Below are 72,089 nucleotides of genomic sequence, written 5' to 3'. Positions count from 1 at the left end.
AGAAAGGATTTCATACTTTGACTTGATGGTCCTAAAATATGGACTGTTTTATTTGTAGAACAATGTTACTCTTAAATTATATGACTATTAATCTATCAATATACAAAAAAATCTGCTCGTTAAGGTTCCATTATAATATGGTTCTGTAATCAACAAAGCTTGGTTGACTACTGAACCCTAAAACGGAACTCTAACAAGCTGATTTTTTGTATATTGATAGGTTAATAGGCTTGGATCGGTACGTTTATATTTTTACTAAAATTTTTGTTATTATACCGATGGCTTGACTTCGTATGTGCTAGTTTAGTTAATAATTAGACAATAAATAAGATTTGTGATAGAATAGAATATAGCATGGCTTGATTTTCGATATTTAATCAACATAGAAATTAGTAGATTTGACGTTTAGTGATGTACTTTTTTATCGAATTTAAAAAATATAAGGTGAACAATCTGATCATTTATTTAAAAGATTTTAACCTTAATAGCTCACTTATAACATCTTACTTATCGATATCCTCGACAAATATCAACCAAGTGTCCCATCACTATAGACCGCCATGTTTAGTTCTTGGCAGTATGACGCCGGCCACACTTTTTTGTAGTTATGTCGCTTCCATCTGTTTCCTTATTCATTGCTTGTCGAGCTCTAACATTCAATTGACATGATCCGACCAAAATATGACTTTGGTCTGCATATGGATCAATTTCCTCGATCGTACATTTATTTTACAGCTTTTCACTAAAATAGTCTGCTAATTTTAATTAAGTGTCCCTAGCTAGAGGCAAAGTTCTGCGAACCGCAAACTAAAGTCGGTTAAACGTAAGTAGTAAGGCAGTCTCGCGAGACAAATGCTCGGTTAACTGGCCTCATGCGAGGTATTCACTGACCAAAGATTTTCTTACCCTCTCACTTTTCTTTTCACAGCTGTTTCGTTTCATTTTTTCTTTAGGGAGCTTTTTGTGCATGGAGTATTATAATCCTAACCCGTAGGCCGTAGCCATGGCCTTGCATAAAAACCAGCTTCACTTTAAGGTATGATATGTCCCGAATTATACTAAGTATACGCGGTAAAAATGCCATAAATGTGTAATTGTAAATAGACATTACCGTTTGTTGACACTCGGCAATAGGACTGCCCTCTACCGTGACGGCGGCTGTTCCGACCGTCATGTCACGTACTTTACTACACAAAACCAGCTTTTTACTGCATTATTTTCAGTATTGTTACTGTAATATACCATGGCATAATTGAATCAACTAGATGTTGCCCACAACTTTATTTGTTATCACTTGTTGCGACCGAGTGCGTACAAAAACCACAATTTCACAAATTAAATTAGAGATGATGTAACGCGGAAGTGGTGACCACTCGCTACAGACGATACCGACCACCAACATAGCTCACAATAAAAAAAATTGTATGCACACTATACTACTAATATCATGAAAGTTTTTGAGGATCAGGATATGCCCATTGAATTAAAAATCTGTTGAATGGATGTTGATGAACTTGACATTATTTTAGCTTACATATCAAAATAACACGTCTTATACAATTGATAAAGATATAGCAGCTGTGTGGTCCGATATCACCACACTTGTAAAACCGCGCAGCTAGCAATACTATACGAGTTAAGGGTTTGGAAACCAATCAGGCAATTCATACGGCGTATAATATTATTATAATTCAGCTGTAAACCCTTTTATTAACTTTACAAGTGATGCATATAATATTATGTTTTTAAGGGAAGTTGCAGTACCACGTTGCAGACAGCATAAAATTATTTTCACCTCAGATCAATAAAAAAGTTACCTCCTTTTCAACATTTTTACAACAAATTGTAACTAGACAAGTAATATTAAAAAATGTACTTTCCTACCTCTTCAATCTACTTTCCTATTCAAATCGACCGTTGACTTTTGTTAGATTGCTTTCTTTTTGCCGCTCGAACCTTCACGCGAGTTAAATCGTCCACGGGGTTAAGTAAACACTCGCAGTAATTAAGTACACTTCACGGACATCATTCGTGACACATTTTATTGGGCAAGTCGCGACATTTTTTTAATTTTGCTTAGTATAGTGAATAATAAATTGTTATTAGATAAGCTTCAAAAAGTATAGACAGTTGCATGTGATTACCTTATATGAAAAGGCTGTGTATACGTCATATTAAAATATTACATTTTGACTAGATGATTTCCAGCTTAAGCCTATCTACGTGATACAGACAAACAAAATATAATATGATAAAAAACTGAAACCCGAGTATAATAATTAATAAATAATAATTTGGCCACCCACTGTAATTCAAAGGCCAATCTTTAAACTATTTGAATATACTATTTAAATTGAAACGACATCTTAACGTGGACTCGTAGCTCGAAATTTTAACACATACAATTCTGTTAAGTATAAGTAATAATTATTATCATTCATCAGCCCAATCCATTCAGCCGTTTTCGAGTTTTAGCGCGACTAACACATTTGAAAATCCATTTTTATATATAAGATATAATGTAGATATACATTTTTCAGTGGCTTTGAAGCTTGCACAAATAATGTTTCTTCTGTAGTATGTACTCGATTTGTATAAGTTAACGTAAAGAAAGCGTTCTGAAACAATTAATATTATGAGCAAGAAAAAAAAAAGGTCTACCTTTATGACATTATTTGGACGGATGGATCTATCCATACTATGCTAACGTCCCGCTACAGGTAAAAGATGAGAGAGCCGAAGTATAAATAATTGTATTGAGCTGCCGACCACCAGTCACCGGCGCGTCTCCGTCGCGGTTCGATCCGCCGCATTGTTTATAAATACTTACAATAATAGTTATGATGTTTCAGTAAACAATCATGTTGCCAATAATATTCTTGTTGTTCATTATCGTGGCGAAAACTAGTACTTTAAGCATCGGCGTAAAGGAAAACGATATAATCAAACGTGAAGCTATCGGGGATTTCTTTCCCGACTGGGTTCCCTTTAAAAACAAACATGGCGATGAGCTGGGAGAATTCATAGATGTCCCCAAACCAAAGCCGAAGAAGAGGCTCGCGCCTCCGATGAACTTTATGTTGAGAGTGGACGATAAGGAGGGTGCTTATGATGAGCAGAAGGAAAACTATGATGAAGACTACTATGACGATGTCCAGAAACCGGCATTAGACAGTAATTCAAAGAACATATCCTATTCGGATATAGCGGAAATTGATAGCATTGTAAATATCATCACAAAGCCCAGTGATAATATTTTGATAAAGCCCTTGGTAAACCTGAGGCGGTCGCGTGATAAAAAACAAAACGAAGAAACTGATAAAAACTCTAAAAGTGACGAAAGTTATGATGATAATAGTGAACATGTGAGTGAAAAAGAAGATAGCATAAACAGTAAAGAAGAAAATGCAGACTATCATAGAGGTGATGATGATAATATTAAACATTATTCTAGTAATTCTGATACGAAAAAAAATGTCGAAGTTGATAAAGAAAAAATAGATGAAAAATTTATTAGTCATCAGAAAAAAGATGAAAGCATAGAAAACTCAAACCAACGTATTGATAGTTTGGCACCCCCAAGTAATGAAAAAATCAGTAATAATAATAAAGAAGACACAGTTAACGATACTGATTGGGACAAGGTTAATAATCAAGATGAGGAAAAAGAGGACAACAAGGATGAATACTACGATCAAGATAGTGTGGAAGAGAAAAAAGAGGACAAGGTTGGGACTATTGCGAAAGAAAAAATTAGTAATACACCATACAAATCAGGTGATAAAAAGAAATACAAAGAAGAAACTAGTGCTGAAGATACAATAGATACAAGTAGGAAAATTAAAGAAAAAACTAGTAAGGAAGAAAAAACCCAAACTAGGGAGGAAGACAAAGAACACACTAGCAAGGAAGAACAAGCTCCAAATAGTAGGGAAAGGAAAGAAAACACAAGTAAAGAGGAACAAGCTCCAACTAGGGAAGAAGATAAAGAACTAACTAGTAAGGAAGAAATAGAGCACAAAAAAGACGATGAAGTAAGTGAAAAACAGCGTCTGGAGGATGAAGCTAAAAAAGCTAAAATCTTAAGTAGCGTCGATGATCTTAAAGAACGTCATGCAAAAGAGCAGAGAAGAATATCTGAACGAGTCAAAGACGAGGAGATGACACGGGAAGAGCGTGTCCAGGATAGTTATCGATCAGATGAAGATGACGATAAGTATGGCAAAAGAAGCTACTCCCGCTGGGTAAATGCACCTATCGAAGATGGTGAATATCAAGAGGAAGAGGATCCAGAGTTTGACAAGTATAGAATTACTTCCTCCGAGTCAATATCTACTACTACTAAAAAGCCAGTAAGAACAAAAAAGAGAAAATCGAAAAATAAATCTTCTGGCAAGCTTTCCACCTTCCGAGACGATGGCACTTTGTTCGGTAATGATGACGATAAAATATCTCACGATTCAAGGTCTGCCAAGGTAAGAAGTCCGAAAAAATTTTCAGCTCGATACTCAGCGACTACTACACCCCCTCCAGAAGACGATAATTTGAGAATATCGTTGGTACCTAAGGACATCGATGAGGATGTAAAAGTCTTCTTCCGTAAAAAGTCAAAAACCAAGCGCAGGAACAAAACGACGCCACCGCCTGAGCTGGACAAATATAGTTTGGCGGAGCCGATTTCTTCCCCTAGCGCGACGGGCAGGGACGCAGATCCATCGGCATCAGATCCATTTTCTTCCATATCCAACACTGCCCCATCGGCTCCCGATGTAGTGTCCGCAAACTTTGCTCCCTCGGCATCAAACACTCTGCCATCGGACGCCGCTCCCGCGGAGTCAGCGACGGCTCCATCGGCTGCAGATACTGGACCTTCCGCCGCCGAGACCGCACCGTCTGCTGCAGAGGCAACAGACTCCACCCACGCCTCTTCTAACAAGAAAGTTGAGAAGAAATCTGAGGACTACCACCATGAAAAAGGTAAAAGCTTTTGCTCATTCTTGTACTCCATTAAAGTACAATATTATGTTTTATTTCTATTGCAAAATCTAAAATTACGTAACAGTATCAATTGAATTTCTAACACTCTAAACTCTTGGCCATATCCAAAGCAATTCTCGCTTAATTAAAAACCCATGGTTCAATTTCTAAAGCCTTCGATAAAAAAATAGGATGGCCGGTATCGGTTAATTTCCATAAAAACCGTTCACACTCCGCTGCGCGCATTCGGGGCCTATGAGTTTTTCCCGAGCACAATTTGATTAGATTTATTGTGATGAAATTAATCTTCTCGAAAGCCGTGAAGGTCACTAAATTAATTATTCATCAAGTTGTTGCTGACGAGAACTGATTTCAATTTATGTTGCAATGCAATACTGCTTTACTTTCTCCGATAACATTGTTTTCTGTTTTTCGATTTTATCGTGGAGTCGATATTGAACTTCCTGATACAAAATCTATTTTAGGACTACTTATATAAAAGTTACTAATTTTGATTACAAAATATGAAGTAAAAAAAAACTTTAATGAAAATAAAAACTCTCGTATCCACTTAGCACTTAAATGGTTAAGTAGGCCTTTAGAACTTGTGATTGTCTGAAGTTCTAAACTCTGCAGTAGGTTATCTTTAAAACAAACAATCTTAATGAAAATATATTATTGTCACTTGACCTTCCTTTAGATTATACAATATTTCCCAAAACTGACCCGCGGGACGCATAGATAAAATTTGCGCGCAGTAACTTTGGTAAAAATGACAACAAAAATAATTTAGGTGATTTATTTCCTAGTTATTTAGCGAAATGAAAGCAGACTGACTTAATTCAACATTAGATCTAAAATTGTCGGTGTTTCAATTGGAACAGAATTTGAATGTAGCCGCAACATTAAATTAGAATATTTTGCGGTTTCGTTTCAATTTTGCCACTCCGACAGAACTGGACTAATATTTTAATAACAGCTACTTCTTAGTCTTTCAATTGAAACATTTGGTACTTTTAATACATCTGTAATTAAAATATTATTTATAACGTGCTTTTGCCCGCGGCTTCGCTCGCGTTAAGAAGTATTACTATATAAAAACTTTCATACCCTATTTGAACCCCTTGGGGTTGGAATTTATCAAAATCCTTTCTTAGCGGATAACGCCTACGTCATATCATCTACCTGCATGCTAAATTTCAGCCCGATCTGTCCAGTGGCTTGGGCTGTGCGTTGATAGATTACTATGTCAATCAGTCAGTCAGTCACCTTTGAGTTTTATATTTATAGATTTAAAAGATAAATTATAATTTACAGTACATTAAAGCACAATAATTATAATAATGATTAAAAGATACATTATAATTGACAGTACAATGTACATTAAAGCACAATAATTATAATTATTATTGTTTTGTGAGCGTGAAAGGTTTGTATCAACTGAAAGGGATCTTCCGTCAACGTTTAGGACGTCACCTGTTATTTACGATGCGGTGATGGCGGATTTTTAGGTACGTGGTTTTAGATACCTACCCAGGTAGTGGACGTTATTTAGCCGGACTATGTTAAATCAATGTTAGTCATTTTAATCTCTTCGCTGTGTTTGACATTTACTCGATAAAATGACGCAGGTCAATGATGGTACCTGTACAATCAATAAACTAGTAAAAGTAAATAAAATAATACATAACGTTGCACCACTTTACTAAATAAAATCTCAGATCTTCTATACAATTTCCTAACTATCGAGATTGCAGTGTTGGAGTGTTTTTTGCGAATATTGCGGCGCCATTGTGTTGGGAGAGCGTCTCTAACGTGGTGCAAATGTAACCAAATAAAACGGTTGTTTGGCTCACAATTCCGTTATCATAAGGTGCACATTACGACGGGCTGCAGCGGAGCGTACCACATTTTCCATAATTTTATATAATTAATAGTATTATTATATACAAACTTTCATCCCCTATTTTGACCCCTTGGGGGTAGAATTGATCAAAATCCTTTCTTAGCGGTTGCCTACGTCATAACATCTATCTACATGCCAAATTTCAGCCCAATCGGTCCAGTGGTTTTGGCTGTGCGTTGATAGATCATCATGTCAGTCAGTCACCTTTGAGTTTTATATATATATATAGATAGAAGATAGATAGATAGATAGATGACCTTTTGCAGATAATTAAAAAATATGGGAAATGCGGCCTACCCCGCTGGGCCATGCCATAATGTGGCCAAGGATTGCTATACGTACACTTTACGTGCATAATTTTTTTTAAGAGTTCCTATGATATTCAGGAATTGCCTAAGTCGCCATGTGGGCGTCGTGCCCACGCGTTTGGCAAAAATAAAATATTACCACAAAGTGCAAACAGCATACGACTCTAATATGGACATACAGAAAACCTAATAAAATATAACACAATCCAGCATCGTAAAAGAACTACAAAATGAATAAAAAAAATACAATTTACTAAAAGCTTGTATTATTGTGAGTACGATGCTCAATTTGGATAAAATATCATTTGATTTAAAGTTATGGGTAGCTAGAGGTACAGCGGGAACCATTCGTTTTAATATTTCGAGATATTTTTACACTCTTGCAACATTAAGTGAAGTTTCATAAGTGGATCTACAGCTCTATATTAAGTTTTATATTATATACTTTTGATTTTATCGTATTTGTTTTTTGTCGACGCAATATATTACGGCTAGTATGATAAATTCAATCATACAAGATGCTTGAAGGATTAATGCCTGGATTCTGGGGGTTTTAGACGAGAGTTTATTATTCGCTAGTGCAATAATTGACGACAATATCAAAATTTTAGCCTAACAATGACGTCGATAAAAGGATAAACTCCGATCACAAACAAAATCTTAGAAAACACTAAAAAACCGAGTGTTAATAGGTTAAAGCTTAAAGGGCTTTACACATACAAAAATACCTGAAATAGTTTAAAATAATGTTTGCCTCGTAATTAGAGCCTGTAGCCAAGACGTTTTCCTTATCCCATCTTTATAGGATCGCCGATCAAAATGTATGGAAATTACATAAAACGAGTCGTACGTCAACTTCATATTTGAACGCTTATGTCAATTGCAAACATTTTGATCGGCGATTTTATGAAGAAGCGATAAAGACAAGGCTTTGGCTAAAGGGCCAGCTTTAGCCAAAACCTTTTTGTTTACTGAGATCCAGCGTGTCGGACCCCGTTTAATCTAAGTCACAATATCTTCGTTTAAAATCAATTTAACGGTCAGTTATGTTACGCCATCGCTTCACAATTACTGGACGAAGATGAAAGTGTGGCTCTCACGGTGATTTGCCGCCTCCGGGGGAAATCCGTGAGAAAACTCGCCGTTTTTCCACGAATTAGCCGAAATTTTGGCAAAATTTAAGCATACAGCGCTTAAGCGTAGCATAATGCACACGTATCAGATTTTGAAAAGTCCTTCAAAACATCCGGAAAATCACCGTGAGTTTCTTAGTTCAGTTTTGGAAGATTAATATAGTTAAATGTGATATGCATAATATACATAAGGCATGCAGAACAGCAAAAAAATGGTCCATTCATTTAGTCCTCCTATATCGTTGATACTTTCACACGCGCTTCAATTTACGTATTGCTATCTAGGGATACGTTCCAGACAGAATGGCGTGATCTTAGCTAAAATCATACTTTGTATACCGATTTTTGCTGAAATTTGGTATGGAGATAGTTTGAGTCCCGGCAAAGGACATAAGATACTTTTTATCGGACGGACGGACGACAACGGAGTTGCGGACATCATCTAGTACTTGAATATATTATCTTTATCATTGTTTGAATCGTCTTTTTTATTATAAACTCAAATGATGTAATGCATAATATAATATTATAATATCCATGGACGCTTTCACACCACGTCAGTCAGGTCCCGTGCTAAGTACCTGAAGGACTTATGTTACAGGTACCAGACAACGGAAATATATTTAATGCTTTTATACTATACATATATTTAAGATTTTTATTATATCATACACATATTTAATACACATTCTAGATCCGGGAACATTGAAACTTTTTGTTCCGTCGGCGGGATTCAAACCCGTGAACGGCTTGATCTGCCACACACTCAGCCAATTAAACCACAGAGGTCGTCAAATAATAATGCTAACGTTTTGTGTTGCTCAGGTGGCGGCAAGCAGCACGACTCCGATCACGAAGAGGAACACGAGGAGCACGGGAAGAAGGCTTACGAGGTAAGATTATACTGCTTTGATCGACACATAGCTTGAGAAAGAGAGAGACATGACCAGTAGCGGCGTTAGGGGGCGACGCTGGACGACCGCCCAGGGCGCCAGATAAAAAGAAGCGCTGAAGGCAAACAAGAGGGGCGCCAATTTTGTCAGCACTACCAGCACCATAGGCCGGCCCTGGTCATGACATCTTCTACAGCAGCTGGGGTGGCCAACCGGTCGATCGCGACTGTTAGTCCAGTCGTCGCGGCCGTGAAAAATGAGTCCCTTAGGAATTAGGATCAATTCAGACTGCAACGCGACGCATAGATGCATTCCTTTTGTATTGAATTGACAAACTTCAATTGTCTGAGATGTTATACAAATTTGTGAAATCCATACTTTAGAAATGCATGCATTTAAGTTCGAATTGACCCTTATTACCCCAGTAGGGTTAGATTTTTTCTTGAAATTAATTATAGTCAGAATTTTTTTTGCACCATTGTTTGAGGAGGTTATAAATAGCTTTTAAATTCAAAAACTCAACCATACACGACGTGTGCGTTAGCCGCCATAATATTGGTTTGAAAGTCTATTTTTTTTTAGCTATATCTCCTTTATTTTTTATTTTTTAAGAAAATGATAAGGATCAAATTTGTCGCAAATTTGATTTTCTACAACTTTAGTCTTTATAATTTTTATTGTAAAATCAACATTTACGGAAATAACTGCAAAAAACAAGTCAAAGTGTAATTTCACCTGTTCTACCTGTATTGCGATTATTGTCAAATAAGTACAGAAACAAAAATATGGACTTCCATATTTTATTCATTAAATTTCCTACAAATTTGTTTCCTAACTTGTTTCTTTTGTGTCTGAATGCCATGTTTATGAACAATCACAGAACCTAACGCACACGTCGGGGATGGTCGAGTTTTTGAATTTAAGCTATTCATGAGGGTCATGAACATTGGTTACAACCTGCAAAAAAAAAATCTGATTATAATTAATTTCAGATTCCCGTACAAGGCTAAGCTACCTAACTCTATATTATATAGCCTACTGGGCTATATAATATAGAGTTCACTTTGAAAAAACAAGTAGTAGTAGTAAGTTACTACTCACTACTGCTACTGCAGCGCTAACGAAGAATATTTTTTTTGTATGAGCAAGCGGTCCAAGTTGAGTATTTGCCCATACAAAAGTAAAAAAAAAACTTTTTCCGCGCTGCTACCTGCACGCTGAACTCTTTATAGGAGACTCATACAGTATACACATCCTAAAGTAATTATCACTCAGTTTTGTTACACCATGTAGATAGAAAGAGATAATAATTTAAGACATACAATCTCGTTGATCGTAAACGAAAGGGTATTTTATGATCGTTTAACTAAAAATTATGCCTTCATTTTCACTATTAGATAATATGAAAAATAAGAGACAAAATTGTATTTAATCAACGATCAACTCCACTCGTTAATGAGTTTTATCAATGTCAATTTAGGTTCAATGACCTATTCAATCTAAATGTGAAAACTTTTAATTATAGAAAAAAAACTATGGTACGTCCAGTTTAAGCGCGACCTTCGTAGCATACTAAATGTATGCTACGAGAGTCACGCTTTAAGTGGTCCGAGTATAGGGCTGGTATAAATAGTCTTCAATCAGTACTTAAGATGCGACCCAGTCTCAAGACGCGGTTCGCATGTATGATTGGTCCAAAATTTGACAGCCAACCAATCACAGAGCCTGAACCGTGTCTTGAGACCGAGATGCATCTTGAGTACTGATTATTTAATATTTATACCGGCCTACGTGTGTAGCCCTAAGATTTCACGCTAACTTATTAAGCTGACTCTACATTTATAGTTCCTTCTTCTAACAGCTGATTTACACGTATCTACAACTATCTAGGTTGCCTGGAAGACATCGCTTTTAGCGATAAGGCCGCCAAAATTGTACTTATATGTAACTGATGTGTATGTTATAACTGTATATATTCGTGGTGTACAATAAAGATTATTATTATTATCTATATAAGTTGATTCCATTTAGTGCTAAAATATTAAAGAGTCGTAAGGTAAATTAAAAACTGTCACGCGCATCGTCCGTCATAAGTCAGTCTGGCTTTACGAGTCTTTACTGCCCTCATAAATAATATATTTATTGTACGTGAGACGCACTGACCTATGGGCTGACGGCCTCCGGCTATAAAATATTAGCAGTAACTGTAGGTTTTTTTATTATGAAATAAGGGGGCAAACGAGCTAACGGGTCACCTGATGGAAATCAGCTTCCGTCGCCCATGGACACTCGCAGCATCAGAAAAGCTGCAGGTGCGTTGCCGGCCTTTTAAGAGGGAATAGGATAAAAGGGGAGGGTGGGGATGAGAAAGGAAGGGAAGGGAATAGGGGAGGGTAGGGAAGGGAATAGGGTAGGGGATTGGGCCTCCGGTAAACTCACTCACTCGGCAAAACACAGCGCAAGCGCTGTTTCACGCCGGTTTTCTGTGAGAACGTGGTATTTCTCCGGTCGAGCTGGCCCATTCGTGCCGAAGCATGGCTCTCCCACGTATAAAAGTGCGGAGACACCTGTAATATTTTTGAAACAGAAACACGATTCTCGTATTTAACTTGGACTTAAGTACACCGACCCTGCGAAACGCGAAATATCTGCGAAATCAATGCGAAACTTGAATAGAACGAGATGCAATATAACGCATTGTCGTGTGGCGAATGAGACACTAAGGGTAAAGCCAAACGAGCGTAATTTGAGGGTATTGAGTCGCAGAATTTCGGCTGACAGAAATTTTGCTGCATTCAGTTTCATACAAAAGTCCTGTTTGATTCACACGAGCGTAATTTTGTGAGTCATGATTTGTATGAAAAGATATTTACGCGGCAGAAATTCTGCGACTCACGACTCACAAAATTACGCTCGTTTGGCTTCACCCTAAATCGGTTTGCCGTTGTTTCGCAGTTCGCAGCGTCGGTGTACTAGATACGTTAGATAGGAAATATTACGCAAAATTCGGAGCAGAGGGCGCTACTTGCACTTAGAGCTAATAATTTGAACAAAATCGGCAAACGAGCAAACGGGTCACCTGATGGTAAGCAACTTCCGTCGCCCAAGGACACTCGCAGCATCAGAAGAGCTGCAAGTGCGTTGCCGGCCTTTTAAAAGGGAATAGGGTAATAGGGGAGGGTAGGGAAGGGAATAGGGCAGGGTAGGGAAGGGAATGGGGTAGGAGATTGGACCTCCGGTAAACTCACTCACTCGGCGAAACACAGCCCAAGCGCTGTTTCACGCCGGTTTTCTGTGAGCCCGTGGTATTTCACCGTTTTGGCCCATTCGTGCCAAAGCATGGCTCTACCACGTACGAACATATCATATCAGAATATTGACAGAAACTTTGGCGAAAGTTAAACGAAATTTCTGTTTACTGTGTGTGCTGGTGCTACTCTCTATTGTCAAGACGTTGCAGTCATTTATCCTATTACTGTCATTGAGATCGTCTTGATATTATTAATAATGATTTCATTGGGAGATCTTTATGGATCATGACATATTATTATTGATGAAATCATCTTATTGTACCTAAGTGCCGTCAAAATCCTTCCTTGATCAAGTAATATTGTGACAAAAATGGTATATTTTAACATCAATATAGGACTAGTCCTAAATCCTATAGAGCAGGTCTTCCCAAGCGTATTTTGTCTACTGCCCACTTTGAGAACAAAATATTCTTAGCGCCCGCTGCCCCCATTAATAATTGTTTCACCTACTTCCTTATCTTTATTTATATTAATAAGGGGCTTTTGTCGCAAATTTTATAAAAATAAATACAAAATGCTAAATTAGTCGTTTTCAAACCATGGTTTTACAATTAACACCGACTTAATTTACATTCCCGAATTTTCTCCAATCCCAGAATTCCCGGATTTTTATTTAACAAAATATAATATAATATTTTGTTAAATAAGAAGTCGTCCCCAAAACTTGATAGCCAAAAATTTAAACTAATGTGAGGGAATAGAATATGTATTTAATTTAAAATGCATCCAGATGAAATGAAATTATAGTCTCGCTCTATTAGGTATAATGTTTGCTTATGACTTAAGTTATATTTAGATTGCTGTTCATTTATTTTATTTATTTATTTTCTTCATCCTCTCGCACTATTGGCACCTACACAATTTTGTTTCTGGACACCAAAAGATTGACTGGTAGAGAACGCCATCTGGCATTAAGTCCGCCTATGTACCAACATTGTGCAAAAAGCATAAATAAATAAATTACAAATCATCCCCTCTACACAAAGCCGCCATTTTTTTTGTGTCCCCTTTAGGCCTTCAGCGCCCACAAGGGGACGTTATTGCCCACTTTGGAAAAGGCTGCTATAGAGTATGGACGAAATAAGTCCAGTATTAATGTTATAAATTGTATGTTTGAAGTTCGTAAAACACAACACCAAACTTGTATTTTCGCAACTGAAGGCAGCGTGCACTAGCGTTTGTGGTGCGGTCACCGTAAGTCACGATTTTGAACTTTGTTACCCAGTTTTAAGGTTGAAATGTGGCACATACGATCTGTGTCGTGTGTAGTTAGGTCTCGTCAGAAGTTGGGGAATAATTTATATACGTGACTACGTGACGTTTCCAACTCCTGTTGGTCCGTCTTATGTCTAATTAAAATTAATAAGGAAAGTTAGCTTTAAAAGCCAAGAGTCCTGAGTTTCAGACGGCTAACGGAGAAATCAGACGGGTGCTAAGGAGTCAAATAAATGTATTTAACAATTTATACTATCCGTACTAATATTATAAATGTGAAAGTGTGTCTGTCTGTCTGTCTGTCTTTTACATCTTCGCGCTCAAACCGCTGTACCGATTTTGCTGAAATTTGGCATGGAGATACTTTGAGTTCCAAGAAAGGACATAGGATACTTTTTATCCCGGAAAATGTACGGTTCCCGTGCGATAAATGAATTTTGGCGCAACAGAGTTGCGGGCATCATCAGTAATAATTATTATAATTAATGCGAAAATGTATCTGTATGTCTGTTTGTTACCTCTTCACGCTAAAACCACTAAACAGATTTTGATATAGATACGGAGATTTTTAAGGCCCGGGAAAGGACATAGGATAGTTTTTATTCCGAAACGGCGCAAGAGAGTTGCAGGCGTCTTCTAGATTTTAGGGTTCCTTAGTTAAATAATGTGTATCAGCTTTAAAATAATATTATAGTTGTTGGTCTGAAACAAAGATTTCATAGTTCAAAGTGAGGTGATCTAGGCAACTTTTTGTCTCTCCATTCAAACATAATGCACTTCTATTGTTCATGTATGGATCGTAAGAGTTCTGAGCTATAATAATAATAATAATATCTATGGACGCTTCACACCATGTCGGTCTGGCCCCGTGGTAAGTACCTGATGGACTTGTGTTACAGGTACCAGACAACGGAAATATATTTAATACTTTTATACTATACACATATTTAAGATTTTTTTTATTATAAGATACACATATTTAATACACATCCATGACCCAGGAACTTTGAAAACTTTTTGTTCCGTCGGCGGGATTCGAACCCGCGACCCCCGGCTTGAGCCACCAACGCGCTCACCGCTGAGCCACAGAGGTCGTCGAATAAAATCGTATATTCATCATCAACTATCGTAAGATACTTTGTTCTTATTTGAGCACATTGCGCATTGATTAGTCAACAAGTAACGAGCATTCACGTTGTTAAAATTACTATTTTATCGTTGATGAATTTCTAGTCCGATTTTATTCCAATTTGATTCCGAATTCCTACTGAATCGTAACATAATTTCATTCACTTTTTGTGGCCACTACAAAACTAGAACATCATTAGCGACCGGAATATTCCAGTGTTGTCGCTGCCAGCTCGATGTAATCACAACAATAACCCTGATGGAACTGGTCGCGAATTTTCAATAAACATTCCGCACTGAATAGCAAACAAACAAGTGAATAGGCATTGATTGCCCCTCCCTTCCCCCCGGCACACGTCACCCAATAGAATGACTAACACGATGAATACCAAACATATGGCTAAATCTTGTTAGTATGTTAATCCGTTTTTAGGGTTCCGTACCCAAAGGGTAAAAACGGGACCCTATTACTGATACTTCGATGTCTGTCCGTCTGTCTGTATCTCAAGAACCGCTTTAGCTAGACTTCTGAAATTTTCACAAATTGTGTATTTCTAGTGCCGCTATCACAAAAAATACTAAATACAAAATAAAGTTCATATTTAAGGAGGGCTCCCATACAACAAACGTGATTTTTTTGGCCTTTTTGGCTCGTGATCCATAATGGCAACATGTAGACACTTTAAATTTTCACAAAATCCTGAATTATATGTGTACTCTCTTATTTTAATAAAATTTGAATAAAATAAATAATGAAGGGGGGGCTCTCATACAAAAACACTATTTTTTCTCTACTTTCGCTCTATAATGGTACGGAACCTTTCGTGCGCGAGTCTGACCCACACTTGGCAGATTTTTTATTTGTAATAACTTTCACAATATTATTGTGAAAGCGTATCTGTGTGTCACCTCTTCACGCTCAAACTTCTTAACATACTGTTACGGTACACGGTATACGGACATGTGGTGCCATCTAGCGGCAAACCAGCGAAACTGATCAGGGGACACACTACACATAAATCCCCTACTCGAAACTAGATGGCGCTAGGTGGTACATGCTCGAGCCTCCTAGAAAGTTCCCATACTTGTTTACGTGAATCGGGAACTTTCTGGAATTCGTCTCGCCATATAAAAAGCCGCAGGTAGACGGCCCGGAGTTCAGTTCAGTTCGAACGATTGTCAAGGCGATTTCGGAGTGAAGACAAATGATCAATAGTGAGTGAACCAGTGAAACCTGCGACTTGGCTACGACCTAGGACAGTGATAGTGCTTAGTGTTTTGGACTTAGTGCTTAGTGTAGTGACCTAGTGTGTCCTTGTGTGACCTGGACTTAGTGAATAAAGTCTTCAAGAGAGTCAGCAGGTCTTTTTCTCCAAATCCTCGAACCCTAGCACGTAACAATACGTATGGGGTAAGAACAGAGAAAAATTTATAGTTACCGCGAGATAAACAGCGGACAAAAAAATTATAATACAATTCGGCAACCTTTTAAACTTTTTACGTTGCCGCTCTTACCAAATAGTCCCGACCAAAATACGCGCTTTTTTGGCTGTAGGTACACAAATAATTGCACGGAAAATTGTACATAATATCAGTTTATGATAAAATCCTATACCTACTAGGCGTAGCCTGTCCTGTGGAGCCAATCGAACCATTTTCCTGAAGTACATATTATGTTCCAATATGTTATACGCATTTACAATAGGGGCCTGTTTCACCACTTCCTGATAAGTGACGAATAGGCAGCCATCCATCTATTAATTTGACAGATCAAGTATGGAGAATCTGTCAAAAAAGTTGTGAATAGCCTATTCAGCACTTTATCAGAAAGTGGTGATACTTGCCCTTATTATAGAAGAATAATTGCGACCTTTAAAATTTTAAAGTGAAATCATCATTTAATTATTATTATAGCTTTCGTATTTTCTACGCCATGTAGTAGTATAGTCTGTACCTATACATCTTGTGCGCGACCTTTTCATATAAAAATCATACAAACTTCCGTAATAAAATACACTTCAAAACTTATTATTATGAGAATTGCAAGTTGCAACCAAGTTTATGTCTCAAGTTTTATAACTGATGTCTATTAGTTTTCTAAAGCGTTATTATAGTATAACTTGTATTAACTTTTGACTAAAGGAGACGACGAAAGCTACAATTTAAGTTTATATAGCTCTTCGCATCGCATGCTTTAACATTAACTTAATGCAACTATCGTTCAAATATGATTGTAATAAAGAGTATTTTTGCATTTTTGCGTGACTGTTTTACTAAGGTTCACTCGGCGAAACTTGGCGGTAGCGGTCATTGACTCCCTGTCAAAAACTTGTCATTTTCTATACAAAGTCGCGATTGACAACATCTGACACTTCATTGTCAATCGCGGTTTATATAGAAAATGACAAGTTTTTGACAGGGACTCAATGACCGCTAGGTACCGCCATGTTTCGCCGAGTGAACCTTAGATCCATACAATATTATAGTCTGAACAAGAAGAAAAATATATTAAGGCCCTGTATTCCCAGAAACGGACGATTTTCAAGATTTAAAAGTGACAGTAGACACAAAAATATAGTAATTTAAATTCTGAAATAATATATGTATTAGTTAAGGATCTAACACAGTGGAATTCATATTCCATTACAAAACTATAAAATAGCAGGCGCAAAGTGTGTGACTGAAAGCGTACCAGCCAAACCTTTGCGCCTGCTATTTTATAGTTTTTTGATCGTCGTTTTTTTATACATCAATTAAATCGAGTCAAAAAAACGAATCGCCCTAGATATATTCTTTGTCTTTAATTCAGTGCAAAAATTATCTGAAAATTCCAAATAATTTGGACATAGTATGGAAAATTCGTTAAAAGAAGAGGTAAGTTTGGGTTTTTTTCTATCGAGTGAAGTTCATGATATTGTGTAATGGAATATAAATTCCACTGTGTTAGATCCTTAACTGACACATATATTTTTTCAGAATTTAAATTACTATATTTTTGTGTCTTCTGTCACTTTTAAATCTTGAAAATCGTCCGTTTCTGGGAATACAGGGCCTTAACTTGTATAAACTGCTTATTAAGTAATTTGCGTATTTTGTAACACAAAAAGACAAAAAGGCTCTATTTCTTATTTTATATGTATTTAACAACATAAATGAAAAATAGTTCTAGAAGACTCTAATAAAAAATAAGTATGGAGTGTATCAACTATCTTCATTAATTATCAACGTTTCGATTAGATCAAGTTGTCCAATGTCCGGATATTTGCCAGAACCCCTAGTACTTCGTCTCACTGTCTACCGTTCATTATGTACGGTGGTTAACGCCTGCGTGGTCCAGTGTGTAAGAGCATGGCTCTTTACTCGGAGGTCGTGGGTTTGATTTTCGCGTTGGAAATAATATGTTATTTCCAAGTTTTTTTATGACAATGCAGACTGATCACTTGATCGTCTGACAAGTAAGATGATCCATGCGTCGGATGGGCATGTAAAAAGTAATGGAGAGTGCTCTTTTGTACTGCGCACACACTTGGGCGTTATAAAATTACTCCAGCGTAACTAGCCTGGTTTCAATGAAACCGGCCACCGTCACCGAAACTGGTGTGGGAGTTATTATTTATTATGTACGGTTCATTCAGACTAAATTCACCTCACTAAGTATTAACATAAAGGTCATATAAGAGGCAAATTAATTTTGAATGCATACTTACTGTGTTGTGTTCGTAGAGAGCGGGTTTCAGACCTCAGTTATAACTTTAATTCATGCAAATTAATTTAACGAGTTCAAACTCGTACTAAAGGTTCTAAAACAATAATTGTCTTATATTTAAAAATATAAGACAATTATTGAATAACACAAAAGATTCAATAACCACAATAGCTAGACACTGCAATTATTCCCTCATTAGAAATTCAAAAGTTTATTACTAGGCGAAAGTCAAAACTACGTAGAGATTGCTCAAAAAATATCTCTAAAACCCGATTTCTAAGTTTTTTTGCCAGGTTCTTTATCAACTAGCGCGCTTGATTGGCTTACGTCAATAAATAGCAATTCAAACAAGATTAACTACGTTTTACTCGTGTGGCAAACATTTAGCTTCAAGAACAAACGGTAGGACCGTGTACAGAAGTAGACAAATCAATTATACTGTCGTCAAAGTACCGCCACCTACAGCTGTATGCGGAGAACTCACAACTAATACAGTGGCCCAATACCTGACTGCAGAAATACATTGTACTCAAGTTTACAGTGAGTCTGCAATACAAAATATTATAGTAGCATTGATAAATCGACTCTTTAGCCAGTGTAACTTATGTTAGCCAAAAACGACTTATCTATGTCGAACTCTACAATCTACATCCAAATTTTTTTTATTTTTTTTATTTCTTTACTCCACAAAGGTAAGACATTACAAAAACAAAACTCGGTGTCACAAAAACCTGAAGGGTTTGTCCGTACACCGGTGCATCAATCTTCAAATGCTCTCTATTACAGCTATTTAAAACCTTATTAAACTTTATCAGTACAATTACTAATTATTTTTAAAACAAAACCTTATGTAACGTACAATAGATAATAAAAACAATAGAAACTACCATTACAAAATTTTTTGTGTGTTTTACTAACATTTATATATTATACTAGCTGTCCCGGTGAACTTCGTGTCACTTAAAAACCTTCCCTGGACTTCTACGAATATTTTAAGACTAAAATTAGCCCAATCCGTTCAGCCGTTCTCGAGTTTTGCGCTTAGCAACACATTCAGCGACTCATTTTTATATTATAGATTATGTATGTGTATGTGTATGGTAACATGTATGATAGTAGTACGAATTAATACGAGTATTAAAACAATGTTAGTCGTTATAATTATGTCCGCTGAACTTGACATAACCCGACCAAATTACATAAATCTGCTATCTGCTAAATAATTAATATCTATATGATATAGTAGAATTACTCATAATTAAATTAGTTTTATGTGGTTTGATAGTGCTGGGTTATCGAGTCGTGTGACCTCATGGTCACCCGTTGCATGTAAAATCTGAAGTTAACGACAACTAAACACACAAAAAATTATATTTTATTACACTTATATGTACATAAGATAAGAATTTTCCTTTTTAAGCGAATAGGCATGATGACTATTTTTTTTTCTTATCGGTAATTGAAGGACACTTAAAAAATAGAAACATCGTTAAAAGAATGACTCTAATAGCTTAAAAATTCACCAAGATATGACAATTCAAATATCTCATAAAAAAGAGCTGCCCGAAACGCTCCATACAAAGTGCAGAATTTTCATTTCTACAGTTTTGTTATATTATGTAGGTATAGATATTTTCATTGTCTGGTACACTGTTTAACGTTGTTAGTGGCGGCCGAAAAGGAAGATCTTCCGACCGAGAGAGATAGCATGCTCGGTCAGGCCGAAGCCCACTGACGTCATTTCAGACGTTGTATGTATATCTTGCCGTTCTCTGAAACTTCGATAGCGCGATGCAGGAATGTTAGGCGGATTGTGGGTACCGCCACAACTGTAACACAAGTCCTTTAGTACTTACCACGGGGCCAGACTGACGAGGTGTGAAGCGCCCATAAATTTTATTTACTTTATTTATTTATTTATTTTATTATTATTCCTTCGAGTGAAAACTCCTGTGTTCCAGGGCGTTCACAAGGAGACGAAGACCAGGAAGGGCCACCACGATAAGGAGAACCACCACGGCAAGTACGACGACCACGGCGGCGTCGAAAAGCAGCACCACGAGGAGCACGGCCACTACGGAGACCACAACCACGAGGAACACGGCAAGAAATTCGCCAAGGTACTTTTTTATGAAATAAGGGGGCAAACCAGCAAACAGGTCACCTGATGAAAAGCAACTTCCGTCGCCCATGGACACTCGCAGCATCAGAAGAGCTGCAGGTGCGTTGCCGGTCTTGAGGGAATAGAATATTAGGGTAGGGAAGGGAATAAGAGAGGGAATGGAAGAAAATTTTCTGTGAGCTGTGTGTGATTGTGTGAGTCTTAAGCGGTCCCAAGACGATCAATTGTATTGTGCAATATCACGCTTCAATTTTGTTGAACGCGATTTTCAATATCAACCTCAGACGGTCAATAATATTACGCAATACTATTGCGCAATGAATTTGCTCGTCTCGGTGTCCGCTTAAAAGATATTCTGTTCAAATTTCGCAGTTCGCACACAGTTTAAGCTATAGGTAAATGACCGCTTTCCTTTACAAAAGACTGGCGTAAGTACACTTCTTTGTGTTATAATATTGAAGGCTAGACAATGTTAGATGGTTTCAATTCATGTTATCTATCCCCTCGTGACGACGGCCGTTGCAACACGGCCGAAACGTCGAGAAAAAGTATGTATTCGTAGTAGCATTACAACTTGAATAAGTCGCGTTAAGTCCCGATTAAAAAGTTTTAATCATGTTATCTATATTGAGAAATAATACTTCGTCTGCCACAGAAATGATGAAATCTCTAGAATGAAAATGGTGACTCTAGAGTTTTAATTTATGGCTCTACAAATGCGAATTCAAGCTGAAAGGTTGAATATAATAATAATAATAATGAACTCTTTATTTGCACATAATAAAATACAAAATGCGAAAGAGAAACAATTTTTTGGAAGAGCGCAAATTGGCGGTCTTACCGCTTTAAGCGGTCTCTTCCAGACAACCATATTACCATAGACAACCATAATATAGATTGTCTTCAAGATAGAATGTTTTTTGTATTAGAACTTTATTAATTGGTAGTCTTTTTTAAAGCTTTCACACTTTTCAAAGTTTGAGCAACCATTTCGTAGCCCAACTTTGCGAACTATTGTATTATTGGACAAAGTTAATATTTTGCTAATTACCTTGTCACCTGATTAGTTTGTCAGTGAAAAATAATTTTGATATTAAATCAAAGACTTTTGATATAAAAAGAAAGATTTAAACAGAATTGTATTAAATGCCTTGTCCAGGATACGGGTATTTCTTAAAATATTACGCCTGCTCGTCAAAGTATAGTAAAATTAGTACTAAGGTTAGTATTACTAACAACGTGCCTTCTAGTACGAGGAGTCGGGCAAGCACTCCAAGGGACACAGCACGAAGGGCAGCCACGACATACACAAAAAGGATGAGTACGAGAAGAAGGTGGAGTTCTTCGAGGAGGAGGGAGACTCCGCGGAGGAGGAGAAGCATGGCGGACACCACGATGAGAAGGGACACAAGTCGGTCAGTATACTTTGTAATTAATTTGAGGGCAGTGATGGATTAAGACTACTTGATGCTCTAGCCTCTAAGCAATCCATGCCCCCCTATCCGTATGTCGACCAGAATCGGTCTTTGAACCTTTACTATTCTGGTGGGCCCTCAGATGTGCTGATGAGATGCTCTTTGGTTAAGGGTAACACTGTTTATCCGTTAAAGCAGACTTAGTAAGGTCTTCTCCGGCCCTACATTTTGAAAATGTTACGCTGAAAACTAATAATTGTAATATCTAAGTAGTAAATGTAAATACCAGCATTAAACTTCCACAGTATATAATACGTGGGAGAGCCATGCTTCGGCACGAATGGGCCGGCTCGACCGGATAAATACCACGGTCTCACAGAAAACCGGCGTGAAACAGCGCTTGCGCTGTGTTTCGCCGAGTGAGTGAGTTTACCGGAGGCCCAATCCCCTACCCTATTCCCTTTCCTACCCTCCCCTATTCCCTTCCCTACCCTCCCCTATTACCCTATTCCCTCTTAAAAGGCCGGCAACGCACATGCAGCTCTTCTGATGCTGCGAGTGTCCATGGGCGACGGAAGTTGCTTTCCATCAGGTGACCCGTTTGCTCGTTTGCCCCCTTATTTCATAAAAAAAAAAAAAATTGCCAGAATTGTTTTTCCAACAAATGGAAAACGTAGTTGCGGTACTCTTAGCTAGCTGCGGCGTCCTAGAGAGAGCGCACACGGCACAGCCTGTGAGCAGCTCCCGGTCTAAGGGAAGCGAGCCGGGCATTTGCCTAAAGCGCCAAAAATTTGAGGGGTGGCATAATCGACTTAGGAAAAGTCGATTTCATCTATTCATCGAACTTCGAAGATCTTCCAACCTAGCTATTAAGTATTAACACCACCCAAGTTTGAGAATTTTAACTTACAAACTTCTGATTGGATAGTGGAAATATTTGAGTATTTTACTTAGATATTCCCCATATTCCAAATTAAACTAGCTTATGACTTATATAGTTTTCTGTATGTAAAAGGCGGCGAAAATTATCTTTGCCCGGAGCGGCTAAATAGCTAGATCCGGCCCTGCCTGAGAGAACCTTTAGCTTACTAATTACTACTTGCCGAAACCCAAGTTACCTTTACTCGTGTCCAGCTGATTGGTACATCTTTACTGATAGTTACTAAATGATTTCCCGGTGATTAGCCCGACTTTCGTTTAACCTCTAGCCCTCAGCCCGCGGTGTCGTAACCGGCTCGTCTCGCTCTTCACGCAACAAATCAATCAATCAATCAAACCTCCAGATTTCTACTCACCACAAAAAGTATCGATTAATCATCTTTTATATTTCAACTTATCGATTCTATTGTCGATCGGTTCGATCTAGTTTTTTGGATATATCAGATTACGTAAACCGTTAAAAAAGACTTTAGAATTTCCAGTTTTATTGTTGGGGATTTCATGGTTGCAACTTTATTCGACGATCTCGTTTCGCAATTTTTACAAAAGTTTTGGGATCTCATTATTCGTTTACACGGTACCGATAAAAAGTTCAACAACAACATTCGCTAATTTCCTACTAAAGTATTTTGCACCCTCTGCTCGCTTATAATAATCGTGGTAACAATTACATTTTGGATATTTATCGTCTCAGAAGTTAATTTCATGATCAACACCTACACTTTCCTTGTTAATTGATTGTTAAAAATTATTAACATCGCTTCGAAATAATGAGCTCCTCCTTTTAGACCTAGGTAAAAAATAACCTAAAATATAACATTTATTTACTATTCGACCTTCAACTTTTTGGTAAAACACGTGCAATATAATAATAGTGGGCAAGTTTGAACTAACGACAATAACTTAGTACATTCCAAGTGAAGCTCATACACAGTAGTAACCGAGCTCGTCGTAAAATATTCATTTAAGTTTGGCGAGCGACGGTCGCCACGCCGTAAAAAACCTCATTAAAACAACTTGGACCGTTCTAAACAATTAGTGGAGACACCGCGGGGACTACAGACTAGAGCAGGGGTTCCCAAACTGTGCGCCGCGACGCCCTGCCCCCGTAGACAAGTGGCAAAACGCTAACGCTAGCGCTACAAAATGTATGGATTTGACATTAGTATTCGCTAGCGAAGCGATGACTTATGTCAAATCGCATACATTTTGTAGCGCTAGCGTTAGCGTTAGCGCTTTGCCACTTGTCTACAGGCCCTGGTGCGCCGTGGAAAGGCAAGAATCCGAGCCTCCATCATTATCCGAAACCACAAATATTATAAAATTAAATTATAATATTAATTATGTAAAGCAGGTAGATGATTAAATATTTGTTTATTACTATTTACCTGCTTAACCTAACTATTAAAGGTATACATAATATTTATGTATATTTTTCTAATAGCTAGGTAAAGTAGGGCGCCGTGACAAAATATTCTACGTGTAACTGCGCCACAGGCTGAAAAGATTGGGAATCTCTGGACTAGAGTATGCTGCAAGATAATATCATCATCAGACTATTATACCCCAAGTGTGGCGGACCAAGTAACGCAACGATTCTGCGCTATAGAAGTTTTTTCGAACTAATTTCTAAGAAAGGCGGCCTGAGTCCTGACCGACCATACCTCGCTTAGTCTGAGATCTCTTAAGCCCTACTCAATTTAATATTCTCATAATATACGAGCACCATATCTAATTTTAAAATTATTGTCTGATAACTAAGCTCGTTATCCATTAGAGAGTGTAGCGCAAAGTTTTGTAGAGTCTTGAGTAAATGACTTAAAAGATTTTTCATGGTATTTATTTTGACGGCCACATATAATTTTAGTATGGTATGTTTAATATTATGGTATTTTGTTTATAGGGAGGTCACTTCAAGAAGTCGAACCTGCAGGCCGACCACAAAGGGCACCACAAGGGCGAAAAGGGCCACTTCAACAAAAACGGCTTCGCCCACCACGAAAAGGTACACATTCCACCCTAGCCACAAATTTTTCACGAGTTTTCCATACTTCAAACCTTAAAATATTAAACAGGTAATGCGTGTTTTAAATTTTGATTAACATACTTTTCCTCAAAATCTCAAAGGGTTATTCAAATTTCAAAGGTATGCTTAAATTGACAAAATAACAAACACGTGATTCGAGTTGCCTCCAGATTTATTCCTATAACCTAGAGACCTTTTACTTTATTAATGAACTTGAGAATTTAATATAACAAAAAGTACGAATACAATAGATATAGTTCTTCGATTTTGAGGGTAGTGCACTTTTTTAAAACCCAATCCCTCTTTTAAAGACGATTTGGTACAGAAATGCAGAGTTAATTGTACCTACATGGTACATTGGGTTCGACGGTGACAACGCTACTTAAATACTACTCGTATTATACTGCTATTGTATGGTCAGAGTGAACTTAGAGCTGTCTAATTTGTGCCCAAACTAGTAGTTTAAGAGCATTATATCCGGATATAATGTTATTGTATGGCCTGGTTAAACCGCTTGTGGAGTATATTATGTGAACCATTAAAACATACGATAATATACAACTTAAAATGCTACTTGGGTGCACTTTACGATTTCTTTTGCTTAAGCATAATTTAGGGACATATTGTAACATCTTTTTATGCAGTTTTGGACCACAAATCATGTCAATTTCCTCCCAGGGCCACAAGTTGTCCGGCGGCCACGACGGTCACGGGCGGCACGCGCACGCGCATGCGCACAAGGACGCCGGCGGCGGCGGGCGCAAGTGGATCTACCACCACGGCCACCCCGCGCGCACCGCCAACCTCGTCGTCATTGAGAAGAGGCACGACCTGCAGCACGGACCGTTGTATTATGGGTAGAGGAAGGATTGGGTCAATGCAGACCACAACGCGAGGCGTAGATGCATTTCTGTACTGAACTGACAGATTTGCATGACCTCTCACGCAATGGAATAGGGATGATGACAAGGTCAAAGATTAGCGAATTTTGTTAAAAAATAAAGAAATCACGGTAAAAAATAAGTGTTCCCAAAATGTCAGCTTGATAGCATTTGTATTTTTTTTGTTATGCACCTTCAAAGTTGGATATTCAAGTCGAATTTTTTTTCAATTAAATTTCTTAATATTTGTATACAATTCGATAACTTATGCAATTAAAAGCAACTTTTGTTATGAAACCACTTTCATAAACGCAATATTTAATATACCTGTCGAACAAAGTTGTCTCCCGATCCGTACAAACTACGAAAGACTGACGTCATACTTTCGTATATACTTTGTATGGAGCGTTTCGGGCAGGTCTTTTTTATGAGATATTTGAATTGTCATATCTTGGTGAATTTTTAAGCTATCAGAGTCATTCTTTCAACGATTTTTAAATTTTTTAAGTGTCTTTCAATTACCGATAAGAAAAAAAATTGTCATCATGCCTATTCTGTCAAATCCATATATAAATTTAGAAACGCGTCTACGCGTCGCGTTGCGGTTTGAATCGATCCTTGCTTTTTGAGCTTATTTTTTCTAAGTTCAGTTATTTCACAAGGTAAGACAGGTATTTAATCCGTAATAAGCATATAAAACGGGAACAATATATTTTTCACAGTAAAAAATTAGATTAATAGATACTTTCCCGAGACTGTGAAATAGAATCCGTTCAGCAGTTTAGGCGTAAAGATGTAACAAAGACAGTGACAATTTCTTATTTATACAGGGTGTAACAAAAATAAGTGATAATACTTTAAGGTGTGTACGTGTTCCTTGTAGAGAGTTCACTGTGAAAGTAGCAGCGCTGAAATACCGATTTTTTTTTTCACTTTTGTATGGGTAAACTCGTGACGCTCGGGCCCTTGCCCATACATAAGTGAAAAAAATTTCGTCTTTCAGAGCTGCTACTTTCACAGTGAACTCTCTACAAGGAACACGTACACACCCTTAAAAATTATCACTTATTTTTGTTACACACTGTATAGATGTCACGGGCTGTTTTCATACTTAGCTTAGCCAGTCCGCGCACGAGCTGTGAGAAATTATAAAGAATATTGCGAGGGAAACTCAGGGTATTCTACAATAACCAAAATATTATGTTAATGCCCGCTCCACTGCTCCCGATTCCTCCAAGCTCACGCGCTGAGTTTATTAATTAACTATCCTATAGCATAATAAAGGGGGTGACAGACGTGCGAGTAAGTACGCAGACTTATGGCTCGACAATCTTAATCGCCTGTGTGCCAGCAAAGAGCCGCGAGCCTGGGGGCATGGTAATCCAGTGTGAGCGATTCTCGTGTGTCACCGACGCGAGCCGAGTAATTTCGCGAACCTAAAACCCGCGTACTTTAAGTTCGTACGTCTATCAGGGCACTTCATAATATTACGCATTCCTTTTGCGATGCATGCAGCGTTATGCAGCTTATGCTAGAGAAGTTAATAATAATTATAACAGTTACTTGTAACTGGATACGTGAATTTTCTACTGCCTGTCGTAACTCGTAACTGATAGAACGAAATACCAACGTATTAAACGTGTCGTTTGATAAATGATAATATTTGACGATACGAAAATACTGTAAATTAGGTGTAACACCCCGGGGAAGGCGTTGACAGATATCTAATTAGTGTTAGCCAATATACTATACAGTAATAGTTTGTCTAATATTGACAATATATTTACATTATTGATACACTAGCGAACTCGTTACATAAACATTATGTATTTAAAAATAAATTTAGTATCACTTTATAGCGCTGCTTCTGCTTGAAATTTTTAGCGGAGGATATTTTAGCTTCATGGATATTATGTTGTTGGCAGCGGACGACATGAGACAACCGCAGACGACGCGACGTGTTGTCGCTACTCTACTGTTTCTATGTATTTCTATAAAAGTGTCATTAGCTTCTGCGCAGGGTGTTTCATAAAAATACATGGAAACCAGTATGTACTACAATACAAATACATATACATACAAATACTGAATACATAGTACCGGACGAAGACACGTCGTCTGCTACAACTTAATGTAGTCGGCTTCCAACTTGTACCTTTACTTATAATAATGATTATCGGTACGATATCTGTTAGAACTATACATATTGCACACAATCATTGAATTTTTTAGAATATGCTCATGTACCCATGCAAACCTAGAAACATGCTTGATATAAAATAGTACTTTCTTAGTTTTGCAGAGGTGTGAATTGTGATGAACTGCCTTCATAATTATACATAATAATTAGTATAACTTTGTTTTTAATTCTTACTCCAGCCGTTATGAACTTATACTGACTCTACATCTGTCCCACAAAACTCCAGGGAATATTTTCGTAGTAGTAAAATTCGCCAACTTACTTAGACTAGTATCTAAGACACTTACTAGTTTTAATGTTTTGTACTTTTATAATATTATATCATAAATATAATTGTTTTGTAAATAAATGTAAATAAACACTTTTTCGTACTTTATTTTGTTTTTTTTTTTTCTTCTTATTAAAGAAGGAGCCCTTTTTTGAGCAACGATAATATTCACATACTTAATTAATGTTAAATATTTTTTCCCTATTATAATTTATCTAATATATCGTAAAATGTAAAGGTTTACCTATATTACGTGGTGGTTTCTGCCTACTCAAATAGCGAGATATCTGTGTTAAAATTATGTTAAAATACACCTAATAAAGGCACGTTTACACTCCCACATGTTGTTCCAATTTCCAACTATAGATATACGAAATTTATAATACAAATATTCGGTTATATTGTTCAGATAGGCATTGTTTACGATTTTATATAAACATTCGGTGATAAAGAGGCACACCTGTGAGCTGTTGTGAATAATTTGTTATTTATAAATCAGCTGATTCATAACAATTCTTTGAAGTAAGTAACTGCTGATTTTTCTTTCTAAAAATAACACTCTATTGCATCGAGTCATCACTCACGTGTTCGTATATTTATTATACTTACTTGTAACATGAAAATGAGGTTATTTATTGCTTGGGTGTTCAAATATTTTGACACGTCAGTGTAAAGACAATAGTATTGAAACTGTAAGTGCAGTTGTTCGTGTTGTACCAATTTTATATTTGTGTTCCGACAGTAGCAGAGTGCACCTAGTATCATGTGTATAAGAGTGTATGATAAACGTTTGCAGTTACGGGCATATTGTTAGGAGCGCTAACTGCGCAGCGTATGCCACTTACGGCGAATAAGGCTCTCGTTGCGTCCCGTTATTTGTTAAGTCTAGCGGTTACGGACGACGGTATGCGATGTAGAGCCAGCGGGTGTGACTTCAGTAACGCATTTTCGCCCAAAGGTCGCACGTCGCGGGGCGACAGTTACCTATGAATCTACGCGACCGAGTCACGCGACCCATACAAAAGTAGTTAATATTTCGTCTTCGTGCAAAGAAAACACGGTCATTTTGTATCGGTTGCGCCTAGGGTTGCCAACTCTCGAAAGGACCAACCCAGGAGAATTGTAGGGGGGGGGGGGGTTGAGAAAGAACATAGTCTCAGAACCACAGGACCATTTTTTCTCTCTTTCATATGAAGTCATTAGTAAGCCCAGAGATAATCCAAGCGATTTTCTTCAAACAGATAATATGATTGTCCAATCTAACTTCATCTTACAATTTAAATTAACCGGAGAAATTATCGTTCTCCGGGAGGACGGGAGGTTAAGCATTATTACTGGAGTCTCCCGGGCAGTCCGGGAGGGTTGGGAACCCTAGTTGCGCCACGCCATAGAGTAACTTTTATATGGCCACGGCACTGCCTATTGTGAGCGACTGGGTCGCGCGACGCAAGTCACCGGCAGGCCACCCACCACGTCCACACGTCGTGGGACTCGATCGCTTGCATCCGTCAGCACTTCCTATTAATTCGTAATATTATAAAGCAGTCGGTCGCGGTCTCGCGTCGCGGTCGACTTGATCCGAATGCTACCTTTACGTTGTTCAAAAATCAAATGTATACTTACTTAGCAATTATTTGTCCTACCTACCTACCTATGTATGATACATAGGTACAAACAAAATGTATGATCAATCGATTAATTGGGTTATGATAGCTAATGCCGAATGATGCGGTCCAAATGCAGTCGTTTGCAGGTGTCGGCTTCCTTTTACAAGTAAGGCGACGCGGCCCGATGCCACCTGACGCGACCCTACGCCATCCGACGTGACCTCACGCGAGACACGACCCCACGTCACCCGACGACCTGCCGCTAGCGACGCACTCCACACTACATAGTGGCCTTAACATAATATTACCTATTATCGCTCCTTTTAGTTTATTCATAGTCTTCGTAAAATAGCATAAAATAAACCCGTAGTTATCAGTTTTCACGTAGCATGAATGTATCGTGGCATTCGTACTTGGCAGTTGGCGTTGCATTGTTTATGTGCGTTTCCCAAAGTTAACGGAAGTGGTCTTTTTACCCCTTGTATAAGTATGATCTTAAATCCTGGAATCAAATTCTACAAGTTTTCAAATGATTTTGAATTGACTAATCAGGGTAGATCACCTAGCAATGCATAAATTATTTAGTGTATTATGTGGTATTCTCTTGAAGTACCTACCAGTGGCGAAGAGTCCATATAACCCGATTCCCGTCGGCTTCCCTTTTGGAAAATCGAATCTATGGGCCAAATACATTTTTATCTAATAAATATTTTACATACTTAAAAAACTTTGAATTCACTAAACGCCTACAAAATTTTATATGCAAGAAATTTTTCTCTCACTTGAAATAGTTTGAATTAATAATTAATCGCCTACAAATTTATATAGGCAATGCAACGTGCAGGCCATCTCCGATAGAAGCCGATAAATTAGCGGGTTATTTCTTCATACAACGATATTTCATAGTAAGCATCTGTCCTTTTCATTCCTGTGAACTGATCGTCATGTTCTGTCTCGTTCTACCACGCGCCAATATACTCGGAAATAAGCCGATACTCGGCGAGTTATTACGGGGAAAGGTTAATTAGCAACGCACAAGTGCGAGCGAGAAAGTGAACTTCATGAAGTAAAATTATTGTGAGTCAAATAGCGGATGAGTGTTTGTAAACAACTTATTTGTTTTGTGTTTAAATGTCGAATGTTATTTGTTTTAGCGTTAAGAAGAATGCAGTGTCGCGAATTTAAATTAATTTGTATTGTGATTTGTTAATTGTGACTCGTACAGCTGAGACTGTTGTCTGACAGATTATTTGCTGTCGAAGGAAACTTAGTTTTGAATGACCGCATACAGTGCCGTCACGCATACAACTTAACTCAGAAGGCATTTTTCAAAGGCATCATTATTAAACTTGAAACTCGAACATTGTTAAACATCAGTGCTGAGCGTTTTGGTAAGTAGATTTTTTACTCCGGCTTCCCTTCCGAAAATATCCACCCTTCGCCACTGGTACCTACTAAACGATAGCTGCAAAAAGAAACATCAAGTTCAACCCAATACCATCCAATGCCGTCTCACGCATTTTCCCTGAGGACTTAAATTTTCTATTTTATTTGCGAACCCCAAAAATTTCCAATTAATTTTTTAATTAAATTACACCATTTTCATTTACGTAGAGTTTGTATAAAACAAAATAAGTTACTTGCTTATTTTGTTTACTTACTTAATAATATTAAATTTATATTTTTAAATAAGTAGATACATAATATTTTAGTACTTAGTTAATTTAGCGAGGTGCGACACATTAGTCGAGTTAATGGCGCAATTTGTAGATGTAACGAAGTGTCTCACTAGTGGCCACCACTGCATATGATAAACTAAAAATTGAATCTTTAAAAATTCTGAATAATGAGTAAATACCTTAATCACTTTTCAAATCCTAATATGATGGAAAAAAGTAAATACAATTCGAAAGGAAATGGAAATTCAAATATCATTAAGACAAAAACATAAGAATTTTTGGACGAATTTATACAATCCCATCACTATATCAACAGAATGAAATTGTATTCGTCGAGAGATTTCCTGTGGGACGTCGCGGAGTGAGGAGTGCGGCAGCCGGCAGCTGTGGTCTTACGAAAATTACAACTTCCGATATTAAAAGTATCGAGAGTCGAGACCCCTGCCTTATCTACACAACGAAGACAATGCCTTCTGTTGTTGCCTCATGCCTGCAACTTTGATAAGTACACTAAAATAAGTTTATCAGGAACCATATTTTTTTTGGTTTCTCGACTTTTAATTTATCTGTAATCAAATTGAATCAAAATCGTTTCAACTAATATATTTATACTAGCGACCCGCCCCGTTATAAAATAACCGTGCGACGCCGGGGTGGGGATCGGTGAGTCAGTGACCAAATTGTGGGTTTTTGGACACCTATAAAATCTAAAGTATAATAGCTATGATATTCAAACTTTGCGCATTTAATAACTATACCCATGTCATTATATCTTAAAAATTTCAACTATCTGGCATTATTCAAACCAAAGTTACGAGGGTTCAAAAATACGACGAAACGTTTCGAGAAAAGGTAGGTAGTGCCCTTGCGCGCTTCGCTTAGCTCATCTTGGTGGGGGCACTCCCGTGCCCCCAGATTATACTTAGATATAGAAGCTGGAGAAGGTTACAGACAGACACACTTTTGCATTCATACCAATTACTAGATGTTCCGGGCGGCTTCTCCGCGTAATTTAGGAATGTCACGGAATCCGTACATTTTTCCGCAAAAAAAGAAATAGGTCTATTCTTCATGTGTGCCAAATATCACAAAAATTGCTCCAGTAGTTTCTTGGGCTATCTAACAATGAAAGAAAGAATTTATCAAATCGGACCAGTAGTTCCTGAGATTAGCACGTTCAAATAAGGCCTTTCAAATAATTTTCCATCCATGCGTCGGATGGGCATGTAAAAAGTCGGTCCTGCGCCTGATCTCTCGCCAGTCGTGTCGGTCTTCCGGTCGGGTTATGAGAGTAAAGGAATAGAGAGTGCTCTTGTGTACTGCGCACACACTTAGCACTATAAAATTACTCCTGCGTAGCTGGCCTGGTTTCAATGAAATCGGCCACCGTCACCGAAACCGGTGTGGGAGCTATTATTATTATAAGTATAGATTAATAGGAAGTATCTTAATATCAACATTTTATCATCAGTAAATAGCACTAGTACATTCAGGGCCGGTTTTAGCACTACCAACGCCCTGGGCGAGATTTCTTCAGCACCCGTGGTGCTGATAGTGCTAAAAAAATTGGCGCCCATTATGTTTGCCTTCAGCGCCCCTTTTTAATCGGCGCCCTGGGTTGTTGCCCAGCGTCGCACCCCCTAACGCCGCTACTGAGTTCATTGATTCGCCAAATTCTCTTCCCTTCTCTTGATCATTTTAATTTTCCGTATTATAAGAAGGCGGAGAGAAGCTAGTGCCAATGGGTCCAGTAAACATACCAAATTACCTATGTTTGCAGCGTCTTTTGGGATGAGTTGCTTTGCCGTGTTGTCTTTGATAAGCTAGTTATCACTAGCTCCGACGCGGCTGAGCGGGCCCGTCTTTTTGCTGCTGCAACTTGGGAATCTGGACTCTGGTTCCAAGCACTTCCATCTTCAAATTTAGGCACGCGGCTGGACAATACCACCTTCTCCCTTGCCATCAGTCTGCGACTAGGCTTGCCAACACACTGCTGCCCTTGTGGACCTATGGTAGACTCAGGCGGGTCACCATGGGCTTTCTCGCCAGCGGAGCGCTGGCAGGGCCGGTTTTAGCACTACCAGTGCCCTGGGCGAGATTTCTTCGGCGCCCACGGTGCTGGTAGGGCTAAAAAGAGGCGGCGCGCCTTTTGTTTGCGTTCGGCGCCCCTTTTTATCCGGCGCCCTGGGCGTTAGCCAAGCGTTTATATGCAATTAACCATTAACGCCAATATTGAACAAAAGGCTTCTGATAATACAACTAATAATGTCCCTAAATTTGTTTATTTACATAACTATTTTATTTCTACCCAATTAAAAAAATGGCAACAAAGAAAGAAAGTATTAAAAAAACGCCAGTATTTATGAAGCTCATATTATTGTAATTAAATTAATTAAAAGGTTTCACTCTTTTATAACCGCAAGGTAAATACAAAGTTTTGTACAATCTGGAACTTTACTTAAAAATAAAATTACTTAGCTTCAAAGTGAAGTAAGAGTTTATTTTGCGAAGTTGTTAAGGACCAAGTTTGGGGTTTGTGGAAACAACTTATTATCGGCCGCGTCTATAGATTACCTCCCTTAATCCCATCAATTTGGCCTTACTACCTTTTGGGGAGGGGGTCATGTCACAGGAGACATGATCCCCCAAAATCTAAGGTCAAATTGAAAAATCTCAAAATCCTGCAAAATAATTAAAGGCTAGCTAGTTATTATTAGACAGGTACCTACTAGATAGTAATATGCAGTTGGCGCGAACAGCTAGTAGGCAATATAAACTAATAAATAACAGCATTGTATGTTAGAGTTAAGAGTTAGATTTAGTTAGGTGTTGTCTTGTTGGTCACGTGCTGACTGCTGTTACTAGAAGGACTTGCGCATTCTTCTAGGTAGGTACTGTTATTGGATTTGCTTTATTACTTTAAAATATATTTTATTGAACTTAAGTATGATATTTTCTACATGGTGGGTACTATTGTGTTCGATATAATAACTACTAATCCATAATTCCATGCTAATATATTATGTATAGCTTTTGCCCGCGGCTTCGATCGCGTGGAATTCGAAAATCGTGTACAATACGAATATTCTTGCAAAGTAAGGGTAGGAGCAAAGCCTCCCGCATATTAATCAAACGACACGCAAAATCTGCATGTTTAGTTTTGGTTAGATTAATTCCACTTTTAATAAATAACTTACTTTGATTCTAAAGAAGGAGTAAAACTCATCACTAACGACGCAACATGTTTTTGCTTGGCAACATTACCAGGTGGGGGGGGGGGGGATTGGGGCGGCGCAGATGCTAAGTTTGAATAAGGCATATATATCTGCAAAAACCGTGTTCAAATCGGATCAGTAGTTTTCGTGTTAAAGAAAAAAGTTTGGTACAAAATCTTATCCCCTCTTTTGACCCCTTGGAGAGGTGGGGGGAAAAATTTTTGTACACCAGATGTTAAGTTGGGAGAAGACAAATATATCTGCGAAAACCGCATTCAAATCGGATCAGTAGTTTTCGTGTGATGCTGGAACAAACATACAGACAGGCAGACAGACATACAGACAAACAGATAGACAGACAAAAAACTAACCACAGTTTTCGCTTCTATAGCGATGTAGTAACAGCCCGCGCTTATTATTTTTTGGATATCTTTAATGTACAGAATTGTCATTTCTACAGTTTTATTATATGTATAGATTATAAATACGAAAGTGTGACTGTCTGTCTGTCTGTTACTTCTTCTCGCCAAAACCGCTGAACCGATTTTGATGATACAATAATAATTGTTGAGACGCTGATAAGACTGGGTAGTTCTGGAATTTTTCTCAATTAGGTACGTACAATTTTGAAGTCTGTTTAACTTTTCAAAATACTGTTATTTTCAGAATTCGTAATCAAACTGGTATTATAATCCAACCGAGGTATATCAAACCTCTTACCAAGTGGCATTACCTTGGATCTGCGTCTCTGACATTGCGATATGAAAGTCTCGTAGTAATTTCCGCAGCCATCTCCGCGTCACATCCTAGCCGGCGCCCGGCAGCCCTGACACTCCCGAGATCGATCGCCACTAATTCCTCATCAGACCCTCTAGCCAAGAGTTTATTTTTCGCTTCTTTAAGGCGATAGCACATATTTTATCAGCACGCACGCGCCGAACACGCCACATTTAGAATTCGTTTTAGGCTACCTTCACATTAAGTTGCGTGTAGTGCGGCAGCCGCGCGACTTAATGTGAAGGCAGCCTTAGGAAAATAATAATATGATGCGAAACCTCGCACATTCGTCCGCACCGTACGCGCCGCATTTCGTGTACCTACTAGGCGGTGCGTTCGACGCGTACGATGCTGACAAATGTGCGATCAGCTTTATAGCATAGCCGACATGACATTAGACGAATCGAACGTCAACTTCATGCGTAAGTCAATTCCATGCATTTTGGTTGGTGGTTCTGTAATGAAGCGATGAAGAAAACGTCGCGGCTAATGCACCAGGAGAGGTTTTTTCTTTTAGAAGGTAAAAGGCTTCATAATGTAATAAACTGTCCTTAGCTATGATGAACGTAATACCGAAGTTTGCTTTGCTGTCTTTGGATTTTTTTGACGTACAGCCTGATTAAAATATCTTGAGACTTGTCTGCTATCACGATTTTATAATCGTCATCAAACTGAATCATTGACACATGATTCTTCAAAGCGACCATTTTAGCCTCGCTGCAGGGCTAAAATGGTCGCTTTGAAGAATCATGCTATGAATCATAATATGATTCATTTTTCTAAAATCGCAAAATGCAACTCTGCTTGCAATTCATTTCTGTATTTTTGTACTGATTTGACATTTGTCTACCTACCTGAATAGGTAATGGAATCAGGCGTTACTTTGCGGAAATCCATAGCTTAAAATTTAATTTGTTTTTTTTTTTTTTTTTTTTTATGAAATAAGGGGGCAAACGAACAAACGGGTCACCTGATGGAAAGCAACTTCCGTCGCCCATGGACACTCACAGCATCAGAAGAGCTGCATGTGCGTTGCCGGCCTTTTAAGAGGGAATAGGGTAATAGGGGATGGTAGGGAAGGGAAGGGAATAGGGGAGGGTAGGAAAGGGAATAGGGTAGGGGATTGGGCCTCCGGTAAACTCACTCACTCGGCGAAACACAGCGCAAGCGCTGTTTCACGCCGGTTTTCTGTGAGAACGTGGACTTATCCGGTCGAGCCGGCCCATTCGTGCCGAAGCATGGCTCTCCCACGTATTTTAGCAATATTCCGCGAAATAAACTTCCACCTTTAAGTAAATTAGTGAGTGTACGCATAGGCATGCGTATAGCACCTCCCTCCTCCCACACTGCCTATGCGTACACTCGCATGCACGAACCTGCAAACACCACCACCACACAAGCAATAATGTTGGCAAATCCGTGCAAGGCCCCTCACCACCATGCAGGTTGACTTAACGGACGTTGTTCGTAGAGTCCACATCCTGAGGATGCTCCGGTGTTGGGGCGAAACGCGCGTCGAGGTTTTCAAACTGCATGGTGGTCAGGGGCCTTGCACGGATTTGCCAACATTATTGCTTGTGTGGTGGTGGTGTTTGCAGGTTCTTGCATGCGAGTGTACGCATAGGCAGTGTGGGAGGAGGGAGGTGCTATACGCATGCCTATGCGTACACTCACTCATTTACTTAAAGGTGGAAGTTTATTTCGCGGAATATTGCTAAAAATAATAACAAATTAAATTTTAACCTACCTGAATAATTATTGTTCACGATATCTCGAGATTGGTGGTCGCTGTCTAATCTCATGTGCGTTGCGAGCAGCAAGCATCTCGCCCGGCCTCACCCCTGTTCCTACCTAGGGCGCGGCCAACTAGTTCCGTGCGGACTATAATAATAATATATCGTATATCAAGTTGTAGGTAACGCCCTTATCGTTTGAAGAATTTCGATGTAAGTATGTAACGAAACAACGGTCAAATTTAAATAATTATATTTCTGGTCTTATGTCGTACAACATGCATCCATATAACCGCTAACACGTAAATAAGCGTATTTAACTACAAAAAAATCCTACAGTTAGATACAATAAATTAAACGTAATATCAAAAACCCTAAAATTATACTGCCGTTTCTTGTTTCACTTTGTGCAAGAGTGTGCGAGTACCCTTATGACTGCTACACACGTCACAATAATAATATTATACTTTTAACTGTCGCCCACGAGCAAATTTATTTTGTAACCTCCTTACTTAAAAACCGATACGCTTTACAGTGTTTTGTCTTTGTTTGATAAGTTACAAAAGTCTCTGTACAGGCAAAGAGAAAACATTGTAAAGCATATTTAATTGTGTAACTTTTTATTGGTAAGCGGTCAATTTTAAACTAGCGCAGAGTCGAAGCGAATTCCCAAAAACTGAACACAGAAAATTTAACCTTAACTCGAGAGCGTAACGCATATATTACTTCTGCGAGGCCAATCAGCGTTGGTCGGGCGCATCGACGCGAATTCGCGCGGATGCGCGTGCCTTTTTTAATTCTCAGAAGTAATAAAGTGCGTTAACGCTTTGGAGTTAAGGTTGAATTTGTTATATTCAGTTTTAATAATTCGCTTCGATGCGCTTCGACTCTGCGCTAGGATAAATTGACCCTAAGGGACCTCTACTCGATCCCTCGTTATCTATTGTAGATTCTGTATGTAATTTTTAAAAGTTTAGTCGTTAAGTGTGCAGCGGGCATAACGTACTGCAGCGTGGGTGTGCGGTCACCTTAATACCCTAAACGTTTATAAAACCACGCCGACGATTATTGCCTTATTTACTTACATTAGCCTCTCTTTTACAGGTTCACTATATTTAGATACATTTACAAATTTTTTTTTAGAAAAGTAACGTGAAGCAAGAAACGTTCGACGCCGCGATCGAGACTAGCGGAGTGGGCGGCGGAGCGGGCAGCGGGAGCGGTGATTTAAAAAATATACGATAAAAAAGCGCGTATACGTTTTACATCTAATTTATCCTCCTTAGAGATAACTCCTAGCCGGCGGCCGCGGTACTTTGTACAAACATTAATTGACTTTTCAACACAGCTTGGTTTTTGAGCTTGAGATTCAACTACCTATGTAACATTGAGTATAACAAAAACATCTACTGTGAATATAAAAAGAAAATAAAAATGTCATGGCATAAGCACAATAAAAATTATCCCTCTTACTAATAAAATATTAACACAGCAAATAACTGTACGAGGTCTGCTTGCCTTTGTTTGGCACGTTGGTTAAGTCACTTAACAGACAAAAACAACGAACATTGGACAGTTATACGCTGACTTAAAATCTTTATTATTAAGACGTTATAAATATAAATTAAAAATCTCTTAAAGCACCATAGCACGTGATATGTCGCTACTCGCTCCCGGCTCCGCTAGTCTCGGTCGCGGCCGGTATGGCACAAGTAACTGTCTAGCTGTGAACTCCTCGACACGTCATATAAAAGCTTACCGTGTACGATACTACCCACCCGTGCTATATCCGTGAGTATGGTATATAACCACGTACGGCCGCAATCTGAGACATTTAATGATCCTTTAAGTTGAATTTAATGAAGATTTTGACACTTTCATACATTTTCTAGAAAACAATTAATTAATTTAAAGATAAATAGTCATTACAGGTCTCCGATCGCGGCCGTTAAAAATACTCCCCTCCACTGCCAATATACTCTGTTCCGATAAATATTAATCTAAACTTTAACAGAATGCAATAAATATAATCCTGTCAATTTAAATATCACTGGCTGAGAGTGCAATAAATACAGTCATGATTTCTTAAATTAGAATTAAATTTCCGTTTAGGTGAAATTATCAGAACAAAGTTTAATATGTAGCCGTGGGAGGGGAGTGCATTTTACAAAGATCATCTATACAAGTCTGTCTAGTTAGTGCGACGTCGTACTAAAGGCAACATTACACCTACGTTATAATCTATTAGCATAAAAATAACTTACAAAATCGCTTCGACTCGCTCTAACGATCTTCTGTCGCACATTACACTGGTGGTTCGCAAACTCAAAACATAGATGGCGCTTTAGAGAGCACGTTGAGTATTCAATCTTATTATAAACATGTTGCCTGGTTTCTGAGGTAAATTTAACACTAGATATCTATTTGTTAGCTCTATCAAAAATATATGTAAGGTTTGTACACTAAATTGTGTACCTAACCTAATGTTCAATTATGTGTATCTGGCCTTATAAGCATGACATTTCACGTTGGTCGAAAAATGACAATGACAGGACGCTGAAGAACGGAGCCTGCTCGTGAAGTCATAATATATTTTATGTCCATTCTCTAAAAATATTGTATAATCATAGTGATTACGTGCATTAATAAATAAAATTAATAAATATTGTAACGCACACAAGGATACATTCTAGAGGAAGTAACAAACACTTGATTGTCGATTTTTCTTTTATAGGTTAGTCAATGCACATGTTAAGTATTATTTTACTGTATGTTTTACTTTTTGTTATAGGTTATAACATTAAATATTTCTTTTATAGATAAATCAAAACTGGCTTTATTACTTCCGAGTCCTACATCATCTAACATATTACAAATCGACAATTGTCAGAGTTTGATCGTTGAATAGTAGTCAGTAGATGATGGCAAGATTTCAATTTGAAGTTGAGCTGGCAGCAGATGAAGATCCGAAGAATAACATCATAGTTATAAGATCAATAACAAAAGAGGATGGAACAACATATCTCATGCCGACATGCTTCCAAGCAGCAAAACACCATAGTCAATTGGTAAAGTTACCAGAATTTTTGAGAATAAAAAAAACATTACAGAAAAGAGGTCACAATAGAAGGGTCTGGATATCTATGCCAAGTGATATTTTAGCTCTTTATGTAGATGATGCCGGAAATATGGTATTTAATGATTATTTATTACAAGAAATGACGCAAGGTACGAGCCAATCTATTACAGATGGAAAATTAATGGAAATTTTAGAGAAATTAAATGGTAATTCCTATGTGAACAAAGAACATCACAGCAATTTAAGCAAATTAAATGAAAAATTTGTTTTAAAGAAGTTTGATAACAAGATAGCTAATGCCAAACAGTGGCTGCAAAGTTTTGAAAGTGAATGTACAAGATATGATTTAAATGGTGATACAGAGAAAATCAGTGCTTTAAAATTATTTCTGAATGACTCAGAATGTGACTGGTATGAGTCTATGTTAATTAAACACAGCTTGAACTCGTCATGGAAAATATGGCAAGTGAGTTTTTTAAATACATTTGCAGATAAAAATTGGTCTTCTGTAATGTATGCGCTGAACTTCAAACACTTGAATGGTCCTCTGCTAGAATATGCATTGAAAAAGCAAAGATTGTTACTAGAGTATAATAGTGATATAGATACCAGAACTCTCACTGACCTCATAGTTGCCGGATTGCCGACTTATATTACATGTAAACTAGATAGACAAGAGGTGACAGACCCAACTCTTCTGTTTAGTGCCCTGCGGAAGTATGAAAATCAGAATAAAAATATCCAAAAACACTTTACTGAGAGGAAAGGCGTGACTAAATTAGAAGTGGAATATAAAAAGAAAACACAGTGTCAAATCTGTTACAAGATGGGTAAAAAAAACAGATTTCATTCTGAAGATTTGTGCTGGTTTAAGAACGAAAATAAGAATATCAATGATAGTGTAAAACATTCCAAAAACTTTATGTTGGAGGTTGAGCAGTATCAAGATACAAAAAACTAGATATTCCCCCACTTATAACAGTTGATGTTGTGCTGAATAGTAAATTTAAATGCACAGGTATTTATGACCCTGGCTCAAATATTACCTTAATAAATTCCAAATTAATAAAAGTAACAGATCCACAGAAAAATTACTTTGAAAATAAATTCAACACAATTGGTGGTGGGGGAAAAACTACAGGTTTAATAAAATTAAGTGGAAAAATACTGAATATTGAAAAAGAAATAAATGCATTTATTTGCAATGATAAAAACTTCACTCATGATTTACTTTTGGGTCTGGACACAATAAAGCGGTTTGGATTGACCCATGATGGGAATTTAAACATCCAACTTCAGAAAGATGCCTACCCAATAGATAAATATTTCAGTCCCATTGGAGAAAAAAAATATGAAATAAACTTTAATGAGGGTATTGATGTGAATAAATTTGATATTGATACCACTTATTTAGAACATGATCAAAGAATGAAAATTAGTGCATTATTAAACAATTATAAACACATATTTGCCAAAGATAAATATGATGTAGGCCAAGTGAAAAACTATGAAGCATTTATAGACCTACAAGTAGAGAAGTATTGCTCAAAAAGACCATATAGATGCTCTTTGGATGATAAAGAAGAAATCGAGAAGCAAATTGGACAATTGCTAAAGAATGAACTGATTGAAGAATCTTATAGTCCATTCGCAGCACCGGTGACATTGGCGTTCAAACGGGATGAAGGGAAAAAGTCAAGATTATGTATCGACTTTCGGGAACTTAATAAGATTATTACCCCACAGCCACAGCCGTTTCCCTTAATTGAAGATTTGATGGTAAAAACCATAAACTGTAAGTATTTTACTACTCTTGACATTAATTCTGCTTTCTGGTCTATACCCTTGAGGATCAGCGACAGAGAAAAGACAGGCTTCGTAACACAAGAAGGTCATTATCAATGGACTTGCCTTCCGTTTGGACTAAAAACTTCTCCGGCAATTTTCCAAAGGATTTTGTCTAATGTAATAAGAAAACATGACCTGGCAAAATTTGTAATGAATTTCATCGATGATATTATGGTATTTTCCAGAACTTTTAATGAACATATGGACCATTTGTCGAGACTGCTGGATGCAATTGCGGAAGAGGGATTCCGTTTGAAATTAACAAAATGTAAATTTGCGGCACAGTCTGTGAGATTCTTGGGACATATAATAAAAGGTAATACAATTACACCTTTAAAAGATAACCTTCGATCTATAGCAGAATTTGCAACACCACAAAACAAGAAACAAATAAGACAGTTTCTTGGTAAAGTAAATTTTTATAATAAATATATACCTAATGCTGCAATAACTCTTGACCCAATACATAATTTACTGAGAAAAAATATCAAATTCGATTGGTCTGCTGATTGTGAAAAAGCTTTTCAAATAATTAAAAGTAATTTATGCTCTGCCCCAATTCTAGCAATTTTTGACCGAGAGGCGCCAACCTTTATATACACTGATGCAAGCATAAAAGGTATTGGTGCAATATTGAAACAGACACAAAAATGTGGAGAAATCAAACCAGTTGCATACTTTTCCAAGAAGTTAAATGAATCACAGAAAAAGAAGAAGGCTATATTTTTAGAATGCTTAGCAATTAAAGAAAGTTTAAAGTTTTGGCAACACTGGCTATTAGGTAACTCATTTACAATTTATACGGACCACAAGCCGCTTGAAAATTTAAACATAAAAAACAGAACAGATGATGAACTAGGAGATATGACTCATTACCTATCACAATACAACTTTGTAATAAAATACAACCCAGGTAGAAACAATAAAGAAGCAGACTGCTTAAGCAGAAATCCTGTGTATGAAAGTCATGAAAACGAAGAAGATAAATTGAAAACAGTAAATATTGTCAGGATTGAGGAGATATTGGAGGATCAGAATAAAAATCCAAATATAAAGAACAAGAATAGTCATATTATAGAAAATGGTATATATTATAAATGGAATAACAAGAAAAAGAAAATCGTTTTGTCCGAAAACTACAGCAAGATATTAATAAAAAAGGTGCATGAACATTTCTGTCATATTGGAATAAATCAGATTGACTCAAAAATAAGACCCTTCTACACAGCACCGAACCTACTGGAAAATATTAAATTGATTTGTCGTCAATGTGAAGTTTGTATTAAAAACAAATCACGATTAAATAGAAATTATGGGCTTATGTCACGATTAGGACCAGCTGAAAAACCCTTCCAAATCATGTCCATAGACACAGTGGGAGGATTTGGTGGTAACAGGTCTTCAAAAAAGTATCTACACTTGTTGATGGATCATTTCACACGTTATGCTTACATTTTATGTTCAAAGACACAACTGACTAAGGACTTCATAAAACTGGTAGATCAAGTGATCAAGGACAACAAAATTGAGATATTACTCTCCGATCAATATCCAGCACTGAATTCAAAAGAGTTTAGAAAATATTTAAAGGACCACTCAGTACATTTAATTTTTACAGCAGTGGATGCTCCTTTTTCGAATGGTCATAATGAGAGGTTGAACCAGACGCTGGTAAATAGGATTAGATGTGCCTTAAATAGCAACGAAAAAAAAAACGCTTGGACGACAGTGGCAACAGATTGTGTGAAAGCCTACAACTCAACAAATCACACAGTGACAGGTTTTTCGCCTCTTTATCTGTTAAGTGGAGAACCAACCGATGTACTACCGATGGACCTGAAAAAGAAACAAGTGGAACCCACAGAACTGCAAAAAGACCGTCATATGGCATTTCTCAGATCAAAAAAATCTCATGAATTAAACAAGGCCATTTTTGACAAGAATAGAATAGATTACAAGTTTAAAAAAGGTGATAAAGTATACATAATGGACTGTAACAAGTTAAATCGGTCTAAAATGGATGAGATTAGAATTGGTCCTTTTGAGATCGAAGAAATGATATCAGATTCATTATGTAGAATAAACACTGGTAAGAATAAAAAGTCCCTGGGATTATACCATGTGACAAAGCTCATTCCCCAATCTGATTGCTCAAATTAACTGCAGTTAATTTGCAGTCTTGAGGGGGGGAGATGTAAGGTTTGTACACTAAATTGTGTACCTAACCTAATGTTCAATTATGTGTATCTGGCCTTATAAGCATGACATTTCACGTTGGTCGAAAAATGACAATGACAGGACGCTGAAGAACGGAGCCTGCTCGTGAAGTCATAATATATTTTATGTCCATTCTCTAAAAATATTGTATAATCATAGTGATTACGTGCATTAATAAATAAAATTAATAAATATTGTAACGCACACAAGGATACATTCTAGAGGAAGTAACAAACACTTGATTGTCGATTTTTCTTTTATAGGTTAGTCAATGCACATGTTAAGTATTATTTTACTGTATGTTTTACTTTTTGTTATAGGTTATAACATTAAATATTTCTTTTATAGATAAATCAAAACTGGCTTTATTACTTCCGAGTCCTACATCATCTAACATATTACATATATTTAATGACAAATTCACCTCGAAAACATAAGTATTAGCTAAAAAATTGTCAGTTTATAGTAATACAGAATTAATTTTGAAATAAAACATTTATTTGTATTTAAAGTTTGAAGAATAAACTGACAAGTTTCGTATAACAATACAGTCACATAATGCTAGTTAATAAGCATTATATCACAAAAATAATATATACACAAACACAATATTACAAAAGTATATTTTGAGTTTGCGAGGGCTTGCGCATGCCATACCAACTGCCGTATACTTTACGTTACATGTCTTTGCTTTGAGCACATTATGTGCATATACAATGTACACAGGTCCATAACAAACCAAAAACACTTGAACATTGTTTTGTATTCGTATGAAACAATATTCAAGCGTTTTTCTTGTTGCGACCACCATCAAATTCTACAATTCTGCGACAACTTACACAAAAAAACACAAATATATTAAAAATGTGATTATATAAATGTGATTGCATCAAAAATATTGCACAGATAAGTTAGGCCAAAATATAATACAAAATAAACTTAAATTAATGGCAAGAATATCGAGTACAAAAATACATCTCATCGACGTGATGACTAAAACAAATATAATGGAATGCGTCGTGCATCACACGTTAGGGTCGGCACACACTAGCGACATCGCTGCGGCGACAGATTGTGCTCGTCGCTAGTGCAGACCGCTACAACCAAATATAATACGAGGTTGAATACAAGCGATTTACAATTTTACGTCACCCCTCTTCACATTGACAAACATTTTGTGACAAGTAGGACGAATTTTACGTATTACCTTCATCCAAACGAGAATTTCGTCTTTTTATTGATACACCATTTTATAATGACACCCCTGAAACTAAACTACCCTATCAATTTCAATTCGTCGACGACGTTTACAAATAAAACCGTCGCGTTTATAAAAAGGGCAAAAAGGGCAGTATGCATGTTAAAAGTTCCTAACCGTTTGAGTTAAACATTCATCATATTATTCTATACATTTAAAAATGTTATATTTCATCAGTTTGACCCTTAGGAACTTTCCTTCAATTTGTAAATGTCGAGCCACATATAAAATTATTCTCATATTGTTCACTACCAAATTTTATCACTGCATCTCACTATTATTACAAGTTATCATAATACATTTTGAGATTCGCCAGTTACTTCAGACACGACTAGCAAGAAGCTACAGTCTACATTTTGGGAACCACAGTTACAAACATTCTATATTGGTGTACTCAAGTGGAATCACGTTTTAAACTTTATGAAAACATTTTGATCATGACAAATATAAAAATCTGTTGATTTTACCGTAATATACAAAATTCACTCGAACCCCAGCTAAACTGATATACATTCGTCACGCTGCTCATCTTCCATCTCACTCGCATATCGGTCGTCTCACTCTGGCGGCTACGTGATGAGGCGTGGCGCGTGTAGACCGGCGAGACGGCGTGCGAGCGGCGGCCGGTGGCGCGGCTCGCGGTCCGCGCGCGGCGCCCAGTCCTAGTGAACGTAAACCTTTATCAATCTTCACAGACAAAAATAGGAATATAGTCCCTATACAATGGTAGTACTTAAAAAATGTATAGCTGTAAAAATACACACTTTCGAAAAAAGACGTTTCGAATAAGTTCGTACAACTCATATTCGACACTACTTTGTCGATACGTCTTTGGTTCGCAAATCAGGAAATTTCTTCGTGCTCTGCTAAGGTATATTACAAGAATACTAATAGCTAAATAAAAAAAACAACTAAAATCTACCTGCAGTCGTGCGCCGGCGGCGAGTCTATGCGTTAGTCGGTGGGCGATAGAGAACCCGCCACTGCCCTCCAGCTGCGTCAGCACTATTATTACTTGCCTGAGAAACACATAAATAAATGTTAATACAAAGTCCAATACGTATAAGTAATATGAAAACGTTACTCCATTTTTACGAGTGGTAATATCCTGATATGTGTTTGGTTCTTAAACATTTAAACGACGCAAGACAATGTAATAAATACTAACGCAAAATATATTATGACTGCGGCGCCTGACCGGTGCCGCTCCGGTTTCCTACATATAAAAATGTATGGCATGCGCACACATTGCGGTCCAGTGCGCTCCGGCGCTGCACGCGCATCGTAATCCAGACGAGGCGGGGAAGGGTTAGGTTAGGTATGTATTGGTGGAGCTCGAGTCCGTCAACGACATCAAAATACTAATTCTAATTGTATGGAGTCCGTCGCTACTAAGGTACTGCAAAACGTTGCAGCGCCACACTCACCGTGTGGTCGGTAGTCCGGCGAGATGACCTGTGGTGCGGCGCCGCATCGCGTCGTGTGGCATGGCTCTTAGTTTTTAACATAATTTTTTGATAACCTCCCAAATCACTGATACTCAAAGCAATGAGAACCTGTGCAGCGGCGGCACGGAGTCGATGGTTTTGAGTTCGCCGCGCGTGGACACGACGTTGTAGCTCTCCTGGCAGTCGCACTTCACGTGGATCCACTTGTCCGTGTGCCGGTTCTCCACCATCACCACCAGACCCGCCCAGCCCTGGATATATTAAAATAAGTAGAATGTAAAAAAGTTGGTTGTCTGTAAAGTCGGTTTACGGACGATAGTTTGATGTGACAACGTCAAACATTACAGTCACTCGAGCCGATCATGCCTCTCTCTCGTTCGTGCCGCGCTCTCGCTTGCGAAACGCGACATGAAGCGTAACAGGACAATGACGTTATAGTTCATGCAGCCCGTATCGTGTAAGGCTGTTTGCACACACCGCTCCATTACTCATCCCTGTGTTTCTATTTGCCCTTACACACGGCGCCGCCACGGCGGCGAAAAACGCTGCCGCTGCGGCGCCGTATGTATGTACACGCTTATTAGACGTTGTCACGTGAAAATATAATGAATTAATTTTATTTGCCGACTTTTATAATAAGCTGATGATATTACGATTCGATAAGATGTTTATTCTGATTCAGAATAGATATCATGTTATGATCATCCATAAACAAATTCAGATTAAATCGATATCGCGTTGTGAAACGCTAAATTTTACGCTGAGAAACCACACTATCGTGTAAATTTATCCAAAAGACATGATTCGATTTTCGATTGTGTTTGAAGTAAGGAGCCAGGACAGTTTCGAAGATTGGTAAATAGAATGTGGAGTACAAAGCAACAATCGGCACACACACACAGCCTACAATTTCTCGAAGCTCGCACGCATTATACTATCTTGCTAAAGTATCAATCGAATCTTATTGCGTCATGCAAGCTTACCTTCGTCAAATAATACGCCGTCATGCCCTGCCTTCCCTCGTGTCGCTGTCCCCTCGCCAGCGTCAGTCCTATTATCGCATCAGCCAGCAGATGCGGATGTAAGGGCGGGCGCTCCACCGCCAGCGGCTTTGACGAATGCGCCGCTAACACATGACGCGGCCAGGCGCTAGGGTCGTTGAGCTCCAAGCCAGTGTGCCAGTGGTTGAACGCCAGACAGACGACTAGGTAGAAGCCCTTTTCGAGCATCTTGTGGCAGCCTACGAAGCCTCGGACCTGAAGTAATTTAACGTCACATTTATAGTTAGGAACGTCGCACACGTAAGAGCCAGTCCACACGGCGCGTTGCGTCAACGTTGCGTCGACGCAGCGCTGCCGTTGCGTTGTTTTACATACAAATAACCAAGGTGTTCGAACGCTGCGCTGCTGCTGCTGTCACGACGCGGCGTCGTGACAGCAGCGCGCTTAACAGGGTGTAGCCCATACCAGATTCCCACCAGTGTTCAGGTAAGTGGTAACCAACCTGTCTCTTGCTGTGCGCGACGAGCTTGCCGACCTGCGCGCTGGGCCCCGACTTGGTGCGGAACACCACCACGCATAAGTCCAACTGCGACCGCTGACTCTTCGCCGAGTTCCTGGAAATATTTAGTATATTGTTAGTATTTATGTAAGAGTATGAGTGATATGTGTATAGTATGACAAAAATCTTCGTCTAAAAGGAAAAGAAAATACAGATACAAATAAAAGAAGATAAACAACATTACAAACAAAAGAATTTATATCAAATGTTTTTTCTTTTTTTTAAATGACTATACCACTGAATTTATAGTATTTGATTAGCTTACTATAATGTCACCTTCACTTAATCCTGACGATACTTCATCCAAATTCACAAGTCAAAGTATATATATCTGACTTTTCAACTACAATAACCCCGCTACTCACCTCTGGCCCTCCTGGAAGAGCGTGAAGTCGACCTCGGTGGGCTGCGCGGCGGTGAGCAGCAGGCAGGTGAGGTGGCGGGGGGAGGACAGCGGCGGCAGGATCCCCGCCAGCCGCACCTCGTGCCACCCCGCGCGCACCTTGCAGATGTCGATGCAGTCGAAGTATCTGAAAAAATAAATCATTTATTTCTAAATCGGTTAAAAATTAACACTTTTACAACATCTATATGTGGTCTAACACCTGGATAAGAAAGAAAATCATGCAAAATACAGGTAGAAAGCGATAAAATAAAAATAAACGTAAGACGTTTCAAAAATCGATTGTATGCTCTTAAAGTATAACATATCCGCAAAAATTTACATTGCAATCAGAGGGTTAAACAGAAAAACATACTTATACGACTTATCGCAACATTATTGTTGAATGCTTATGTACAGGAGCTGTTAACATTTTCGTGAAAACCTTCTTCGATGATGTTAAGATAGTATGTTCCAGCTTATTCCACTGGGCGCATTAAATTACGACCGCTGTTAGTTCGACAGCGGACAATCTCAAGATACATCGCGTACTCACTTGAGTACATCATCGAAACTAATCCAGAAGACGCCGTGGTCGTCATCTGTCGGCGAGGAGGGCGGGGCTGCGGGCAGCGCGCGGCGCAGCGCGTCCGTCCAGCGCGGACAGTTGTTGGCCCACGCGCCGCGCCATGTGTAGTGACCCCAGGGGTTGCGCAGGCGCAGCAGCCGCAGTGGCCGTGCGCCCGCCACCTCCACCACGTCGAGTACGGAGTACGCGTGACGGGGACGTAAGCCGAGACGCTGGTATTCTTCTTCGTCCACCTGTTAATAGTGAAGTCCAATTACTAAACAATAAATTTGTCAAAATATGTTTTGACACAACTTTGTTTTACAAGTTAGTTTATTCATTTTTACCACAAATTTCACGTAATAAAAGCGTGCTTCTATTTCTTCACCGCAAACAACTTAAAATGTAAATAACTTAAAAATCGTGTTTTATTTTTTGGAACGAAGTTCCTTATCGCACGTTGCGAAAAGGGGCTAAACGGAAAAAATTAAGACCAAAAAGTTGTAACGACATTTTTTGCCACAGACATAGATCAAGATAGATACCGCATATGTATGTAACTTCGCGGGACATGCGATGCTATCTTGATCTATGTCTGTGCTTTTTGCTATAGTTGTAACTTGTAAGCCGTGCGGTAGCGCGTGTTTCTTTCTCTGTCTCTCTTTTTTTCTTGAGTGTATACAGGTTTTTTGTACATAAAAAATCGTTCTATCTGGGTGTCCCTTGACACCTCTCAAGTTTTTGTTTTAATTAATAAAATATCATATTCTGACCTTCATGTTGCCGCCGCCGCAGCTGGCCCCCATCAGGAAGCAGGCCTGGCGCGAGGACAGCAGCTGCGCCCACACCAGGTCGCGGTCGAGCTGCTCGAGCGGCGCCCCGCCCCCCGCGCCGCCGCCGCCCGCACCACCCGCCTGCAGCGACACCGACTCGCACGGCGCGCCCGTCAGCGTGCACAGACCTGTGAACGTGGAATATTATGATAAAGTTCTTGTTGATTGTGTGCGTGCGAATAACAAATACTGATTGTTATTCGCCTATATTCGACGCGTTAACTTTGAAAAGCATAACCACATAATTTACGTTGAAATGGGTTACGGTTTATTGAGACTATAAAAACCTACCTTCTATCGCTCTACCGGATACCAACGCCTCGTAGCAGCCGTGCAATTTAGCAACAGCCTTTTCTATCAACGGCACCCATAATTGTTTCCTTTTTGCCTGCAAACGAAATGTTAATTTATAGCCAGTTTGACATATATACTTAGAAATTGGTTCATTGCTAATCGCCTCTTTCCCTAGGGCATAAAATACAAAGCGCGTTTTTTATTCTGTAAATAACGTTAATCTCATTAAGTAGTTCAAGAGCAATGTTGCGGGCGAGGTAAAGATAAAAGTAGTGGAAGGTATCTCTATGCTTTACGGCCGAATACAATTACTAACTTACATTATAACAAGTGACGTAACCCATGACGTGACGTACCTGCGAGTACACCAAATGTCCCTTCTTATTGCAAGGCAGCAGATCATCGACGGTCACTGTCAGCCAGCGGCCGTCCTTGCAGAGCCGCAACTGGTACGCGCCGCGAGCGGGCTCGGCGCGCAGTACCACAGAGCGAACCAACGCCGACCGCTCCGCTAACACCGCGAGCGCAGATAGCAGCCAGCAGTTGCCTAGCACGCCTGTAGATTATCAAAACTCAGTGACAGTTAGAGCTATAACTCACCGGGACACCACCACGACGTAGCCAGCGACGTTACAATGTCGAATGACTAAGCAGCGTCTGGAGTCTCTACGTCGCCGCAAAGCGCTGTTTTTCTTAGTTACGTTTAAAAACACCGCTTTGCGGCGACTTAGAGGTGACATGGTAATGTCACTGGTTACGTCGCGATGACGTCCCGGTTAGTTATAACCCTTAAAGCAATCTAAGTTGACACTATAATGCTTGACAAGCTATTTAAAAATACATAAATCATCGGCGTTTAAGCGCTTAAAAAAATACTGCAACAACATAAAATATGTTACTTAAGCAGTTTAGGCACTGGGAATGGGATGAAACCACTCACCAAACACTCGTTTCTAAATCTCTGTTAGCAAGCTATATATTATAATGTTTTATCCTTATCTGTATAAATCGGAAAAGGCGCTTTATAGACCAGGTGCCTTACTCCCGAAACTGATATCGATTTCGATTTCAACGGTTTTTTGACATTTTTTAGACATATTTTAGATGGCCAAAGTGTCAAAAAACTGTTGAAATCGCAAATCGAAATCGATATCAGTTTCGGGAGTAAGGCACCAGGACAGAATGTTGTCTTGCGTATTTATCGTGTATGCATTGGGTAATTATTTTGCTATCAAGAACATCGAACCTACCTTGCGATATATCCGACGGTCGGGGGTCACGGAACACCTGCCACGGCAAACGGTGGTCTGCGTCCACGTGTATCTGGTGTGGGCGGAGCCAGCGCGCCGCAGCCCCGCCCTCCGCGCCCGATCCCGAGCCGCCGTAGTAGAGAGACCGCGCGGACGCCGGAAACGACTCATCTACGTACATCTCACCAGTCTGCAAGGCAAAAAAGAATATAGTGTAGCAATGTTTTCGTGTTTTCATCCAAAAAAACTGCACAATACGTTGAGTTGTTTAATTAAGCGATATTTATACTCACAGCGGCGCACTGAGCGAGCACCTCCTGCCACTGCGTCCACGCGTGGCTGTCTTCCCGTATCCGCAGGATCTCCATCGGCGTGCTCTCCTGCCGCTCGCTGTCTGAACCGTCCGCTAAAATTTTAAGTCCAATTTAGTAAAATATAATAATTTTATAATAATGTTATTTTGCTATAGATTTTTATTGGAGGTGATTATTGAAAAATTTACACTTGAAATAATACATAGTGGACTTTGTTTACATTAAAATAAATCGTATCTAAGTTTTCATAAAACTTGTACTCACGTGAGAGGTCTATGGCACGCGGGGGCGGGGCGGCGGGCAGGAGTTGCGGGCGCGCCGTGGCGCACATGTCACACGCGCCCACACTGCCGCTGTTCACGAACGTGCACTCGCCGCACGACCACTCCACGTTCTCGCTGCTAGGGGATAACGTTATACTAAAAACATACTATAACAAGTAATCGTTAAATAGAAAATTAACACACAGATACTTAAGTTACCTTTGTGTGTCCATGAATAAGAATATATTATGCCATTTCACATTCTTAGACAGTACATAAAGTAACATTTAATATCATGTATAATTATTAATGTTAATGTTGTATAATTAATTCACAATATCTACCGTAATCTATCATAAAACAACACTCCGCTTTAATATATGATACTTTACTCACAAAAGGTAAAAGAAGATAATATAAACCTGTTCAACGTTCTTTCCACCTCTTTTTTTCTAAGCGATTCTTTGGTTATCTAGGTGGCTACCTTCAGAGCGCGTTCAGATGTGCGCGTGTTCTACTATAGCGTATGGGAAAATTCGCGCGCAGCACGCGCTGAATCCGCACCGAACCCGCGCACGTACCCGCACTTGTTTTCCCATACGCTCAGCAGATCACGCGCACGTCTGAGCGCGTTCTTACAATAAAACACACAGGCTACTAAATATATTTCATCACACATACGTTGCCAAAGTGGAAAGAAATTAAAAAAAAAATACTACTTGCACTATGGGTTTGAGGGCTTATATTCCTCGCATTTACAAGAGATATGGCAAATACTTCATTGGCAAATTATTATTAGCAAAAACCCTTGGACTTTGGCATATGTATGCAAAGTAAACTGACTTGGTATCGGGCGGCGGGCTTTTGTGCCTGGAGCCGCGGCGGGGCAGAGCCGGCGTGTGTCGCGAGCGCCGCGGCGACGGGCTCCGACCTGAAAGCAAATACGATGTTTTTTATAAAATAACAGGGCAAATGAGCAAATGGGTCACCTAATGGAAAGCAACTACCGTCACCCATGGACACTCGCAACATTAATACGAATAAAGATAATATTGTATTATAAGTGTCATATTATATATTCAACGCCTTCGTGGTCTCTTGACTCGGAGGTCGTGGGTTCGATTCCCGCGTTGGAAACATGTTATTTCCAAGTTAGGTTAGGACAATGCAGGCTGATCACCTGATTATCTGACAATGATCATCTTAATCCATGCGTCGGATGGGCATGTAAAAAGTCGGTCCTGCGCCTGATCTCTCGCCAGTCGTGTCACTGGGTTATGAGTGTAAAAGGAATAGAGAGTGCTCTTGTGTACTGCGCATACACTTGGGCACTATAAAATCACTCCTGCGTAACCGGCCTGGTTTCAATGAAACTGGCCACCGTCACCGAAACCGTTGTGGGGAGTACTATTTTTTTTTTTCAATTTTAATTTTTAAATTACTGCAGAGGGATAAATAATTAAGAAGAAATAATTATTTAGATTCACGCAATTAAAAGTTTTAAGCAAATAAAGATTTCCCTAATTGATAAACACCTTTGAATTCATGTCGTCTGTAAATCAAGCATCAAGCCTCATAAGCTAACCGGTGAGCGAGACACAATAGAATATCAATAGATTTCCAAGAATCCACGATGGAAGGATTAAATACAAAAATCCGTTTCAGAAAATTAAATGACACAAAACTTAGGGCTCCCACACAAAACTGCGAATTCGCATCGCAAAGTCATTTTTAGTATGAGTTTTGTTGCAGATTTTTGCTATGCCATGTGAATTCGCAGTTTTGTGTGGGAGCCCTTAAATGTAACACGTACCAGCAACTTGATTGTCGTTAGTGGTAGGCACGGCGTGCTTGGGCACGGGCGGCGTCTTGCACGCCAGACACAGCGGCGCCGACAGCGGGTTGCGCAGCGTACACGAACCGCACGACCTGAACACGAAACATTTATTTATTTACAGAATATAGGGGTGATTAAGACCACAATTATAAAAATAAATTAACTAATAGACCATAATAGAAGCTCTTTCAGGGAAAGTCCCTCGCAGAATTTCGCACATACTTTATTTATATCCATCCACTTGTCAGCAAACACATCATCACACTCGTGGTTGGCAGACAGGAGAGCGTTAAGAGGATACACCAGGGGCGAGAGAAATTCAAAATAGGTATTTTGAAAATGTATTGCTGTCTCACCAATCTCAAGTCTCCCACCGCAGAGCGCGATAAAGACAACACGACAAAAGTTCTAATAAAATAAAAGAAAATCATCGATTCGTTGTCCTCTGATTCCTTCTCCAAAACTTAACCGATTTAAGTACTTTTTTCATTAACAATTAAAGCAAGGCTTGAGCTGTGTTCCTATGTTTCACTTTTTTGGTATATTCCAGCCAGTTTTGTTTTATGAGTGTTTGAACACTGGCCATTTTTTTGGGTTTTTGAACGTTTATATCTTTTTTAATAGTTAAATTATGAAAAAAAAAAAAAGAAAACATAGGGACATTGTATTAGTGGCCATAAATATTCGGGAAAAAAAATTATAACTCTATCGGTATTATCCAGGGAGGAAACAGCGGACAACGTTTGTATGGAAAAACGGCGGTGTGGATCGCTCTTAAGAGGATACCACAGCGGCTAGAGAAATGAAAAAAAAGTACGTGTAATATCTATAGCTGTCTCCCTTACCTCAAGCCTATACCGCAGAACGCGATAGAGACAACTGCAGAAAATCCAGAAAATCAACGATTCGTTGTCCCCTGATTCCTTCTCCAAAACTTAACCGATTTAAGTACTTTTTTCATTAAAGATTAAAAAAAGGCTTGAGCTGTGTTCCTATGTTTTGCTTTTTTGTATAATCTATCCAAATCTGTTTTCTGGACGTTTGAACACAGTGGAAAATCTGGCCATTTTTTTGGGTTTTTGAACGTTCATATCTTATTTAATAATTAAATTATGAAAAAAAAGAAAACATAGGGACATTGTATTAGTGGCCGTAGATATTCAGGAAAAAAATTATAACTCTACTAGCATTATCCAGGGAGGAAACAGGGGACAACGTTTGTATGGAAAAAATGGCGGTGTGGAATCCTCTTAAGCACGTCTAACCCACGATACAGTAGGGACTCGGCTTTCGCGACAGAATTGCAATCAGGTAAGGCAAATAGTTTAGGCCGACGGCAAAAGCGGCACCTGCAGTAATTTTCGGGCACGAACTAACGGCAAACGAGGGTTACAACATAATTTAATATGATGGATGTGTGATTGAATTTAATTTTTGATCGATAGCGTACCTTATCGGAACGCTAATAATTAAAATATAATATGCTTTTGTCACTAAAAGAATAATTCTGGAAACACACGTTTACCGTAACTTTGGACACGCGTCATAAAATCTCACGAAAACGACTTTTTCAAACGAAGTGGTATTTGAAGATTTTTTTTTTTTTTTTAATGAAATAAGGGGGCAAACGAGCAAACGGGTCACCTGATGGAAAGCAACTTCCGTCGCCCATGGACACTCGCAGCATCAGAAGAGCTGCAAGTGCGTTGCCGACCTTTTAAGAGGGAATAGGGTAATAGGGGAGGGTAGGGAGGGGAAGGGAAGGGAATAGTTGAGGATAGGGAAGGGAATAGGGTAGGGGTTAGGGGATTGGGCCTCCGGTAAACTCACTCACTCGGCGAAACACAGCGCAAGCGCTGTTTCACGCCGGTTTTCTGTGAGAACGTGGTATTTATCCGGTCGAGCCGGCCCATTTGTGCCGAAGCATGGCTCTCCCACGTATAAATAAAGAAGTTGATGTCGGAAATAATTGTGACATATTAGTGGCGTACCAAAACAATATAACGTTCCGCAATGTCAAAACTCCATTTTATATCATCACTGCAATTTACCGGATGATAAAATAAAATAAAATGATACAGAATCAATGGATCATAAAGTATATTTCTAAAAAGTGAAATTCTAATAGCATTAGAACTGTCTACTATGGATGAAATAAAGGACACTTTACCAGTAGTTGTCGGTATTAGGGCGGGAACCTGCGCACGCGGCGCATGCGGCGGCCGCGCTGTCGTTAACGAGCGTGCAGCGCTCGCACGACCACGTCTCCAGTGCTGGTGCCGGTGTCGATTCTACAATCAAACACAATACGATTATATTTTTTCCTATGTTTCGACATGAAAGAGCCGGCGCGACCCGGCCTTACAGTAACTGGCGTGTAATAACAACACTAGAAAATTAAGAAGTACCAGAGGTTTTATAGCGTGTCTTTGGGTAGCATCGCTTACCATTAAGCGATCCATATTATGTTTATTTAATAAAACAATATTCAATGACTATATTCACGTGTTAAACGTAGTAATCCGGGTACCTTAGAATTTTTTTTTTTCATTTGATTAGCTTCATTTTGATAAGATAACAATCTGTTAGATTGACACTTTCGAGAATTTTCGCAAAGAGGAAATTGTTCGTCTCACTCACAAAATAAGATAGTAATCAAACGACAAAAATGTTCTAGGGACCTGTGCTATAATGTAAAAATTTCACAACAGCAGCTTGAAATATATAAAATTATACTAACCGACTGCAAACAGCAGTTCATCGCTGTTGAGATCGTGGTCGAGCGACGCGATGGGCACCGTCAGTTTCTTGGGCGGCTCGTTGCGGTTCGGCTCCGGCTTTGTGCCGCTCGCTTCTGATGATGAGTTGTTCCTACAAAATACATAGAAACCTTAGGAGTTTTCGTATTTTATTATAAACAAAATTTTCTCATGGTTTGCATATTTTCATCTTTTCAATCAAAACAGAAGTCACACGTGTGAATAAAATTAAAACAACACTCGTGAGTCGTACCTTCGGTAAGTGAAGCGCACGTGCTAAACATTTTCAAAATGGCACAAATGCCCTTGTCCTATAGAAAATGTAGTGTATACTGTAGCCGCCAAGTTGTGTGCGTGCGTGTACCTCGTGCGCGGCGGCGGCGGCGCCAGCGTGACGGCGTGCGGCGGGCGCGCGCTGCGGCACACGTCACAGCGCGCGCCCCACGCGTTGTACGCGAACCAGCACTCGCTGCACTGCCACATGCGCGCCGCGCCCGCACCCGCGCCCGTACTGCGTGCACACAAGCGTGTATGTGTGAAGTTTAAGCAAGTTTCTTATTTAAAGTTGTGGGCGTCAAAATTAGGCGTGAGTTTATTACATAAGTGATTAGCATAGTACTACCAGAGAAGTTGAATCCTATGCAAATCGGGGACCTAAGTAGTTTGGTTGCATAACGTCAAACCCAGCTGACAGATCACAATTAACATTGAATTGACATATTCGACCAAATAACGTTGGTCTGTCAATTGCATAGGAATCAACTTCCTCGATGGTACATATTTGTGAATTGCTTTACTATATTATTGTGAGCAGAAAAGAAGCACTTACGAGTTTTGTTGTTGAGAAGGCACTTTAGTCGGTTCCCGCGGGTTGTGCGACACCTTGCCGACGGAGGGCAGCATGTTGTAGACCTTGTCCTTGGGCGCGCCGATGTGCGTGGTCGGCAGCACCTCGGGCGAGACGCAGTTCTCGGCGCCGAGCAGCTCGTCGATGCGCGCGTAGTCGTCGTCGACGTCGTTGGCGTACAGCGCCTCGTTGTGCGAGTTGCTGACGGCAGCGCTGGCGTCCGCCACCGACACGTACGAGTAGCGCGTGCCGCCCGTGTTCACCTGCAGCTGTAGGTTGCGGTCCTTGTACCGCCCCTTGTTAGGCAACGCGTAGATCACACCCTCCGCGTTCGTGTCCCAGCTGCACTCCTTGTCGATGGACTCCAGGTGCGTCTCGTCCCGCTTATCCTCCGCCCTTGGGGGCGACTCGCAGGAGCCGGCGAGCGACCGCCGGTACTCGTTCAGGCTGCGCCGGCTCGACACGACCTTGCCGATCGGCCGGTTGTCGTCGTTCTGCTCGGAGAAGGACCGGCGGTAGGTCGGGCGTGTCTCCGGCGAGTTCTGCGCGCTGATGGACCTCGAGTGGGCCGCGGAGCCCGGGCCGGTCTGGGGCCAGTCCCTCACGGTGATCATGACCCCCCCGGACGAGGGCAGGGAGACGGCGCCGTCGCGCCCGCCGAGCGTCTCGTGGCGGCCGAGGGTGGTGACACTGAGGCCGCGGGCGTTGGGGATGCGGGCCAGGGGGGAGGCGCGGGGCGACAGGCACGCCTCGCAGTGGGTCCGGACGCCGGAGTTCTCGAGCGTGCACCTGCTGCACGACCACTTCTCGAGGTGGAGGCCGCGGCTCTGCTCGCGCTGGTACTCCTTGACGTAGTCGAGCTCCCAGTTCGAGCCGCTCTCGGGGCACTTTTTGGGGCGGCGGGTGACGGTGTGCAGGCTGCGCAGGAAGGACTCGCGCGGGTTGCGAGCTGTGCCGTAGCGCTCGGCGACCATGAGCGTGGCGGGGCGGCTGATGGCGCCGGGGGGGCCGGCGGGGGGGCGGGGCTCGGCGTCCCACCAGCGGGGCGGGGCGAGCACGGAGCCGTGGGACAGGGAGCGCGTGACGCCGTGCGCGGTGTCGGCCAGCTGCGTGGGCGACAGCCGCAGCGACTGCACGTCGAGGTTGAGGCGCCGGTCGTTGGACAGGCGGGACGAGGGCTTGTACGACGGGACTGCCAGAGTGTTTGATCTTATCATGCTGTCGTCTGGAAAATGTAACAATACATAAAAATTACATAACACTACTAATTGTCTGTGTAAATAATATTATGTCATAATAAGTCATAACTCTGATGTAGGTAAGTACCTTCCTATTTTTAGAATTAAATAAATAACACATTAAGGAAATGGTATTGAATAGCCGAAAACTCCTCAAGAAAAAAAAAGAAAAAATGTGTCTGTGTTAATTCTCAATGTTTGAATTACCTACTAGGTATGTATATAACAAAAACTATAGATTTTATTTAGAAAATAATAATACCTTTATCAGACTTATCCTTATCAGTCATCCCTGTAGACTGATCCTCGTCATCGGAAAATCTGTAACGTGTAATGTGAAGAGTCAGTCCGCTACCCGCCCACACAACAATCAATACAAAATAAAACATTCATGTCATCATGACACTCACTTCATATGCATACATGATACATTTGATAGTTATTAAAAAGGCAATCGTGTGAGGTCGTATCAATCATCAGCAACAATAATAATTTATGCTGATGCACTATATTATGTAATGTAATCATAGTAACATAATAATTTGGTGGAATGAAAAAAGTTACCAAGCGCCATGTTGCTATTTTTAATAAAGAGCTGTTTAAAGATTCATGTTTAATTTAAACATCTTAATGACAAATAAATTGTTCAATATTATTGTAGGTCTAGGGGCCCGCTTAGACTAATCGATTTTTTCCAGATAAATTTAATCGAAAATTCGCTCATTCCGAATATATAAAAAACTCATTTTGACCTCTAGTGTCGCTTGGTAACTTTTTTTATTCTACTGTTGATATGTAACAAAATTTCGTAGTAATTTTAACATCCCATTTGACATCAAATCAAAGTAGGAAGACTATGACACAATAGACATAACTACCAGTAGTTCGACTGCAAAGAAAAGGACAGTTTTCAATATCTGTCAAATTCGTCGGGTTTCACTAGGATTATGAACGGAATGTGCCTCGCGCTGGCTGATATAATTTATTTTTAAATATTTAAAATAAAGATTTCAAAATTGGATTCTGTCAATTTTAATCGAATGTGCCAAAACACAAACAACAATACGACCAAAGAGGAACACGTCCAGCGAATATGTCATAGTTTTAAGCAGCCTCTACACGTTGGCCGTGTTTGCCGAACAGAAGGGGATGGCGCTATACCAGAAAGAAAGACGCAAATAATTCAATCTCTTTTTTTAGTATAGCGCTGTCCTCTTCTGTTCGGCAAACACGGCCAACGTGTAGAGGCTGCTTTAAATTCGTAGGTAACAAGTTAACAACCCTAGCGACGATTTTCGTCATAATACGTCAAATTTAAAAATTTCAACATCAGTTCTAAGTCGGCATACTCTATAATTCTGTCTACTCTGACTATGACGTTATAAAATGACTGTTTTTTTTTCTCTTTCTTTGGTTTTGTAACTGTAAATCAGTAGGGTAATGACTGTTTTTTTTTCTCCTTCTTTTGTTTTTGTAACTGTAAGTTAGCAGTTAGTTTTATTTGTTAGACAACTTTTATTTTGTTATGTGCATGTTGTGTTCACTCCTTAAAGAGACACATTCCCTGGTATTATTCATTTTATATTCTATTATTTATATCTACATGTATTGTGAATTGTATCTTGTTTTGTGAACCTAATAAAAATAATCTAAAAATTTCCCAAATAGTGAAGAAAACCTACAAGATTTTACATCATAATACAGGCTGATAATACCGGATGCTGTGGGAAAATTTTAACGAGGTCCAGAAAAAAACACACGTCTTGTCCTATGTAGCTTAAAAATATTATTTTAATTAATAAAGGTATACCTATCTTCTTATGTACTGCGCACACACTTGAGCACTATAAAATTACTCCTGCGTGGCTGGCCTGGTTTCAATGAAATCGGCCACCTTCACCGAAACCGGTGTGGGAGCTATTATTATTATTAATTGATATTTGGTATAAAATATATTACAATATTTCGTGGTCCGAGATTCGAGCTATGGTCCGCCTGTTGCCTACCGCTGCTATAGATGTCCCTGAGTGCTATAGGCTATGGATGTACCACAGTCCACTGCCGAAGCCGGGGCGGATCATATCCAATATCACTTTTATGACTTACCTGTAGACAGGAGCATGGGGAGCAATGACATCGCAGGCCGCACACCGCCATGAGGCTGACACGTTCCGCAGGCCGCAGCTGCAGCGCCAGGCGCGGGTGGCGAGCGGCGCCGACCCCACGCACGACCATCCACTGGAATATTCTCGTCAGTCAATATTCTTGAACATTGTCATAATAATGAGTTACCATATTCAATAAAGTAAAAATCTATGTGGTGTTTTAGGATTATAGAGTAAAAGGACGGACTTCTGAGGGTTCCTAACCAGCCTTGCCAGAATTTTTTGGGCCAATTCGGGACTTTGTAACTTTTTGAGTGAAAAAGCAAGATTCTTCAGTCAAAGGATTGATTCTCCAAACCGCAAAATTTAGTTGTCCGGACGTATAAACTACCCGCAGAGTTACATATGTAGACCTTTGTATTTTTTTTATAGTAATATAAGGTGTGATCTAACTGGGCCACTTAGGTTCTGTAGAAAAACTTAATTGTAAATATAATTAAAATTAATTTAAAGGTCGAAAAATTTATTCCCTGGACGTGTCCTGTCCCCAGAATTCACTATAAATTCCCAAAAGAATCCCACAAATACAATGAAATTCTAATTTCAAAGTAAATAAATCGTAAGAGTATAAACAAAATATTTATAAAACAGTTGTATATAAACATATATATATATCATTATTTAAATAGAAAAAGTCATTTTAAGATTTGTCCTGGCCCACATAGTGATTGCCTATACGCTTCACTTGGAGGCTCGCACCTCCCTAGTTATAAGAAGCACGTGGTTGCGGGTGCGCAGAGCGGGAGGTTTGGTAGCCCTCTAAACATCATGGAAGGAGGTCACACAATTCGTTGCTCTATTTCCGAGTTACAAAGGAAAATATCTGATTCCCTCAACCTTGGTTCCTTACACAATTGATTCCCTATTCGCTAATTACAATGTCATTTCCAAAGTTAAGTTTGCTTAGACACGATGTAAACGACGATAATGAGTATGGTTTTTAGTTAGGCTATTTATCGTTTAACCTACATGCACAGTTTTTGTACACCTCAGGAAAAACTAACTTTTTATTGATTCCCTCTACATACATTTTGATGATTCCCTGGGTATTTTAAGTAGGGAATCAAAATATTTTACATTTATTTACCTAATTGGTACATATCTGTTTATTTTTACTAAAACAAATTACATTATCTTCATATACTGATACAAATAAATGCCACCAATAAGTAAAATATATTAAAAAAAAATTTTCTTAAAGTCAAAATATTCCAAATAAATTCATTTTCCGTTCATTGTATTTGGTTTTAAAGAACAAGTTTAGTTTGAAGACAATTTTATACATGTTTATATTTAAATTAAACATGTATATTTAGCTGAAAAAGCTTTTTTCTATTAGCTTTGTTGATTCCCTAGGTTAGAAAAATTTAAATCAAAATATCTTCTAAAATTGTGAAGTGAAAAAGGGGCCAAATAGATAATTATTTTTATAATTCACTTAAGAATAATACGCGATTATTGATTTAAAAAAATATGCAGAAATAAAAATGTTCCAGGGAACAGGATTCAACTAAATAATCCTAATCCGGAGAAATGCCTTAAGCGGGACAAAATGCATAAAATCAAATTTATTTTTTTAATTTTTATCTTTTTATTTGCGTTAAAATAAAGTTTACGTGATAAAAGATAGCTAAAGTAGCCAAAGAAAATCCACCCCTCTACCTCCCACACTCTTGTCTTCATTACACACCTTTCTTTCTCAGCATGCTGCATGTATGTTCGGGATTTTCCCTGAAAAGCGTGACTGAGTCTGTCCCGTGCCGGACATTTAATTTTGATAAAATAATTGGAATGTCCTGCCAAAATCGGGACATCTGGCAATGCTGTTACTAACATAGGTAACCCAAGGGTCCCGTGGAATAGAGAAGTCCTTCGTTATATATTTAATAGACATAGTTTGAAATGAATCAGTAGTTTTCTAGTAACTAATAAGGATACAACTTAGAGTTCATCAAAAGGTTATTACAATACTGACAATATTGGGAGTGGTGTCATTAAATGTTGCTAGTCCACTTAGGAGAATAGGAGAAGAGTAATGAAACTGACCTGTAACTCTGTGAAATGTTTATATTCATAAGACGATAAAGAGAAATTATTATATAATTACATTACATTGTATTATGTGTAACTGATAATTTTGTTGTTTATATTTAACAAACAAGAATATTATTTTTAAAGGTATTGTAAAAAAGAAATCAAAATAAATACTTTTGGACCTCGTCCCGTTTTCTTATCATTCATAAATCATGATAATGACAAGAACTTTGGATTAATTTTGGATATTTGACATAGTTTCAGTATGAGAGAGTTTTTAATACTTATAAAAATACCACATACATTTAATAAAATATATAAATAATTGTCAATATTCCAATCCATCATGTGAAAGTATTTATTACAATTTTTATTACCATTTACCATTGACACTTTTTATACATTTTGATTGCTTTATAAATGACTATATAATTATGATATTGAACGATTAGCTATCGTCGTCACAAAGGATTATACAGTTAACTATACATTTTATAACAATCTCAAGTACTTACTTGAAAACACCCAACTTTCTCCTCACATATCACAAAAATACTGACACAACTCTGGCCCAACTACTCTACAGGTACGTAGACTCGGAGACGAGCCGCCGATACCCTCGGACAAGAACTAAATAGGTTCGAATATAACCTAAATATAAGCCAGGAAAAATCGATAATCATTGAGACAGGTAACAAAGCTAGGGAATGACATGTCAATGTAACCAGCGTACCTTTTGAAATTATTTGTCGTCGGTATAACAATAGCCTCCGAGCCGGGTGTCGTTCCGCCGCTTTTTTCAGTGCGAGAGGCGTATTCGGAGGAGGAATCTCCCGTATAATATTGTTTTCGAACTTCACTGTCATGACCCGAGACTCTCTTTGTACCACATTTTAAGCACTTTACACTCTCTGTAGGGTTAATTTGACCACACGACTGACAATGCCACTGCAGCACAGATGCGATTGAACCCATTTTAATTCATACATGGCTATGAAACCATAACAGTACGTCGTTATAGAAACAAATAATTTCGCACGAAAAACGAAAACAGCTGATCCACCATGTTGTTTGTGTATTATCTTTTTTAATTTTGGTGTTACTAGCATCACACTGTCTATAAAACATTTCTCATGTGGATGAACATACATATTGTTTACTATAATATAGAAGACTTACGTAGCAAACAAATTATTGAGTTTTATTAAATAAGTAACTCAATCAATTAATTCAAATTATTATTTATTAATGGCTTACGTATGTAGAGCCATCTGTTAGGGAAATACTTGCATTTAAATGTGAAGTATTCTGTATCACTATTGAAATCACAGATGTCGCTAAATTTCTGCGTGTTTAAAAACACTGTTGTAACCACGGAGCTCATACAAAGGTTGTAACTTGTAAGGTAACATTTTTGGGGTTCCGTACCCAAAGGGTAAAAAACGAGACCCTATTACTGAGACTTCGTTGTCTGTCTGTCTGTCTGTCCGTCTGTCTGTCTTCAAGCTGTACATATCTCAAAAACCGCTATAGCTAGACTTCTGAAATTTTCACAGATTGTGTATTTCTGTTGACGATATAACAACAAAATATTATACTTTAACGTTGTTCGTGGCGGCCGAAAAGGAAGATCTTCCGACCGAGCGAGATAGCATGCTCGGTCAGGCCGAAGCCCACTGACGTCATTTCAGACGTTGTATACATATTGCCGTTCTACGAAACTTCGATAGCGCGATGCAGGAATGTTAGGCGAATTGTGGGTACCGCCACATCACTCCCCCCCGAAGACCTGCGGTATTCTTCGATGCGCTTGTGTTGTCAGGTGTGGGCCGAAGCTACGCGTGCAATGACCAGGAGAGGGACCCCGTGCTCTGCTTGCTGACCGGTCGTTGTAGCCTATGGCTGCCCCGTTCAAGCCAGACACGGGTTCGACCGGCGCGGAAGCCTAACGCGGCTTATGGTCGAGGCGACCCGGTTATGCTTGATGTCTGCTGACGTGGTGCGGATGGGCGGGGAGTGTTGATGATGATTGATGTCCAGAAGGATGGAAGAAAAAAAATACAATATGTACCTCGATGATGACAATCGATGACAATAATATTATATTGTCGATTGGACAAGTAAGATAAGATGGATAGTAAAGTGGGGGGTTCGGACCCCCCCCCCCACCCCCATTTATATACGCCCATGCCGCCCCCCCCTACCTACTTATGTTTATTTTCACCTTTATCATCCATATAATTTCAGCTATCAATAATAAGTAGGATATCTATACTAATATTATAAATGCGAAAGTATCTTTGTCTGTCTGTCTGTCCGCGCTATAAACTGAAGTCCACGCGAACGAAGTCGCGGGCAACAGCTAGTATAATATAATTAATAGGGTAGGGTTTAAAAGCGTGCGAGAGCCGGGCGCGTATTTTGAACTATGCCTACGCGCCTCGCGAATAATAAATGTTCGTGCAGCACGTCTCACTCCGCAGTCCGCGCTCAGGGTATCGGTCAAGTTGATATGGCCATGAAATTGCTGTACTTGTGCTATTATATTTTTTATTACGTGGTCAATGATGAGTTGTCCATTGGTCCGTGAAGTATGAATATGGCCGCCCCCTGAATTTGCCGCCAGGGGCACAGACCCCGGCTTGCCCCCCCCCTAGATCCGGGGCTGATTATTACGAACCGAAAATATACCCACAAAATTCGCAGAGCTGGGCCCATTTACAAAATAAGTAGCAGTTCAAAAACCTCACCTGCCTCGCATCTTTTTCACGTTTACTTTACTATTTGTATTTGGAACGTTTTTGAGCCATCCGGCCGACGTTGAGTCTATGAGAATGTTCTAGAAATAGCGCTTTTAAATTCATGTGTAATGAGTTTTCGCCTGGATACTTTTCTAGTTTGCTGCCTCGTTTCATTTCCTGAAAAGTATCAAAAATGCTATCGCTATACGAGAAGCTGCTTTTATTCTTTCTGCACTTAGATGAATGATTGGTCTTGCGCGAGCGCTACGACCGCGCGCGAGACCAATCATTTACTTATCTAAGTTTCTGCAGCTATCAACAGATTTTTAGTGTAGCCTGTTTTTTTATGGGCTTATTACCTGGCTAATGGAGCTATATCGGCTGTTTTCGGATGTGCTTAAACAGACTACAGAGTCGTAGCGAATATCAATATTACGACTTATGAAGGTCTACTTATTTACATTTAAATAAAACTGTCATGTTTAGGTCTCGAAATTTTTTATGTACTTACATACTTCAATAGTGTAATTAGACGGGTAGACGGATAGACAGCAAAGTCTATCCGTCTGCCCGTCTAATATATAATATAAGCTCCGTTTTTATCTTTTTACCTAAAATAATTATGACTCATCAAACACTAAGCTTTTAAAACACTGAAAGTGCGCTGAACTTCTTTCGCTATGAAAGTTACGGCTTGAAAAGAAAAGACACACAACTTTTTACTAACTTTAATTTTTCTTTGTAAGGAAATAGTAGCGGTGAAGCTAGTTGTATCAGCATTATGTAAATGGCATCTAACCAAATAGGTTTGCGTATATTGTTCACATAATAAAAGTACCTGTCCGCGCTGGTCCTGATGGATGGCTTACCTCGCGAGGTACACTCGGGGTAATATAATACTCCCACACCCGTTTCGGTGACGGTGGCCAGTTTAATTTGAACCGGAGGGCCGAGACAAGCGGCAGGCGATTATCACAACTGAACGCGGCCATCATGTTTGGCTTTGCAACCATTGTATATGCCATGGCATCAGCCAGCGCTGGGTTGTGTAGAGGCGCAATGAGAGGAATTGCAAAATGTGACCATTTTAGGTCCGCTGTCAGCTGACTACTATATGACATGTATATTGTATAATTTATTTCTGGCGACACTTTCTTTACTAATTACTAGTAAGGCTCAATTTTTATCCCCATGGAGTGGAACGTAGGTAAGCGACTTTTTGCAACGAAACTAGACATATCACAATGAACTTTACATCAACAGTACCTATAAGCCAGAAAGTTGGACACGCGTGTTCCGCGGAATTACCTCGCATGAGGTGAAATTGACGCTTCCATTCCGTTCTATTCCGGGGCAGTATAAATTAAGCCTATGAGGGTTAATTTTTGAGTTACAAGCAATACTTATATAAAGGCGAGTGTACACGATTATCTCAAACAAATGCAATGCGGAATAAAAAGTTGGGCAACAATCGGCGATCCATCTCGATCGCTCCCATGTGCACCGACTAATCCATCACCACCTGATGTTTACCGACCTACATACCTGCTGTACATACGTCTACCTGACGTATATGCCTATAAAAGCGATGTACGCTTTTATTTACGGATTTCAGGACTGACATGGATCACAAAGGTTTAAAATTGTTCTCGCATGATAGCAGATCTGCTGGCAGTTGACTAGTCCAATTATACGTACCTATGTTACCTTAGTTTTGGTGGGATATTTTATGACTTAGATACTGGATGTTGCCCGCAACTTGTTTTAAATTTCATTGAATGCACAAAATATATTCGACAAGAATTAATGTTAACGTTGTCGAAGAAAATTATGTTTGATATATTCATAGGTGATAAAATATGCTTACCTTTCATTTAAAGTAATGTTTTAAGTTTATGTCTTTTTCTAATCACAACAATAGTTTGAATCCTAATGCTTTGTACCTTTCAGTAGGCATATTATATAAGTACGGTATGTAATGTTTAACACTGCAGTACACGCGCCCCTTTTTTTACACGAGTACATACTCGCGCGGCCTACCATGGTAGGCCATCTAAAAATCTTGATTGCTTTCATAATAATTGTTATTTAATTAAAATGACAACTAAAATAAAAAAAAATTAGCTTGCTTCTATAATCAAAAACTATTTAATTTATTATTAAATTACTAAAAAATCAACAAATTTGTAAATTCTACAAAAATGTGACAAAAATCGTAGTGATGAAATCAAACATGTGTATTTTTTACGTGAAAATAAAATAAGTAAGACTTTTATTTGTTTTATGTTATTCAAGATTCGATCCTACTTACAGATCAGAATAAAACCAGAAATGACAAATCTATCACCACTTTCTTGGCGATCAAATTTGGGCTAACATGCAGCGTTGACATTGCCACATACGTCTTATCAGTGGGGCTAAATTGGGTTGGATTCTTAAAAAATCCCGAACTTTACTACATAAAATACTTATAAGTTATTTCTTCTATTTATAAACTCAATTATTTTTATATTTTGATTATTTTTTTCTAAGAATAAACGACCCTAAACTTCAGAACTCACCGGATTAGCTCATTTTCATACAAGTGTGATTACTAGACTGGGGTTTACAAAACTGGTCAATATTTGTCACTTGTATTACTCTTGATCGCTTATTTAGTTACAGCAGCCAACTTAAATTACAATTTTCCATTTCAAAATTCACATCAAAAGCCTGACGAGGAAATTAGACAACCGGCATTGATGGCGCTAACTTTTCATTGTGAAAACTACAAAATAATTTATTTATTGATTAATTAAATACTTAAAACTAGTTAAATATGTAATTTTTTATTAATTTTCTAATTATATTTTTGCGATTTGGTGAGATTTCCTATGTTTCTGGTTAGTCATAATATGATTACGACGTCAATCTGTACAGGTCACTTTATCTTATTGAAAAATTAAATTTTATTGTTTGTAATCAAATTATCATAAATGTATTTTAGTATAAATGCATAAAATAGACAATCATAAACAATAAAACATTATAAATCAATAATGAAACAAAATATATGTTGGTTGAATTTAGTACACCAGTACTCGCGCGGACTAATAGTAGTAACCATAGGGTAGTCCAGCGTTTTTGATGCTAAATATCTATAATTTTAATTGACTATCAGGTTACAGGAGGTACTGAGGTTTTGTAAAATTTATCAAACGAGGATTACCTGGAATGGCAAGTTTCTAGCGAGCTTTACTGAAAAAATATCGCTGAAAAAGTGACCCTGGTCTAACAAGGTAGTCCACGCGTGTACTGCAGTGTTAAAGTTCATGTCTTTTTCTAATCAAAACAGAGTTGTGTTTGATACACATAAAACAACAATTTGGAATTGCAAACGAGGCATTAAGAGCCCATATGACCCTAACTTGACTACATACTTTAACCTAGATCTCAAAATCTGTAAGGTCTAGAAAACTGATTTTTTGACACAAGTAACTTCAGTTCATAAAGATTAAATGCTCAAGACGAAAACACGATTACTCAAAAAATGCTCGATAGTTTCTTTTTTACAAAAAACCTTGTTTTAGACACATTTTTGCTTGGATCTTCGAAGTTTGCTGTCTTTTCTTTAATATTTTTAAAATCTAAAAAGGTATTGATAAAACCTAAATTTGCTCAAAACACTTTTTTCATAATCATTATAGTTCGTCTTTTATTCAAGTAAAACTAACTTGGCGATGATTCCGCGCCGTCCTTTTTCACCTGGCATATAAAAGACGGGCGTGAGTGTGAAGAGAGAAGGACGATGTTTGATTTTTAGAGTCAGGTGAGCTCTTAACTCTATTTTTACACTCTTTTAAAGTTCTAAAACAATAATTGATGTATCTTTGTCATTGATAGGTGCTCCGTCGTCTACATCCATTTTAGGATAAACTGGAACTCCAGCTAATAGGTAGCGATCTCCACAAGCGGCATTGTGAGCGAACAAATACGGTTTGGACACAATCGCTCTACGGTGTTCACTAAAGCCTGGGACGTACTGAGTTTTACTTGATCCTATGGAATTATTAGCATTTTGCCACTGTTTCACGCGAAAAATGTTTATCATCACATCAAGTCAACATAATGAGTGTCAATTTTCCAATTCCTTGATTTTTTTGGAATTGTACCTTATTTTGCCACTGTGGCGGTACCCATAATTCGCCTAACATTCCTGCATCGCGCTATCGAAGTTTTCTAAGTGCGTCGGTAATTCGGTATATTTATATCATACTCATCATCTTAATTAGTATCAGTTTTCCATCTTGCATATAACCCGAAGCTTGCTGCCATTGATTATTTCAATAAACTAACACGTCCTGCAGTTTTTACGAAACATTATGACCCACAAGACCATATTCTTTTCTCTTAAAACACAGCACTCGCAACTCCATGTCTCTGTACAGTAGGCTTCGTGTAATACAAAACTTTAAACACTTTCAGTTGGTTTCAAAGTGAATTAAAAAGAACTTGCTCCTATCTTATTTTATATCTTTAAACGAGCAATTCTTGTATATAAGTATATATATAATTGGAATCTCGGAATCGGCTCCAACGATTTTTATGAAATTTAGTATATAGGGGGTTTCAGGGGCGATAAATCGATCTAGCTAGGAATCATTTTTAGAAAATGACATTTTATTCGTGTTTTATCGAATACCGAGCAAAGCTCGGTCAAATAGCTAGTATTATATTATGTACCTAATCATTGCTACTACTGAGAGCAATTTAGGTACCCAGTTATAACTAATCTGTCTCAATGGTTATAACTTATAACATTATCCCTGTATTCTCAGTGTGTCCCCAGCCTAATCGTTGAACTTAAAGGAGACTGTATCAAAGGAATATTTTAGCATAATGCGTGCTCTCGACTCGTGTTTAGAATGCATTTGCTGGAGCCGTCAGCTATATTATCTAGATTTTAGACAATGCCTGGCAACATCAAACTGTCTACTCTTGGTACCATTACTTACATGGTTAAAATCTATTTCAAAACTTCTAATATAATATAATTATTATATATTAGAAGTTTTAAAATAGATGATCATGCAGAAAATAGGAAAAGTTGATCTAAAAAGTAGACGTAGCCTCTAAGTCACGTCGCGTCGCTATATCAGTCCTAGACAAAACTATAAAAGTGTCGAGGTCAAAATATATCTTTCTGTCGCGTTTCGTTTCAATAATAATAATTATTATAATCCACAATCTCCCACGGGTACACTATATCAATTCTTTTATCGAGAGATCAGTAGTTTTTTTGCAGGATAATCCATCGATCCATCCTCATCTCACGGAAAATTACATTCGTAAAGTAGTAAGAGAATTAAAATTCTACTATCAGTTAATTTTTTTAAATATTAATTACTATCAGTTAAAAAATATTTTTTTGAAAAAATATCAACATGCCGGCCACGAATATAGTATCAAGTATCGGCGCAGGCTGTTTGAGCTACAGTACACGTCCAGCTGCCGGATGTAATTGGGGACGAGCTGGACAGAATGTGCCCAAATTGGGAGATTCTACGACACTATGGAAAATGAAAATTTTGTTACACCTTCCTCATTCGGTCGTTACCTTCTAGAGTTTTGTTTATAATTTGTATAATGATTATTATTATTATACAAATTTAGATAAACGTGCTGGAAAAATTCGGTTCTTTACGGCACTTGTCTCAAGTAAAGCATTCACCATAA

The 72,089-nt window shown here is 38.7% G+C and overlaps 2 protein-coding genes across 4 annotated transcripts; one reads left to right on the top strand and one right to left on the bottom strand.

The window, feature by feature from the left end:
• The first annotated feature begins 2,830 nt into the window (after positions 1-2,830).
• LOC121725922 (uncharacterized protein DDB_G0283697-like) lies at positions 2,831-25,946 on the top strand. The gene is made up of 6 exons (XM_042113104.1): positions 2,831-4,977; positions 9,150-9,217; positions 20,539-20,697; positions 21,950-22,114; positions 24,957-25,058; positions 25,758-25,946. Exons 1-6 carry the CDS (start codon positions 2,862-2,864, stop codon positions 25,938-25,940), a joined length of 2,793 nt encoding a protein of 930 aa, XP_041969038.1. The 5' UTR covers positions 2,831-2,861; the 3' UTR covers positions 25,941-25,946.
• Positions 25,947-44,998: 19,052 nt separating this feature from the next.
• LOC121725921 (calpain-D-like) lies at positions 44,999-64,698 on the bottom strand. Of its 3 annotated transcripts, none has more exons than XM_042113100.1 (22): positions 64,367-64,698; positions 61,541-61,672; positions 59,697-59,755; positions 58,179-59,421; positions 57,714-57,860; positions 57,331-57,461; positions 56,761-56,881; positions 54,567-54,682; positions 53,597-53,684; positions 52,755-52,891; positions 52,470-52,582; positions 52,177-52,366; positions 51,283-51,482; positions 50,924-51,020; positions 50,573-50,760; positions 49,788-50,053; positions 49,215-49,379; positions 48,793-48,904; positions 48,273-48,545; positions 47,398-47,540; positions 46,764-46,860; positions 44,999-46,503 (listed from the first exon to the last, which is right to left on the bottom strand). In XM_042113100.1, exons 1-22 carry the CDS (start codon positions 64,606-64,608, stop codon positions 46,411-46,413), a joined length of 4,353 nt encoding a protein of 1,450 aa, XP_041969034.1. In that variant the 5' UTR covers positions 64,609-64,698; the 3' UTR covers positions 44,999-46,410. The 3 variants fall into 3 exon arrangements, with proteins under 3 accessions (XP_041969034.1, XP_041969035.1, XP_041969037.1); XM_042113101.1 differs by having other exon boundaries at positions 52,755-52,888; XM_042113103.1 differs by lacking the exon at positions 57,714-57,860.
• Positions 64,699-72,089: the final 7,391 nt, after the last annotated feature.

The sequence above is a fragment of the Aricia agestis genome, chromosome 4 (genome assembly GCF_905147365.1).
Source record: "Aricia agestis chromosome 4, ilAriAges1.1, whole genome shotgun sequence".
NCBI classification, from domain to species: domain Eukaryota; kingdom Metazoa; phylum Arthropoda; class Insecta; order Lepidoptera; family Lycaenidae; genus Aricia; species Aricia agestis.
The sequence above is the reverse complement of the archived record's forward strand: the minus strand, read 5'-3'. Positions and strand labels throughout refer to the sequence as shown.

Excerpts from the sequence above, each read along its gene's own strand:
- LOC121725921 (XM_042113100.1), bottom strand. The coding sequence starts at position 64,608 with ATGGGTTCAATCGCATCTGTGCTGCAGTGGCATTGTCAGTCGTGTGGT. Across the intron at positions 52,367-52,469 it reads TGCTCGCTCAGTGCGCCGCT|ACTGGTGAGATGTACGTAGA; the intron begins GTGAGTATAAAT and ends TTTGCCTTGCAG. Across the intron at positions 46,504-46,763 it reads CCGCCGGCGCACGACTGCAG|GACTGGGCGCCGCGCGCGGA; the intron begins GTAGATTTTAGT and ends TACGTTCACTAG.
- LOC121725922 (XM_042113104.1), top strand. The coding sequence starts at position 2,862 with ATGTTGCCAATAATATTCTTGTTGTTCATTATCGTGGCGAAAACTAGT. Across the intron at positions 20,698-21,949 it reads ACGGCAAGAAATTCGCCAAG|TACGAGGAGTCGGGCAAGCA; the intron begins GTACTTTTTTAT and ends CGTGCCTTCTAG. Across the intron at positions 25,059-25,757 it reads GCTTCGCCCACCACGAAAAG|GGCCACAAGTTGTCCGGCGG; the intron begins GTACACATTCCA and ends ATTTCCTCCCAG.